The sequence below is a fragment of the Miniopterus natalensis genome, chromosome 7 (assembly GCF_054644295.1).
Source record: "Miniopterus natalensis isolate mMinNat1 chromosome 7, mMinNat1.hap1, whole genome shotgun sequence".
Lineage (NCBI taxonomy): Eukaryota > Metazoa > Chordata > Mammalia > Chiroptera > Miniopteridae > Miniopterus > Miniopterus natalensis.
In genome coordinates this window covers 49,755,935-49,816,710 of record NC_142087.1, presented here as the reverse complement: position 1 = coordinate 49,816,710, position 60,776 = coordinate 49,755,935, and the positions used below count along the sequence as shown (strand labels likewise).

General features: G+C 35.4%; 1 protein-coding gene across 1 annotated transcript; it reads right to left on the bottom strand.

Moving 5' to 3' along the window:
* Positions 1-18,870: 18,870 nt before the first annotated feature.
* On the bottom strand, positions 18,871-54,489 carry DSG1 (desmoglein 1). The gene is made up of 15 exons (XM_087819030.1): positions 54,323-54,489; positions 45,647-45,682; positions 45,243-45,374; positions 43,875-44,030; positions 41,805-41,949; positions 40,831-40,997; positions 38,987-39,121; positions 38,511-38,696; positions 35,936-36,195; positions 34,385-34,524; positions 29,878-30,153; positions 28,187-28,320; positions 27,782-27,851; positions 25,446-25,654; positions 18,871-23,177 (listed from the first exon to the last, which is right to left on the bottom strand). Exons 1-15 carry the CDS (start codon positions 54,365-54,367, stop codon positions 22,116-22,118), a joined length of 3,153 nt encoding a protein of 1,050 aa, XP_087675156.1. The 5' UTR covers positions 54,368-54,489; the 3' UTR covers positions 18,871-22,115.
* Between the last annotated feature and the right edge of the window lie 6,287 nt (positions 54,490-60,776).

Below are 60,776 nucleotides of genomic sequence, written 5' to 3'. Positions count from 1 at the left end.
GGTTTGGTGATGCCTGCTTCTAATCGATTTTTGCTCAAATTCTTTAAAATGTAATATGTCTCAGTTTATCTTTTAACAATTCATTTACTCAACACCTAGAGCTTCTCTTAAATAACCTGATATTATTTACCACATTGCTTTGGTTTTGCTTAAACTTTGCTGTCATATAATTGTAGGCCCCAGCTCTGGGAAAACATTAATGTTTGTGTTACTAGTACTAATACTGTCTTGCAGAGGTCTTCAAAAGATTTTGCTTATGTAGCCTTTTTTTATTTTTTTAAATGATGTGCTTCTTCAAAATTTTCTATAATGACATCGAAAAAATTTCATAAGTTTAAATAGCTGCGAAGAATGGAATTTAAGAATATTGTAAATATTGATACTTTAAATAAAGCTGTTACATTACTTTTTACATGTAGCCGATAGAATGTAAATATTATAGTCATTTGATGCCCTATTCCATCCATTAAAAAATAGATTGTTTTTAATAGTTGAAAATTTTATTTCATTTCTGCTGATTCTTGAAATTTTATATTCTATTTCCATTTAGTGAACCGTATCCTTCATAGATTCATCTTACTTGAATATATTTTTAAGCTTTAAATGTAATTTAAATATATTATAAATATCTATCATACTTTGTAACAAAAATATGTATACAAGTATAAATTTTATTTTATTATTATTTCTATAATTGTAAGGCTATAATATTAAAAATCAATTTCTCCTAGATTGAATTAGCTTTATAATTGTTATAAGCAGCACAATTGATTAAACAATGGGAAAATATAGACATTTTGATGCAATATCATTAAATATAGAAAGTAAAATTTTATCAGAAGTTTATTGCAAAAAGATGGATAAAACTTTAAAAAATATAGCTCATGAACAAATATTACTGGTAGAATTAAACAAATTTTAGTATCAATTCTATTTTGCTTGGTTTTGTTTTTTAGTTGTAACTACTGGGAAAACACTTGTTCACATAAATAGGCAGATAATATTGGATATTTTTTTAAGTAGCAGAGTCATTGATTCTTTAAGCTTATTTTGAATTTATCACTTTAATCTACAGAGTAATCTAGCATTAAAAATGCCGATCAATGATTCATCATTGATGTTTCTATCTCTCTCCCTTTCCCGTCCTCTCTCTGAAATCAATAAAGACACACATATATATAAATAAAATAAAATAATAAAATAACAGCTGCTGAACAAGCCTATTTTTCATCTCTATGACACCTTTTTGAAGTTAGTTTTCACAGTCATTTGCACACCTAATACCTTATTAATAAGCAGTTCTCTCCTGAATAATACTTATAAAAATAATTGACTAAAGCAATTGCCATCCTCATAGGGCTATGTATGGTAGAGATGCCAAGTTCAAGCCTAGTTATACTACTTTTGTTTATAATTGATGGTATATCAAGCAGTGGCATTTTAGTTTGTAAGCTGTGTAATTTTCTGTGTAGAAAGGGCAGACATTTCTCATGCAGCTAATATCTGAAAGTTTCACCACTCACTCCTTTCACACACCCTGTCATCAGAGCTGCTCTCGAGAGTGAGGAATTCCAACTGCGATCCGCTTGGGGAAGAGAAGGAAACATAGCTGCAACTCAAATAGCAGACTCATTGCTTTATAAGGAACTCCTTCTTGGAGACTTAATGACTAGAAAGGAATCATAAGACTATCTAATAATCAAGAAGTCCTCTCAGGAAACAATCCCATAAAAAGAGGAAAGGAAAGCATCTAGAGTTTCAAGAGCCATGAAATAGTTTTAAAGCAAGATTTTTATCCTACAATTCTATATACAAATGTTATTGGCATGACTATATTAAAGTTATAGGTCATGTGTGATAATAATACTGAAAAACTCTTGGCATATAAAACTTCTGTTAGTCCATCATAAACTCCGTAGACATTTGAAGGCCACACTAGAAATTTGTCCACTTGGTTTAAAATATATATTGTAATTCCTGAGTCATACCAACAAAGAACTAACAGGTGAGATTTGCTTCTGTATAATCTTTGGTGTGATGAGAACATCAATAATTTCTGTAACAAGCAGTCTTAGAACCAATGATTTAATGCTAGCTAAGGTATTCTGTTTAGTACAAATAAAAAAATCAAATCAGATAAGATTGTTTTTCATCAACTTCCACTTCTAGAAACTTTCCTGAAAGTAAAATAAATACAGATTTTTGTTTCACGTATCAGAACCACATTGTTTCTGTGAGAACTAAACTGATAAGTGGCTAGGTTAGTTGTAAATAGGTTGATTAATTTTGATGCCTGTTTTCCACTTAGTGTGAGATAACATCTATATGTTTAGCCACCTACCTTCTTTACTTTCCAAGAATCAGAATATTTAATTGAAAGATTAAAATTTTATATGTAGCATGAATGATCACCATATGTGTACAAAAAATCTTACTTATCTGATAAAAGCTATGTGGCTGTTTTTTATGATCTTATCAACTCAATAAAATATAAGCTTCTCACAGCTAATAACTGTTCTGCCTTAAGTAATTCCTTCCAAGTAGAACTTATACACTCCATAGCATTACCTAAATCTTTAGATTTCTCTGACTAAAATTATGAAAATAATATTTGGGAGTCAGACATGAACTTCTATGCTACATAATTATTCAATGGAGACAATTCTAGAATTTCAGAATTTCTGCATTGGTAGAAACTTAGTGACATCATGTCTGACCACACATTCTTCCATGGGGCACAGTGAGGCCCTGAGGAGTAGGGTGCCTTAGCCAAAGTTATGCAACCCCTTGAGGAGAATCTGTGACTTAAATCGGAACTTCTAAAGTTTTGGCTCAGTATTGACTGTCCCTCACCACCCCAATGTGTTTTACAGCAGGGGAACATAAAGAATATCATTAGGAAGAAGATGCTGAAGGACTCACATGGTAAAATGAAATGCCTATTGTAGCTTAGAGTTTGGGTAGCTTTTATAGGCTAAGTCAGTCAAAACCTTGTTTAAAGTACTCTTTGTGGTTAAGATATAGATGACACAGAGCACCCGTAAGTCTCTGAGAGGCTGCCACACCCTCACTGGTGTAAGCTGCAATAATGCCCCAGACAGCCTTTGATTTAGTTAATGAAAAAGGGGCAGAGTTGAAGTTCGGGAAATGAAAGAGAAGCAGGAATGCTTATTTTCTACAACATCCATGATAGTATATTGATTCCCCTTAAACATTCTTGCATTTGTCCAGTTCTTGACACATGCTAGAAATCTCTACTTCCTGATTGCAAAAATTATTACTTGATATCTTCAGAGATATATTAGAAATTCAAAAAGAGCCCAAGTCTGCCACAATTACCATGAGAGGTAAAACACAAACACTTTCATATCTGTGGGGAGAAATGATCAAAACACTAAAATTATGAAGGATAATAAATCCATACTACCAAAAAGAGATTCTAAGAATCTGATCTATAATACTCCTTCAAGATCAAAGAGAAGAAAATTCACTCTTCAATTCAATAACATTGTCATAAAATGTACCTGTGCAAAGAGGAATAGGAGGTGAAATTTAGTGCCCAGAAGATACCTCAAAAATCTTGATGCATACAATCAGTTTTCCTTACAGAAACACAAGGTTTATCTGAGTCAAAACATGGAGATACCCCACAGGAGGTTAGTGAAAGGAGAGTAGTAGAAGGTCTTTCATTTCTATGAAAAGCTGAATGGAATTTGTCCCTCTTTCTTTAGTAATGCAAGTAAATGATGATCCTTCTAAGAAGGCATTGTCCTTCTATTTGGACTGTTTTGGTTTCCAAATATTTCTCAGTAATGGTCTGGTTTAATAATCTGTCTCCCCAGCTCAGAGAATGGAATGCTCTATCACTGTTCCTTCCAAGCATGGGCTGTGTGCCCTTTGGCAGGTTAGGCTCCTGTACTGCTTCTGCAGTCCATTGATGTGGACCCTAGAAGAAGGGTATCTGCTGGACTGATTGGACACCATGTATTCCCATATCTGTCCAGCTTCAGCTGTCCTCTGCCTTTTAGAATTGATAATCAGCTCCCTCCTGTATAATGCCACCCTGATAATAGGGGGAAAATCATTTTCCAAATTTTTGTTGTAGCACTACTGTGGACATGGCTGGGAGACTGAGGTGCAGCCACCAAGAGGTTATTTGCCTTTATTTGCTTTGAAAAAAATATGTACGATTTTCTAACCATTTACTCATCTTTCCTCTTATTTTTTCTTAACTGTTTTTTTTGTTGTTGTTATTGTTAATCCTCACTAGAGGATGTTTTTTTCATTGGTTTTCAGAGAGAGTAAAGGGAGAGAGGGAGAAGAAGAGACAGAAAAAGAGAGAGAGAGAAAGAGAAACATTGATGTGAGAGAGACACATCGATTGGTTGCCTCCCACATGCACTCTGACCGGCTGGGTATTGAACCTGCAACCCAGGTGTGTGCCCTTTATCGGGAATTGAACACATGGGCCAGGGCCCTGTTTTCATTAAAATAAGGAATATATTTTATTCACCTTTTTGTCTCCAGTATCTAGTGCGGTAACCAACACAAAATGAACGGTTACTAAACAGCTGTTTATTAAGTTATAGAAAAGAGATAAATACTTGGTTTACTTTAAAAATGCAAAGAAGTAAAAGGAAACACCTTTCTAGTATTAACTTGTACCAAAAATTGGTAAATAGATTTATGAATTAGGGTGAAAACATAGATATTTCTACCTTGGGATATACAAGAAGTGGACTTGGAGATGGATAAGTCAGATTGAATTGTTCTGTCATTTGATCATCGATAGACTTTAATCTAATCTAGTCTAACCCAGTTTTATTGATCCTTTCATTAGAATTTCCTAATCAAATGGCCAATAGTTTGGTGAATTGACCAACCTTATTTTTGTTCCTCTAAGGCCTGGCATTAGGAGCGGACTTACCTCTTCTCAGGGTAGGACACCAGTGTGCATGATGCCTAACTAGAAACATGTCATGCCTTGGGCACCGGGAGGTTGGAGGAAAAGAGTATAATATGCAAAATGTCACATTGACTTAAAAAAAATAGATTATCTAAATGTTTCCTTCCTGAACTATAGAAATGCTTTAATAATTTTAGGAGGAGTTTCTTGATGGCTTGGTTTTCTTCTTTTTCTTTTGCCATTTCTGACTGGAAAAAATGTTCATGTGACTTAAATATTCCATAATTAGTTGCGATGCAACTTTGACCCAGCTACCAGGCCTCTACCTTGAAAGAAAGCCACAGGGGAATTACTATTTAAAAGAGAAGGGCTTGATCCACTTTGCTTCCCTACAAATTTAGAACCCAATGGGAATTCTGATAGCTAGCTACCTGTCTGACTTAGGTATAAGAAATATACTTAATAAAATATACTTAATAAAATAGATAAATTACTTTTTTTTCTGATTATACATTTTAGAATTGTTCTAGCATTTAATCTTAATTAGATTATGTTTCTTCTGATGCTAGTTAAGTCTAACAAAGCCAGATTCTTTCCCTGCTGCTCTCTAGCATTTAGTCCCTCAGGCGTGGAGAGCCCTTTGAAATCACCAGAGGCTGAACTCAGAAAATTGTTTTTGCAGGAAGGGATTACAGATGGATTAAATCCCATGTAGAAAGTCCAACTGACAGAAGAGACAAGGCTTCAAGGCTGCATTTCCCTCCCAGGCCTTTAAGTTTTACTCACCATTACAATGATCAAAAGGCAAATGTTCCTGAAAAGGAGCCAATCCATTCTTCGGGTTTCTCTTGCACGCAAACCCCAGTGAGATTTGATTTTAGTCCTAGTCCTCGGGTTCCTGAGTTCAGCTCTGCAGCAAGATGTGCCTGGAGATGGTCTTTTAGAAAGGCATGGGTGCTCACTCTGGTTCTCTCTGGGCAGAGGAATGAAGATGTTCTATAATGACTCTGTTTCTCCACCCCAAACTGGTCTGGAAGGCTGGCATTGTTTGGGCTCTGGGTAAGAACATGGACACACCTTGATTCTTATTGCAGTGAAACCCTTTGTTGGACACCAAAGAAAAATCTTACAGTGTGAAGACAAGATTTACAGGGAAGATACCCAATGAATAATAAATTACTCACAACATGAAAAATAATTAAAATGCTAGGGCCTATCATCATGCTGAATAAAATTAGTAGGCTGCTTCTTACTGCCAACATTGTAAAAGTAAAATTACATATACTGCCAACACACACACACATGTCCACTACCAAACTAACTTCAAGGAATGACTCTTTGAGCAGAGGGCATTGTGAAAAGGCACCAGGCCTGAAGTATGGTGTAGGGAGGAAGACAGGAAAATGAAACTCTCATCTCTTAATTCGGACGATTCCCGCTTCCCTCCTTAAGAAGTCTTTCAGTTGCGCTGCATTCTTTATTTTAAAGATGTTCTGAAAAAAATAAGGTTAAGACAAAGAAACTCTGATGTCACTAGTATGTTTGTTTAGCATCTTTTTTCCTGAATATACAGTGGAACCCATGTGATATAACATTAACTAAATTGTTTTAAGGTAACCACAATACAGTTTTCTCACTCCTTGTGCCATTTCCACTGATAAAAAAGCACATGCCCTGGGAAGACTTTTTAAACTTAATGTTATTCATGTTTAAATAAACATGAATATTTATTAGGAAGAAACTGAAATTAGACACCCAAGAATTTAAGGGAAAGAGACCAGAGCAGCATCTGGATATTTCTGAAAATCACTTCCCTTTTTCATTTCTCGCTTCCCTTTTGTTTGTGTGGGTTGAGAACAGGGTATACTTTCCTCATGAAAAAAAATTACAGGCTGGCAGCAACCTCAACAAACGTACAAAGAAAATGTAATTAAATGTTCTCCAATCATTAATATGAGTTGGTTGGGGAATTTTAAAGGGATAATGTATCCTGTCTTCACTACCCCATCACTGCAACTCGGAAATAAGGAGGCTCTATTCTAGTAATGGAATGTCTTCCAAATAGCACTCAGTGTCCTGAGAACTTTAGTTTAGCATTTTGGGGGAGAATAAGAGAGTCAAGACAATTAGAAGGCTGGCATAGTATCTTAATATAAAGAGAAATGAATTATATGTTGAGATATTTATGAGAGAGCAGGAAATTATATATAAGCAATGGGAAACAATGAATTATTACAAAAAGATAGTATTTGGCTAGGTCTGCCTAAGCCAAATCTTACATACTTGAGAATATCGACCTAATTAAAAAATATCTAAACTGACCAGACAAAACATATGTATGGTATCATGTTTTAAAATATATTTGTATGTGGTTCTCTAGATTGTCTAGAATGCTAACAGACATACATTCACTGGGTGGCTTATTAACCCACGATTTCATTATATGCTAGACAGGTCTTTAAACCAAGAGTTATGGATGCTATGTGTGAGTAAATAAACATTAAAAATCTTTTGTAACTGTTTTATATCAGTTACAACTGAGCTTTCATTGTTTTTTATTTTCATGAATTTTTGCCCAGAGGTTTGAAATGTGACAATTGTCTCTGCCATAGAAAATTTTTCTTTTATAGCTAGGTCAGAACAGCATGAAATTATTTTTACTCTTGAGATATAACCTCTATTAATAGTGCCAGTGAGCTTTGGGCTCTTGGGGTGCAGCAGCATTTTCCAGTTGGTGCTGCGGTGTGAAGTGATTCTCTCCTGTCCAGCCTACCAAAGGCCTTCTTATTGACTATAACTGCATTGTGGCCTTTGTTTTTATTTTTCTACAAAGCCTTTGACTTATTTTGGAATAAAGAAGGACTATAAGAATTTCCACTGGATCAGTGAGTGGGGATATTCCTTGGCTAACTGTGTATTATTCTATTTCTAGAAATATATCACAAACAGCTATGGAGATGGTTTTTGTCATGTGGAAATTTAATGTGCAATACTGTTTAAGATTTGAATTATAGAAACACAGGAGGAGAATACAAAGTGTCTCAAATAAAAGGTTTGAAAGATATGTGGCTGATACTGTCTTTCTGTGTGTCACCCAGTTTATCATGGCCCATGTACATAAAATTCTTTTTGGTGTCTGCATCTAAAGGGGAATATGAGAAGATGGTAGAGAATATAGAGAAGCTTCAGTGCTTCTAGTACTATGTTCTGGGCCATCAAACAGAAATAAATGTGGGAGACCTTTAATTGCAATGAGAGTCACCACAGGACAGTAGAGAAAGAATTCAACAGGGATTCTTTAGTTGATTTGTGGCTATTAACAATGGGTCATTCAGAGCTTAAGAAGGAAGGGATCTGGCAGAAGTCAGTGGCTCTAATGATGGTTGTATTTCCATAACTACTTCCAAGCAGGCTCTGAAGCAACCTATAATAGTGTATTATACTAAGAGTCATTGTACAAAAAGTTGACCATTGTTTAGCCAGCTAAAGAAAAAATTATTTTTGTTTTATTTCAGTTAATGTTGAATTAGAATAATTTAACTTGCCTAAGAGAATTAATGAAACAGGTCTAAATCCCTGTGTGTTATTGTTTTTCACAAGGGGAGAATTATATTCTTCATTTGCTGCATCTTTTTACAAGGGTTTCCATCCTTTGTGTTTATACTAGGATTTGTTGATTTCTTCTGAAATATAAAGTTTTTAATCTACCTGAGTTGTTATTCATAGGATGAGTTTCAAAGAAAAGAAACAACATGCAACAGAAATAGGTACTAGATCATTTAGGTGATTCCTCCAGATTTTCCCACTTGTAACTCCTGATTTCAGTGGTCCCTCGCATTTGAATCTGGAGATTATCATCATCTAGATGTAAGGAGTCTGAAATAACTGAGAAGTAGCACTTGATGTTCTGGAACCTCATTTGTACCTACTCTTTGAGATAGTTGGGGGATGATCTCAAAAATAAAATCCCCAAAGGATTTTAATTTAAACTTTCTTCAAGGTAAAGTTTGATCATGGTTCTGAGCTCAGATAGATAAATAGCAGCTACTTCCATTTCTCTTGTGGGGTACCAGCCATCATAGAAACCAAGCATGAAATATTAATGTTTAAAGATACCCTAGAGATGATCCAACCCAACCTCTCCTCTCTAACTTCTCTCCTATGCATTTTATAGGTATAGGTACAATTTATTAGTGCTGAAGATAGGGAAATAATTCTACCTCCTGATTTATAGTCAATTTATATAAATACCAAACCACTTCCTGGTATTGGCTAGATATATGAAGGCAAAATAGAAAAGAGTTTATGGTTGACTGCTATCTTTTTTTATATAAAAGAAAACCTTTACCTATTTTATAGTTTACCAAATTATTGAGCTTAATAGCTGGCTCTACAAGCAGGATTTTGTCCTGTTATTTATGTTTTTCCTATTTATGTCCGGTATCAAGCCAGTAGCATTTCATTGGCTCATGTGGAAGTGTACATTGAATTTCAGGGATGCTCTTGATATTTAATTATTGTTCTTGTGCTTCTGTAATATTGTCTCATCCCACCTCCAAAGTAGTGAGACATTTTCATTCTCTATATTGTATCCATCTAAAACAGAGTAAGTGCCCTAACACTAATATTTTATAGGGATGCCATAGGACACAGCTAATTCAACATGTTGAATTACAAATTCTTTTTAAAAAATGGAAATATAATCTCTACAGGCCAAATAGTATGAAAATGATGTTAGAGCAAACTTTTCCATAAAGTTATGATGGTTTAAGGCTAATGATGATATTTACTGAAGTACCCAAGGCTGTATTAGAGGGAAGGAAATTTTAAAAATATTTATGGACCGAAACTATGTTTGTCCAATGCAGTAGGCAAGTAGGCTCTGGAGTTGACTTAAGCAGAAGAATTTTCATTGGCATGGGCCTCAGGAAATGGACAAAAGATAAACAAAGCTTGTCTTGATTTTGACCTAGGGCAGTTGCTGTGAATACGTGCCTGACTGTTCACCTTAAGATAATGGCACTGAAGGTAAACAACCTGTCTCCTCATTAAAGCCAATTTGTGTATAGAGATAAGGGTGCCAGCAAACCAGGTTATTTAGTGGGTGTTAGAAATCATGGAGGTTAAATGTCAGTTTCCTACAGAGTTCTGTTAATACCACAAGGATGATGTTAATTTACACCCTAAAATAATAGACCCTGTCAGAGGTGTCTTGCTGATTCTCTCTGTGACTTCATGTCCTCAGTGTGGGATGTCATTCAAATAAGGTGCAGAAAGCATCACATGGCTTCCAGCTTTGTTTTAATTAAAGTGTATTACTTACAGACTTATTATGTACTTGGTGCTTACTTATCCCCCAAAATGTCACCTTAGTGTGCCTCTTGACTCCTGGTGGTGACCTCAGTGGCAACAGTTCCTCAGTGTGATAATTACTTAGCTGTCACTCTGGCTGCTTGGATGGCAGTGGCAGTGCACCTCTTTGGCAAAGTTGTAATGTGTATATAGTGTACCTTTGACGCTGTTAGTTGTGCATCTAGCAGGATCTGAATGGGCTAGGCTGAAGTCATTTGGAACAAAATTCAGAAATAAAAAAGTCAAAAGCTAGACAGTGCTTTTTGAAACATATTTCTTGGATCACTTGCACAAAAAAGTATATGGTCCAGTATGCAGAAAAGGCAGATTCTTGACCCCAGATTTGCAGGATCAGAATCTCTGGGGATGAGCCCTAGAATGCATTCATTTTTAATATGCTTTCCAGGTAATTCTGAGATCACAGGCTGAATTTTAAGTACTACTAAGCCAGGGAAATTAACCTGGGCCTAAGGGGTAGCTTAGGGAGAAATGTCAACAGGTAAATGTGAACTTTTAAAAAAATATGATAAAATTAGCATCTCTTCATGGAGTAGTGAATTTAGCCATTTCTGCTTTTTTTTTTTTTTTTTTTTTTTGTGAACATTTACTTCCTTGTCTTTACTGTGTCACTGATTTTATTATTGATTTATAAACACTGTTCATATGTAAGAGAAATTAACCTCTGTCATATGTGTGGCAACTGTTTTTTACTTAAAAATTTTTTTTTTGCAATTGAGAATGATTATATTTTTACATAGAAAGGCTATTATAAACAATCCTGCTATCAGTTCCTTATTGCTTTGCTAGCAAATTATTGTAAACTTAGTGCCTAAAAACAACACAAACTCATTATCTTACAGCTCTGAGCGTCCAAAGTCCAAAATGAAGTAAGCCTGTGTTCCTGCTCACCAACACTGACCCCAAAAGTAATGGCAGACTTTAAACTTTAGCCAATTTGTAGGATAGATACTTGTATCTCATATTCCTTTTCCTGATTATTTTAGGTTGAATATCTTTCCATATATTTATTAACCATTTGGAAATTTTCTCTCTTTTTCCTTTTGTCTATTTGTCTATCCTTATGTTAGTCCTAACCTGTCTTAATTGCATAGCTTTATAGCAAGTCTTGATATCCGATAGAGCAAGTTCTCCCACCTTGTTCAGTTCTAGAGTGTTTTGGCTGTTCTCGGCCAATAGCATTTCCTGTACATTTTAGAATCGCCCCTTTCACAAGCAAACTAGGAAGTTGATTAAGATTGCACAATATTTTTAAATAAACTAGGAAGAATTGTTGAAATCTCAATTTTGAGTCATGTATTGAAACATACAAACAAGGAACATTCTTTTATATTTTAGGTCTTATTTAATAAAGTTTTATTATTTTTTCACTATTAAGGTCTTACAGAAACCCTTTTAAGGCTTATTCTTTAATACTATTATAAATTATACATGTTCTTTAATTATAGCTTCTAACATTTATTTTCTTTCATATGGAAATACAATTGATTTTGGCTTTTGATTTCTGTATCCAACAATTTTGCTAAACCTACCTATTTTTTTCAAATTTTATTAAATTTATTGGGGTGATATTGGTTAATAAAATTATATAGGTTTCAAGTGAACAATTCTATAAGGCATCATTTGTATATTGCATGTGTGTTCAGCATCCAAAGTCAATTCTCCTTTTGTCACCATATATTTTACCCCCTTTATCTTTTTCTACCTCTCCCCATCCCTCTTTCCCTTTGGTAACCATCATACTGTTGTCTGTGACTATGAGTTTTTGTTTTTTTGTTCATATGGCTAAACCCCTATTTTTAATCTGAATGATATTTCTGAAGATTCTTTTGGATTTTAACTACACAGTTATTTAATTTGACAATAATGATTGTCTTGTTTCTTTCTTTCCAATCCCTATAACCTTTCCCTTCTACTTTTGTACCATTGGTAAAGTGTTAAATGCAACTTTGATAGTGAGCATTGTTATTTTATTTCTCTGTTTCATAAAGAAAGCTTTTAATGTTGTACCATTACATATGATGTTCCTCTTTTGGATTTTATAACTAGTTTGTATAAAGTTAAGAAAACCTACTCAATTACTTACTAAGAATATCATGAACATATGTTTTACTAAATATGTCCCATACATTGAGAAGAGGCATCATTGTTCCAAAGAGCAATTCAGAAAAGGAAGTTTTATTAGGAATAGTGGGAATTTGACAAGCAATATGATGTAATCTGGGGGCTCAGTTCTCGCAGACTGTCAATGCAAGGATGGATTTTAGAAAAATTGAGTAGTGAATGGATGGCATTTATTCATGCATTCAAGAAATAATTACTGCCCAGCCGGGCATGGCTCAGCGGTTGAGCATCGACCTAGGATCCAGGCGATCCGGGTTCGATTCCCAGTCAGGGCACATGCCCGGGTGGCGGGCTTGATCAATGGCTCTCTCATCATTGATGTTTCTATCTCTTTCTCTCTCCCTCTCCTTTCCTCTCTCTGAAATCAATAAAGATATATTAAAAAAAAAAAGAAAAGAAAGAATTACTGAGTTTTGCTTGTCATTCTGCTGACCTCTGTGCATCAGACATTAATTCAAAATTTGTTATTTAATTGCTTACATATCCAACTAATGACAAGAAAATTTTTTGGTGTACCTTTATAAATAAACTAAGTGCAAGAACATGCCTTAGAGACTGAGGGAACTGGCATGATGGTTAGAAATAACTTATTAAAATGTTGTAGTTATGTCTACCAAAAATGATGACTCTAATTGACTCATAGCCCTTCTTTCTGGAAGTAAATAGACATCAAAATCAATTATCTGTTAAGGTCATTCCTAACTGTGTAACAGTAAAGCTAAGTCATGTATTATAGAAGAGTGATTATATGACTAACACTCTATGAGCATAAGCATCTAATTAACATAAATGTCACAATATCAGAAAGGTACATTATTAATTACAAAGGGGACCTGAAAATTTTCCTATTTCATACCATTGGGTTTTATTATCCAATCTATCAATATTTTAGCTTATGCCCATTCTTATTTACAGCAGAATGTTCAAGAAAGACCTTTTAAATCAGAAATTTCTGAGGTTTCTTGTAGCATGTTTTACCAGACAGTGCTGCCGAGTATACCAGTGGTTGTAAGAGACCCTGTTGGTGCCCTCTCCATATTTTTCCCTTATCATTTCTGTGCCCACACACCCAAATTCTAACTGTCAATGCTTGTGCTTCTTTACTTCACTGGTGCCATAGCCACTTTACCCATCTGTACAGCAGGCGCAGGGAATTCTGTCCCCAGAGGCAACCCTTAACTATTAACTGGTGTTAGCTGTTGTCTAAATACACAATTTCCCTCATTTCTGGGATGCTTTTACTCTGCAGTGCCTGAGTTGAACTACACTGGTTCCCAGGGTTTTCTCCAGGAGGGCTGAGCTTCAACTGCCCATGGTGGTAACTGGCTGATAGCATACATTTCATCAGCTGCTTTCCCTTTTCCATCTCCCCAGTCCCTACCAGTAGTTCCTTCACTTACCCTCCCCCTCTAGATTGTCCTCAAATTCTGTTTCAGGGTCTACCTCTAGGAGAACCCAATTTAAGATGTGATCAAGCCCGGCCGGGTGTGGCTCAGCGGTTGAGCGTTGACCTAGGATCTGGGCGATCGGGGTTCAATTCCTGGTCAGGGCACAGGCCCAGTTTCGGGCTTGATCAATGACTCATCATTGATGTTTCTATCTCTCTCTCCCCTCCTTTCCTCTCTCTGAAATCAATAAAGATATATTTTTTTAAAAAAATGTGATCAAAAGAAACTGACAATTTATCAAGCAGAAAATGACATTTTGAAAGTGATGTCTACCAATTTGAGTATAGAAATATATTTTTCTGTGAGAAATGTGACACATTACATTCTGAGTCCAATCAGGTATGAATCTTAGTAATAATTGGAGCTTGACATTTTGAGCAGTTCTGAAAAAGTTCTTGAGTCAGAGGCTGTCCTAGGTCTTATGTGAGGGAAGATGAGTGGGACACAGACATAGCACTGGGACATACTGAGTTTGTCATAATTAAGCTTTGTTTGTAAAATTAAGAAAAGTAACCGGGCCGGGCGTGGCTCAGAAGTTGAGCATCGACCTGGGATCCAGACGATCGGGGTTTAATTCCCGGTCAGGGCACATGGGCCCAGGTTGCGGGTTCGATCAATGACTCTCATCATTGATGTTTCTGTCTCTCTCTCTCCCTCTCCTTTCCTCTCTCTGAAATCAATAAAGATACATATATATATTTTTTTTTAAAAAAAGGGCCCGGCCGGGCATGGCTCAGAGGTTGAACATTGACCTAGGATCTAGGAGATCGGGGTTCAATTCCTGGTCAGGGCACAAGCCCGGGTTGCAGGCTAGGCAGCCGATCATCATTGATGACTCTCTCATCATTGATGTTTCTATCTCTCTTTCTCCCCCTTCCTTTACTCTCTCTGAAATCAATAAAGATATGTTAAAAAAGAAAAAAAAAGAAAAGTAAGTTCCAGGGGCAACTGAAGTTTGTCTTATTTGAACTCAATCACCAACCACATGCACAGAAACTGGTATGATTTTTAAACTTTTTGAATAATATCCTCCATTTGTAGTTATTGAGTTTTTTCAAGACATTTTAAAATGAGATTTTAATTTAATCAATTGCTCAGAGCCCTTTTTCCAATTTCTTTTTTAAATGTTACTTTACTAAACTGCCTGAAGTTTTTTGTTTTATTTTTTTCAGTTATTGGCTACCAACCTGTTACGGTCAAACCAGGTAGTAGGAGTCCCTAATCAATAAAGCTAACTAACTATAGGTTATCGACTACCACTCACTCACCTGGGTTGTTGCCGTCTCTTTCTAACGAATCTTGATTCTGTGATTTCCTTCCAAGAGTTTCAGCACAGTAGGTAGAGTGGTCTTTTAAAAATACAAATCTGAGCAGAGCACTTCTCTGCCTAAGCTTTCCAGTGGCTATTTCAAGCAAAGTCAGGATTCTTACTATGGCCTGCAAGGTCAAACACAATCGCATCCCTTGTTACCTTTCAGGCTTCATTTCTTACTGCTTACCTCTTTCCCTCTCTCTAGCCACTTGGGTCTCCTTCTTTTTCTCTGAATACCCCAAGCATGTGCCTGCCCCAGGGTTTTTCCTTATGTAAAAGAACATCACTCCCATCCTATACTCCCTATCCTAAGTTGCCCTGCTTTATTTTCTCTTGAGCATTTACTGCCAACTAACTCACCATATATTTAATTGTTTACTCGTTTATTGTCAGACCTTCTCTAGCCCCTCTCTATCCTGAATATTAATTCCATAACAAGAAGGACTATTCTGTTCGCTGTCATATCACCACTGCTTGGCACAATTATTAGGCATTCATCTGCAGGATGAATAAACTAATAATGAATGAATGAATGAAAGAACATGTTGGTTGAGGACAGAATTCCTGAGGAAATGGTACTTAAATTGCTACCTAAAGATGAAAGGAGGCAACTATAGGACAATGAGGAAGAGAATGTTCCAGGTAGAGTGAATACCAGTTGCAAAGAAAGGTCAAGGCCGTTCTTCAATGTATTTCCTATCACCTCGATTACAACTTTCCTAATCCAAACCACCATCATTTTCATGCCAGACCAGGCAGGCCCCTGTAGGTTATTCTAGGCTGAACAGTGAAAAGCCATTGAAATTCTTAAAATAGAGAATTTACTTAATCTAATTTATATTTTAGAAGGCTACCTGACTCATAGGTAGAAAATTGTTTGAAGAAGATAAATGGGAGTAGAGGGACTACTTAAGAGGCCGTTCTGGTAGGTTGGTGGCAGATTCAGATGGACTGAGATATATCTCGGTTATAGAATCAACAGGACCTAATGGATCAAATGTTAGGGGTGACAGAAAGGATGAAATGAAGGAGATGTACTTAGTTTCTGGCTTGAGCAATGGGTCAGTGGGGTCATATTCACTGGGAGGAGGGATATTGGGGTGGTAAAATTATAAGTTAAATTTTGAACATTTAAAAAGGGGCCTTGGAGGAGCTCTCACAGAGATAGTGTAGAGTCTTAAGAGGAGAGGTCCTGGGGCCAAACTTTAGAAGAACATCACCATTTAAAAGTTTAGTAAGTGGGGCCCAGCTAGCATGGCTCAGTGGTTGAGCATTGACCTATGAACCAGAAAGTGATGGTTCGACTCCTGGTCAGGCCACATGTCTGGGTGTCAGCAGATCAAAGACTCTCATCAATGATGTTTCTATCACTCTCCCTCTTCCTCTCTCTGAAATCAATAAAAAACATATTTTTTAAAAAAGTTGAATTAGCGGGGAACCAAAAAAAAAAAAGAATGAGAATGACAATACAAAATAAATAATACCCTGAAAGGATGGTGTTATAAAAGCCAAGAAAGAAGTGTTTCAAGGAAGAGAGAATTTCATATTCTTCCCAGACCTTATGAAAGACAAGGACAGAAAAGCAGACCTGTATTTGGCAATGTATAGGTCTTAAACAAATTTGACAAGGGCCATTTTGATGGACTGATGGATGAGGGTCCAAGTCTGATGGGACATGACAAAGAAAAGAAAGCATGTGTACATGAGTCTTTAGAAGTTTGGTGAAACAAATAAATAAAAAGTGAGGTAATTGGTAGGAGGAGGGGTGCTGATGGAAATGCTTCAGAAGAGAGGGAGAGAAAGAGAGAGAGGGAGAGAGGAGACATAGGAGAGAGACTATTAGGGAAGGAGCAAAGTCCTTGAGCACAAATGGAGAGTGTCTTTTTATATGAGTAGGACACTAACTTCATTGTAATAAGCAGGGGAAAAAATGGGTGCACATGCAGGTGTATGTGTAGGTTTGGCAGAGGAAGATGAGTGAATTCAAGATTGATGACTTGTTTTCTCAGTAAACAATAGGATTAGATCACCAACTGAGAAGGAAAGAGGGGGCGTGGGAGGTTTGAGGACAAAGAAGGTATGGAATAGTGACCTAGTCTAATGAGATGGGAAGTCTATCAAAGAACCAGGATTGTAAAGAAGCAGGTGTTACTCTATGATTGAGATCATGTATTTAAAATAAAAAAGTCAACTCACTTGAATCATCCCTTTAGCTGTTTGTGTGCAGACAGAGCTGGAGGGTGAAAGATTTGGGATATGTAAATAGAAATGCAGGACAAGGAGATTTGAAGGTATTCACCAAGAGGTGACCAGAGTTAGACTTCTAAAGCTTGATTAGATAAAGAGGGAAGTGAAGCTACTGGAGAGTGAGAAAGTGATTGGAGGCCCCCAAAATGGGAGTTTTGATGAAGGGGAGGAATTGCAACAATTCCTTAATTACTTAAGCAAGTGAGCGAGAAGGATAACAAGGAAGTAGAACTGAGGCATCCAGGTGCTGTCATGCTGGATTAGGAAGAGAGTGGCTGAGGTGGAGTGGGGAAAATGGGGGTCTAGCAACTAAGAATTAGAGTGTTAAGTGCCTCACCTATGTGGTCATTGAAGTTGCCATGAACACCCTCAAAAATTGGAGAAATCCCAGAAGATAGTGGCCCAGCAACAGTGGGACATTATTAAGAAATCGGTCAGTAAATGGCACACAGAGGATACACGGGGGGGGGGGGGGGGATATAAGCAGATCCATGTCTGAAGGGTAAGGTTTTGTGCAGGCTGGAGATGCTGATGGTCTGAAAAGTGTCATCCGAGAGCAAAGAGGAGGTGCACCCCAATAAAGATGAAAGTGTGTGATTTTAAAAGCAAAGTAAAAAAAAAGCCATTCTAAAACAAAATGCTAGTGTAAGCAAAAACAAAAAATTAGAGTAGCAAAGAGAGAAAGGTAAAAGCATAAAGATGCTAAAAGTATCGAATAAAAGCTTAAAACGCAAGCTATTTATCATTTACTTATTTGTGCAGGGCTACTCGAGGCTGTGCTCTGACATTACTAAGCAGCAATCTGAGGAGTAGGCTCCTCAGTAAATATGAATTAAAAAAGAAAAAAAAAGAAAGTGAAAATAAACTTTAACAGTGTGAAAATTAAAAAAAAATTCTTAGATGGGCTGAAAATAATTAGATTTGATAATCTCTAATTATTCCTCTAATTATTACCCAGCCCCCCTTAACAATTCAGAGAAGATAATAAAGACAGTATTAATCATTTTATTGCTGTAAACATAACTCTTTGGAAATTACAAACCAACTTAAAAGAGCTGACAGATTACCAAGCAAAGAACTAGTACCTAAATAATTTACAAACTTTTATGTTGAAACTTGAAGGAAAGCACCTTATTTTAAGCATTTCCAAAGATGACTATTTAGAGTTTTAAGATACTTGTAAAATAGAAAAGAAACATAAGTTAGATTAAGTACAGCTTGATGATAAAGTGTTTAGTAATTCTAATATAACTAAATGGAGGGACTATAGGCAAGCAATAGATTATTGCTTTAAAGTTATTTGATGGATAACAGGTTGATTCATTTATACTTTTGTGCTAACATAAACTGAATAATCTAGAACTGGAAGACAGATTCTATTTTATGGGTACTAGTAATCTATGTGGACAGGTATATTCCAATGCATTGTGAAGTAGGCCTTAGAAATACTAAAAATTCCAAAAAAGATTGGAATTTATTAAATAGGCAAGAAAAATGTGGCAATACTTTTAAAAGTTTGTTTTGGGTTTCAAATATCTTTCCCAAATAGCCATGGCCATTTTAGCCAATGCTCATAACACCTTTAACCTCCTACTAAAGTCAAAGGGTGTCATATATGTTACAGCCTGGCAGACATTTAAATGTTGATATAAGTTCAAAAATGAATTATGTAGATAATTAAAAACTTCGGGTCAGAATGAATATGCAATTTTTGAAGCTATATAATTAAAATTCTGTCAGGGTATTATATTGAATGAAGATTATGAGGCTAAAATCTTTATACATGAATATAGAACAGATATTCAGATGAAGACCTATACATAACCCTAAATACATTTTTCTGTAAAATTTTCAGTGCAAATTCAGTTAGATCAACCAACATAAATAGAGGTTAATAATATGTAACAGATGTATCCGGAATTTAATGTCAAAATAGTTCAGGATGGTATTTTGGTTGATATTAAGTAATAAAATAAATATTTATAATATACTAATTTTTGCCCCTAAGGACTACCTCTTTAGAAGTCAGATGCTTTATAAACATTAAACATTATTTCCAACTATGTATACAAAACATTTAAGTCATTATTTCTTCTCTTTTTTTAAGACAAATTAATCTGAGACAGCTTGCAATGTGGACTTGAATGATAACTATTCTCTTATAAAATAATATCTACTTCTTAGGTCTATGGAACAACTTAAGGTCTAAGAATTAGAGTAAAGCATCTAAGGGGGAGAATTAAATTCTCCCCCAAAGGCTGTTCATTGAAAAATAACATGCCTTCAAATGACTGTTAGAATGGTTGATGTCTTAAAAGGCAATTTTAAAATTTAGGAATAAAAAGTTAGAATATCAATGTGTAATCTCCCCCAAAAACACAACAGAAAACAAACAAACAAAATCAAACCCAAAACAAAAAACAATTTAGTATGAAAGTATCTTCCTAGAAAGATTGATGAATAATACTCCTATTTTTTTCCTTGTATTTCCCATGGTTTTATGTAACTAATGGATCTTAATATCAACAGTTATTAAAGATGGTCACTCTGGCATATGTTAAAGAACCAAAAAAACATATCTGGAAAATATCAGGAGTCTCAAGAAAAAGCTTTTGATGATATGTCATATAAAAGTGACAAATAAGCTACTTGTCGTCAGATATCACTTCCTTTAATTAATTAACAATTGATTAATAATTATTTTTATTTCTTCAAACTCCTAGACCTAACTATACTCAAATGTACTTGAATAAATACCTTTTTATTTTACATCTGGAAAAATTACCCATCATTAATGGAACCCCTAAATGGGAGAAAGAAATAAAAGAAAAACTGCCTGTGATTCACTTTATTTACACCTCTGCATTTTGGCATGCTACAGAACATCACAATTTTACATAGTCTACAGAGTTTAAAATAAGATGTATATTGTGGCTTTGAAAATTTTAACATCATCTGCTATAGCATAGAGCAAAATAGCTCTAGCTAAAATAATTCATTCCCCAGCTCCCTTGGACAAGTGTTGGAAATTGAATAACTATTCTTTGACCTGTAACGCCCTGGGACATTTGAGTAATTCAGGGTAATAATCTTTAAAAGATGTTGTCATATCCAGTTTTACATTGTTGAACTCACATTAACACTGAATTTAGAAAAGAGAAAAAAAGTTCCTTTACCATGCAATGGTAAATTTACCTCTGGTTAACAATGCTTTGATTCTATTTACAGACTTTTATATATAGCAAACACACAGAAACATACATTACTAAATTTTGAAGCTAGAAAAATATATCATAGGATATGATTTGGAATCTATAAATTGGAGCATGTATAAGCTAAGAGTGTATTGACAAACCAAATCAGAAATGTAAAATTTATAGTAGTATGAAAATTCGGTTGCGAGTGGGACAGAATAAAGAAATGGGGCTAACTAGTACAATTTCATTCTTGTTAACACAATATCATCAACTCTGTTAAAAGTTCCTAGTTGATCCCTTCAAAATAGCAGCAGAGGGTTGTTTAAAAAAGTACTAAACTCAGTTCAAACTAATAGTACAGCATTACTTTACTGCACAATTCTAACTTTCCCCATTAAGCATTTTACATGTTTTTCAGATCCCCTTTAAAAAATTCCCCCAAAGCTTAACCATACAGCTCAGTTTAAGCAAATCATTTAAACTTAGGAGATGGATAATAAAGAGCTGAATATAAATGAATTACACTTACTAAAAACAGTCTGAAAATACAATGCAGTTCCCATCTGCTTTCTTGGAAGGTAATCTACCACTAGTGTGAACAACAATGTCAATTGTTATTTGCTTCAGTCTGAGAAGTACACTTGGCAGGTTTTCCTTTATGAAGTCAGAGCCACAGCAGTAAAGGGAAAAATGAGTGTGATATCCTGCAACCTCACCAGTAGGCAATATTAATTAATATTGCATCTACGCTAAACTCAAACTAGAAGCAGAAAAGCCTTGACTCCATAAGAATTTTAGCTGCAGCCCTGTCTAAAGATTCAGGCTCCGACATTGTCAGTTTACCCCAATGGATCTTACCCTGTTGTCACTCTCTTAACGGAATTTCCCTCCCAGAAAACATTTCCTAATTTGAGGTTTACTTTACCTAGTGCAATTATTAAGGTAGGAGCGCTTGGTGGCTTGTGGACTTGGCTATGTAACCAGATTCTTTTTTCTTTAATGGTTAACCCTGGTCTGAATATGTGGTTGGATTTTCATTTATATTATCTGTGAAATTGACAGGGCATTTGGCACAATTTTCAAATACATGAACACATATTGCACTTTTAGTTCTTTTAAATATTGCCAGAGATACATGGCAAATAAAAAAAGAGAAAGAGAATTATGCCAATTGCCATCTTAAGGCCAGTGTTTTTACATGACTGAGTTTTATTTCTTCCATGTGCTGGAAATGCACTATAGGCCTCACAGATGCAAAGAAACTGTGTCTCAAGTTTTAGTTCACTGCCATGATTCCATTGGTATTAATATAAGAAAGAAGTTTACCAATTCTAAGGAGAGCTCTTGCCCAACAGCACTGTTTCCATCTATTTTCCTCATTGTGGTTTCTCACCTTGCTCCACAATTACCTTAGCACCTTGTTGTGCATCATAAATCACATTGTTAGCTTTTTGGTGATGGGAATTGAAGCTAAATCACAATTACTGAGAAAAAGTGTGCTGGGATACTGGCTACTTAGTATATTGTACTGTACTGTACTTTGTGATTCGACTTCGGGCTGTGCTAGGGGAGGCGGATCCAAGGGTCTGGCTAAAATGATGGTCAGAGGAGTTCCTCATATGGCCAATGGTAGCTGTTCCCCCCATGCTGCTACTCAGGCCCCCACCTCCTCCCAGACTGCTCAGCCCAATGCCACCACCACTTATTCCAGCCTCACTACTAACCAGGCCACTACTGACTGTGCCACTGCCTCCAATTATCCCAGCTGGGCCACTAAATCCAGTTACGCCAGAGCCAGAGACAACCCTCTCTGTCACAATCACATTGTGGGTATTTGATAACTCGGGGTGCATACTCAAACTGCCCATCATGCCAGAAGTTGGTCTGATTACTCTTTCTGTCACTACCACATTTGAAGACTCTCTAGGATCAGGGATGGTCAAAGTGGTGGGTAGGCTTGAACTTGGTGCTATTACCCTTTCTGTTACTATAACATTTGACCCATCTCTCAAGTCAGGCATCTCTAACATTCCATGCAAATCTGCACCAGAGATTGGGCCGAGCACCCTCTCTGTCACCACCACATTTGAGGCATGTCGATTATCATGAACGAGGACAGAGGGCTTCAGAGCGCCAGAGGTGGTATAAGACTCGGTCACAGTGACATTACCATAGCCCAGAGGATCAGGAATAGGCATAGGATGCTGTACACCAGGTCCCGAGGGATAGGCACTCTCAGAAATGACTGTGGTAGTGCCATATCGTGGAGACATGGGTGGGTATCCGCTAGCAATGGGCTCTGTTCCCTGCTGAGGGCAAATTGGTTCAGTGCTCTCAGGTGGCCAAGAGAGATCAAAATCTGGATATGGTTCAACATTTTTCCCCAGGCTGATATCTGCCAACTTCTTAAATTTAGGCCCCAGTGTATCCAAGAAGTTGTCATCAAAGTCTTCTCCAATGAAGCTACAACAACCCACAGAGCCAGCAGGGGAACCTACACCTTCAATATCATATATGAGCAAACAGTCATTGGATGGGCGTCCTTCATCTTCATCTGCATATGCATATGCTTTCTAAATTTGTAGAGGAAAGAAAAAATGAAATCATGAATACATATTTAACAATAATATGTATCTTTATCTTAATTTTTTTCTTACAGGGTATTACCAAAGAAAAATATAAAAAAATAAAACTTTAACATCTACTTAGAGATGCTCTAAGAATCATATAACTGCATAAAAGAGTTTGCTTAGAAATTATTTTAACTGGAATTCCAGTAATATATTTTGATTTAAAAAATTTATTAAGGTGAACTTTATGATAGTGCACTTTGGACGCAAAAGCATACCAAAAAAGTCACATGAATTATTTTGTAACCAACTTAGGAGGAGGTACTTAAAAATGCTGAATTTGAAGTATACCAAATTGCATATTTTTTGGTTTATTTAAAGAAGGTAGTTCACAGCTGATCTGAGTTCATTCAGAATTGTGCTTTCCATCCTTCAGTTGGAGTGGTTATGGTGAATCTGTGAAATTTATTTCAATGAATCTTTTTCGGCAAAACAACAGAAAAATATAACTCTGGGTTTATGCCACTTTGAGATTACAAATTGAAGGTGAACAAAGACAATTTTTGAAGCTAGAATCTTCTTTAATTCAAAATGAAAGCCCACAGATGTGCTCTTTTATTCACCTGGGCTGTTCATTATAATGGATTGCAAACTTTCAGGTTAAGTATCAGAAATGCCTTTGCTAGCAAACCAACTCATTATGCTATTTTATTCACAAATATTTTTTGAGTTGTCCTTAGATCTGCCAGACACTCTATTAGGAACTTGGCAATAAAGAAATGAATAAAGCCAGGTAAAGTCCCTCTCTTGTAAGGCTTACGTTTTAGTAGGATGAAGCAGACAACACAAACGTATTTGTCAGGAGGTGGTAAGTGCAGGGTAAAGAGATAGAAAGTGATGGGGGTTGCTCTTTCAGATAGAATGGTCAAGGATGGCATCTCAAAAAAGTTATGTTTGTTCAGAGATTTGAGTCAAGGGACAGTGAGCAAAGCAGATAGAATATTATGGGTAGAAGAGGCTGTGAGTGCAAAAGTATTCAGGCAGAATTATACTTTTCATGAAAATAATATTTATTTTTAAGGACATGGATAGGAAGTATTCCTGTGGGTTTTAGCAACAGGCCTCCTGTTATTATCTATTGTTATTTGAAAGGCTTTAACTAGTATCTTATTTCAAAATATCAGCCACCATCCAAACCATTAGGAGAGTTCATGAAGGCATTTTAGGCCAGGATGTAGAAGGACATAAGCATATCAGAGACAGTAAATTCCTTAAAGCTTAAGTATCACATGGCATGTAACCATGGGCACTTCTGCCTCTACCTGGGCATGGCAAAATTAAACGTTATTGGTTCTTTGAATGTTCTGGAATTGTTCTATGGCTCTTGAACTTACTCTTATTGAATGTTTATTATGTGCCTGGAACTGAGCTAAGTACTGGCAACATAATGTGGAGAGCATGTAGCTGAGGCACCAAAAAGTGTGGTAGACATATAACTAACAGGTTTTAACAATGGTAGGGTCTATAAAATGTATAAACAAAGTACAAATGGCCCCTGACTTGTGATGGTTCAACTTAACAAGTTTTTGACTTATGATGATGCAAAAGTGATGCCCATTCAGTAGAAACCGGCTAGGCTAAGCTAGGATGTTTGTGGTAGGATACGTGTGTTAAATGCATTTTCAACTTAGGATAGACACAACCCCATTATAAGTCAAGGAGAATCTGTACTACAGAAATACAAATAAGGAAACATCAATCTTATTTTGACTGAAATGTTTAACAATGAAAACTTCAGAGGCAGTAAATATTTGAACTGGGTCTTGAAAGATGGGTAGGGGTTTGTGAGAGAGATGACCAGATAAAAGCATTCCAGTACAGGTACAGCATAAGCAAAGACATGGAGGGCAATAGATGGTGAGTAAGGCAAAGGCACTTGGCAAGTGGAATTGGTAGTAAGGAGTAATTGGAGATGTGAGGGAAGGGTCAATCTGTGAATAAGCTTATTTGTCACGTTAAGGAATTTAGACTTCATGCCATAGACAAAACACAGCTGGGATCCATTGGCTATTATTAAGTGGGGGAGTAAGAGGCCTAGGTCAGAGTTTTAGTTGTATTATTTAGCAGCACTATGGATCTTCAAGCATCAAGACTAGAGGCTAGGAACCTAGCTAGGAGATGCCTGCCAAAGCCCTGTTGGAAAAGAGTGGGAGCCTGGAGTATAGCAGTGGGTGCAGGATAGAGAGGAAGTCATGGGTCTAGAGCCCTTACCTGACAGAAGTAACTTTCCATGAAGTCCATATTCAGACCTCCTTCTCTACATTCCCTCATAGAATTTCTTCTTAATGTTCCAGAATATTCTTGACATATGTCAGGTGCTCCTGGTGTTTTAACTCCATCAGCTAGTTCAAATCCTGTCATTCTTTCTTCTCCTTCCATATCTTGCATTTCTCTGCCACCATACTCATTTGTGTAAACTCCTGAAAGTAAAGATCAAATTAAATTTACTTTATCTAGTGTATTGTGGACCAAAAATCAGTAACTTATTGTAATGTATGGTTCTTCATTTAAGTATGCATTTGTGAGCAAAGAAAAAAATGAAAGTGATATCTAAATATAGGAAGTATAAATATGACATTGAGTTCAAAATAATATTATCAATTAATTTGTTAATTTGTTAATTATTGTTGTTAATTGTTTGTTGGTAACTACATGTTGAGCTAGAAGTGAGGGGCTGCATAGTGGTTATAAACACCTATGCTTTAGAGGTTTTCATTTTACTTTTTATTTTTTTAAAAACATTTTGATTACAGTCTACATTCAATATTATTTTGTATTAGTTTCAGCTGTACAACATACTGATCAGAAGATCATATACTTTACAGTGGTCCCCTTGAGATTTCCAGTACCCAACTGGCACCATATATAGTTATTATGAGATTTTGAATTAACAAAAATTGGGGGGAAATAACCTAAATTCTAAAAGTTAAATAGTATAAGAATACCCCAATGTATTAGAAGCACAGGGCCTCCAGAAGAAGGCCCAAGAACCACGGCTTTCAGAGAAGAAGCCATGGCTATGGTGAGGGGAAAAGTTTACATGGGAGTCTTGAATTTGCACTTGGATGTGAGGGGTGAATGGAAGCTTCTTATAATATTCTAAGCAGGTGAGATAAAATGATGGCCTGGACTACGGAAGTGCCATGGACAGGGCAAGTGTTGATATGGGATAGGTGTCCTACGCTTTAATATTTTAAATATATTGACTTTTAGGAACAGTGTCTTTTCCATACTTCTATTACTTTGGTACCTCTCATTGTGCTTTGTTCAAAAGATTTGTGTAAAGATTTGTAGACCAGGCAGCCGATCAATGACTCTCTCATCATTGATGTTTCTATCTCTCTCTCCCTCTCCCTCTGCCTTCCTCTCTTTGAAATAAATAAAGATATATTAAAAAAAAGATTTGTAGACCTAATGAGAGATTAAATGTATAAATAAAGCCTTGTGGATTGATGTCTTGAGAACTGATTGGATATCAATAACGGAAATATATAAGAATGAGTTCCTACTTTTGACGTGGGGGAATGTTGGTGTCGTTGACAAAGATGGATACATCAGGAGGAGAAATAGTTTTAAACACTAACATGTTCAGTCCTTTGAACAAGGACCAGTTCTACAAGTTATAAATATTTCTGGGCTTCTTACATTTTAATGAGTTCAAAGTAGAAAAGTCATGATTACAAGTTTGAAGAAGACTGACAGGAAAATAAGAGACTCAATAATTATTTACCTTGAAAAAAAGGAAAGATGGTACAACTCTTTTCAAAGATATGAGAAGTTTCTAAAAGTTAATTGTTCTCTTTATTTGAGTGGTAGTTGCTGACTTACTGTGATATTTCTAATTGTCCCCTGGTTTCCGCCTATGAACTGGTTTAGACCTCTGTGGTAAGGTAAGTTGTACTGATAGTCTTACCCATGGGCAAGGAGAAATTCCACCACATGCACGAAACCTCAGATGAGAGCTTTAAAAGATTTTGACAGTGTTTCACCCACTTACTTCCAATCTGAGAAACTAACAAATATTTTTAGGTCAACATTTATGCTGATGCTGAGAATGCATACAGTCTTTATTTTGCCATGATAGCAGCTGAAGCCAGAATGACTTTGATCCAGTCATGAATTGTGGAGCTAGATTCTCTTCTCAATAAAGGAGCACAGATCTATTTTAATTGGGTGACACTTTAATTCTAATTAGTATTTTGGGAGTAAATAAGATTTGCTCTATTGGACAAAACAAACAAACAAACAAATACAAGACCAAAATAGAATTGTGGTTACAATTCAGTTACTCTCTCTTATTTATAGACATCCTAATCAAGCCATTTCCTAAGTACTCTCTGATGATTAAGGAAGATTTAAAAAATCCAACATATAAGAATAAGAATTATTATAGGTTTTTCCTTATCATTTAATTTGCAAGTCAGTCATTTAAAACAGAAAAATAGAAACAATTTTAAAGACAAAATAATTGAGAAACAACGAGGCATGCAAAGAGAGAACAAAATTCCATCTGAGTCATTTGAGTATTTAAAAAAAAAAAATTGTACCTGAAGTGTCAATACATTCAATTAGTTGTACACCTCCTGTTCCTGATGGTATGGGGGCAGTGGTAATAGTCTAAAAGACAAGAAACAACATTTTCCCATTTGTAATGACTCTTTTCTTTCTATAGTTATACATGGGTTAGTTCTCAAATTATCTCAGATTTTCTGAAAGAATATGACTTAGGAAACATTTGAAATCCATTTAAAACAGGAACCTCATACAGAAAGCCTTCCCTGGTTACTTCCATTTAATTTTGAGGTACCTCTGATTTCTCTTCATTTTCCCCACTGGCTGGCCCAGAACAAAGAACAGCATAGTCTGTGAGTGATCACCAACCTCTTGTTTCATGTGACTAAGGCTGAGCTTGGGTGGCTACCATAGGTCATTTCTTACAGATCCGCACTTACCCCGGGCTGAGGCGGTGGTAATTCTACTGCCCACGGATGAATTGCTCCATCTGAACATTCAGGAACGGGCTCAAAGCCAGCTCCACCACCAGGGGCGCCTCCACAATCACAACAGATCAACAAAAATGGGACCACTGATGGTGAAAGGATAGGAATATTGAAATTAGCAGCAGGGCCCTATTAAAACAAAACAACTTGCTTTTGTGGTTAAATTTGAATCCCTAATAGAACCCCATTTTATTCCCCCTAAAATAACTATGACATTTTCAGAAAATAAAGTGAATAATGCTGAAAAGCTAAAATCAATGTGAGCTTCAGTATTCTAGATTTACAATCCATTTTAATTTGTTATATTGGATTCAGATTACAAATAGTATCATACGATTAAAATAGGTAGCAAAAAATATTTCATATGCAGAGTGCTTTGATTTCATATTTTATGTGTGTATGTTTTAATTAAATAATGCCTGAAGTATCTCCTGACATTAAGATTTTATGATCTATACTTAAAAAATGGCAATGTTTACATTAATTTAATGGTAATGTGCAGATATCTACCTAATTACTTCAGAACTCCCCTTCTCATTCCTCAGAGACTGGAGGATCTAGCTCATCTCCACTCTAATTTCTATCATCACTCAAAGCGATGTTGGAGACCACCTAGATAACCCATTGGATATTATGTCCTCATGGCTAGATACTTGACTAGGTCTACTCTAGCGATCATAAATGTGATCTATCTCTAAATGTTGCCATGTGTGGTACTTATTTTTGATCATCAAAGCAATGTTGTGAGGTAATAGATGGCAAAAGTGTGGCTCAGTGAAGATAGGTAACCTTTGGAAGACTCTACCAGACAATTACATTTAGAAGCTGAAGTTGAACCCTATGTCTACTTGACTTTCCCTTTCATTAAGTCTTAGCATAGCATGAAATCCCTTCAGCGTTTGGTCCCTGCCTGTCTTTCTAGTCTTAACTGCCACCACGCAATCCAATACATGCTTTATTTCTTCCTTATTGGAGTCCTTTATCTCAGTAACCAGCACTCTCATTCTTTGGTGGGTTTTTTTCCCCCTCCTTTTATTATGTTCCCTTTTTCTTGTTCATCAGGCTAGTTCTGTTAAAACTCAACTCAGAATTTACTTTCTTTATGTACACTTTTCTTTCCTTTTCTTTTTAATGTATCTTTATTGATTTCAGAGAGAGGAAGGGAGAGGGAGAGAGAGAGATAGAAACATCAATGATGAGAGAGTCATTGATCGGCTGCCTCCCGCATGCCCCTGACTGGGGATCGAGCCCGCAACCGGGGCATCTTCCCTGACTGGGAATCAAACCCCATCAATCTCCTGGATCCTAGGTCCACGCTCAACCGCTGAGCCACGCCCGACCGGGCAATATGTATGCTTTTCTTACTGTTTCAATCAACTGTTGCTCATTTCTTCTTCACTCAAATAGCAATTTGACCTGCCTATTATGGGACTTCCCATTGCATTGAGATTGGATGAAAAAACTTCTACCTTCTATTGCCAAGCAGTTAGATTTTTTAAATCTTATAAATCCAGCACCAAATGTAGAAATGTCTTGATAATTGAACAAAATAAGAATTTGTAAATACATTTTTATCAAAAGATAAGAAAACATCTCACAGTTTTTGGATGGGCACATATAGATTGGACTATTAAAGTACTTACATCCTAGGACCAAGAATCCCATGATGAGTAGTCCAATGCCAGCAGGACCAAAATGTACATTATCTGGGAACATGGGCACGTATGTGTCTGGTACTTGATAATCTGTGTTTCCATTGCCTTCTGGGTTGACTGTAGCAGATACGTGAGGTCCAAATTCATTTGTACTAGTGTCAACTACATTGTTAGTGTTATAGTTTGGAGTAGTGTCAGGTGTTTTCCAGCCAGAACCTTGAAGATCAATAATAATTGTGCCAGTACAAGTTCTTTGAAGAGCATCTGTAACAAGGTTCAAAATGGAAGAAATAGTTTACAAATTTAGTGTAATAATTATTGGACAATACAAAACTGTTTTCTTTTTGCATCAATACTTATTTCAATGTCTTTATCTCCATTCATTCAGTAACTTCCCAAATTCTCCCTTGTTCATGACTCATTTTTTAAATCAAACTTTTATGACTATTAGTGCTTCTGAAAAACTGTCTCATGTGTAGAGAAGCATAAACAATAAACTCCAACTTATGAATGTATCAGCCAGTGGCGTGTTATAAGCCACAGTAGGGGCAGTCCTAGCCTATTTTTTTTTGCACATTTCTATAGTAGAGCTAGATTTTTTTTTGGTGGTTGTTTTTTGTCTTCTTCAATTATGTTTGTTCTTTACCTTTTATGGGCTGACAAAATGAACAGAGTTTGAGCAGGTTGGTAAATCATTTCTACAAAAATTTCCTAGTGATAAAGCAGCATATTCCAAAACTCACAACCAATAAATCATAGGAGAGGAAACTTGCACTATCAGAGATGTGTGTGTGTGTGGGGGGGTGGATTTTCATTTCAATAAGAAGGTGAAATGCTTTTGTTTCACAAGCAGATATTCCAAATTTGCTTTCTTCTTGCCCTTCAAAGTTTCAGTAGGTTATTGTGTTCCTTGACTAAACACAGGGGTAGGGACATTTGTTATTTGTTTCAACTTAATTGTTTCACATTTACTGTTTATTTCATCTAACCAACCAACCAACCAACCAACCAACCAACCAACCAACCAACCAACCAGTACTTCAAAATAGTAAACTGATTTTTTTAGTGCACTTGACACGGAAGGTAGTACATCAGAATACATCTATATTTAGATCAGCAAGTGCCTCAGGCTAAAGTAGGGCTGTAGTATTGACTACAAAAGTGTGCCAGGGAACTCTTTTTGGTGGTGAATATGTTCTAGATCTTGTTCGTGGCAGTGTATATATGAATGTATACATCTGTCAACTCATCAAGCTGTACACTTTAAAAGGGTGTATTTATTATATGTATGTTATACCTCAATAACGTTGAATAAGAAATATATTTGAATATATATTTGTGCCCTTATCTTGCAACAAAATTCATCCATTAAAAACCATCAGACAGGTAGCTCATGATCTCACTTATATGTGGAATCTAATGAACAAAATAAGCTAATGAACAAAACAGATCCAGAGACACTGAAACATGCAACAGACTGATGTATTTTAGAGAGAAGGGGTGGGGGCGGGAAGAGATTAACCAAATAACTTATATGCATATATGCATAGCCCAAGGGCAAACAGTAGTGCAGGGAAGGCCTGAGGAGGGGGCGGGAGCGGGGTGGAGGGAGTCAATGAAAAAAGGGGACATCTGTAATACTTTCATCAATAAAAATAAAAATAATCTATCAAAATAATCATGTATCTATAGCAGTTTAACAAAAAATGGTATATGTAAGAGGTGATAAAAAAGATATTTTTAAATGAGAAAAGTTGCTCAGACCAATATTAGAAACACATTGCTGCAGTCATTTACATTTGATTTTAAAAAGTCAGTCATGTTCACATCTATTTAAGTGAATGGAAGCTACTTGTATTTGTATTTTGTATGCAATTGTTCTAACTATTCTAAGTTACCTTAAAAGAGACATATTCATCACATCTGCACAATTTGTTTTCTGTAGGATTTGAATATGAAAATTTATGATTAGGAATTGCTCACTATAGAAAAACCACATTGCTGGTGTGATTTTTGTTTGTTTGTTCATTTTTGTTAACCCTCACCTAAGGATATTTTTTCCATTGAGTTTTAGAGCTAGTGGGAAGAGAGAGGGGGAGAGAAAGAGAGAGAAACATCGATGTGAGAGAGACACATTGATTGGTTGCCTCCCACGTGCACCCTGACCAGGGCTGGGGATTGAACCTGCAACCCAGGTACGTGCCCTTGATCGAGAATCAAACAAGCAACCCTTCAGTGCTCGGGTTGATGCTCTAACCACTGAGTCACACTGGCCAGGGCCCAGGTGTGATTTTTCTCTCCTTCAGAGATAAGATTTCCAAAAGTTAGCATCTACCGTATAGAAAAGTTTCTTCACCAACATGCGCTATTAGGCTAGACCTCAGTGGTCATAATAATTCTTGCTGCAGTGTAGGAATGATGTTGATGGAACAACATCTTTTTCTATAGCCCACTTGCAAATATTTACATGTGGTTATCGCTGAAACAATTTTTAAAAATTCCACGATAACCTCCTTTTTGCTATCTATTCCCCCCATTTTATTGTGATACTATAATTGACATGTAACATTATATAAATTTAAGATGTACAATATGCTGATTTTATATACTTATGTTTTACAATTGGACTACCACCACAGTGTTAGCTAAAGTTTCCATCATATCATATAGTTTCGTTTCTTTTTTTTGAGGTGAGAAAATTTAAGATCTACTCTTTCAAGTATATAGCACAATATTGTTATCATTAATTACAATGTTGTGCATTAGATCCCCAGAATTTATTTATTTCATAATTGGAAGTTTGTACTTTTTGGCCAACATCTTCCCATTTCCCCCATTCACCAGTCCCTTTTCTTCTATCTTAAATGTTTTTGAGCCATGTAGGCTATTTTTAATATTTTGAACACTTGATCTTTTAAATACTATTCAATCCATTTTATGAAGCTAAGTTTGCTGCAAAAGTCATTATAGCATATCTTTTTATAAAAGAAAATGTGTTTTATTTTTGAACATTATATACACACTGCACTACTCCTGTCTATAAACTCAGGTAATTTATTTTTATTTTATTTTATTTCATTTCATTTCATTTTATTATTTTATTTTTTCAAATATATCTTTATTGATTTCCAAGAGCAGAAAGGAGAGGGAGAGAGAGAGATAGAAACATCAATGATGAGAGAGTCACTGATCGAGCCCACAACCGGGCATGTGCCCTGACCGGGAATCGAACCCCCATCTCCTGGATCCTAGGTCGATGCTCAACCGCTGAGCCACACCCGGCCGGGCTAGAGACAAGTTTAAATCCAGTCTATGATATTAAATCCCATGCCCTTTCATCTCAGCTATGCTGATTCTAATGTTATTGGTTTTATTGTTATTTTTATAATTATCACCACATGTAATATTTATTCCCTTTTTTGATGAGAAAAGACATGCTTTCTGTTTGCCATAAGCCTAACAGTTTCGTAAGCAAAGTTTCAAATTTCCCTTCATGTCTCTAAGCTTGATGTTGGTTGTAAGAAATGGAGTAAACTAGCAATTACTTAAGATCATTTCAGCAATAAATCAAAATAAGCTTTACCTATAAATGGAATCACATCTCTATCTGTAACATATATTTTTAAAACTACATTTATTTTGACTATGGAAAAAACATTGTAATTTGGTAAAAATTCTGAATTCTTGAATGACTTTAAAGAACTGCTATTTATTATTATTTTTAATCTGTAAAGCAAATGGAAATTGTGAAACCTCTTTTAGGATAATTGAGAAAGGAAAAAGAGAAGGAAAAGGAAGGAAGAAGGTGCAGCTGAATTAGCAAGTATTGCTCAGTAGAATTAGTCTCGAGGAAATTTCCTCCTTTAGTGACCAGCCTCATTTAATTTTGATGGTTTTGAAAAGCATGCAAATTGCTTACACAAAGGTTTATATCAATTTTCCAAAGATTATGTAAAGCTAAGTTAGCTTGGCTTCTGGCCTATTTGAAAATAATTTTACAATACATACAATTTTAAAATTTTCATTTAGATTAATAAGAACTAACATTTATTGAAAGTCTAAGTGTTTTATATGTAATAACTCCTTAAATCTATATTGTTATCGTTCCATTTTGCAGGAGAGCAGACTGAGGGATAAATGGGTTAAATAACTTCTCTAAAATCCCATAACTAGTAAGTGATGGCACAAGATACCAATCCAGTCTCATTCCAGAGCTCATGGTCTTATCCACTAAATTATACTGCCTTTCATATCATTCAAGATTTGATTCTTTAATACCCTATATGATAACTTTTGTTGGAAAAAGCATTACTTCAAAATGCAATGATTAAAAATTTAATTTCTGAATATATATACATACATATATATACTTACACACATATAAGTACATATATGTATGTATACACACATACGCACACATATATATACAAACACACACACACACACATATATATAAAGTACTTCTAGAAGGGAAAAAGTTAAATTGATCTCTTACCATCTATAGATAGAATTGTCCCTTGGTAATTTCCATTAAGCATTTGATATTGTTCCATGGTAACTTGATTTCTCAAAGTAATAATGCCCGTTTTTGAGTCAACAGAGAGCAGATCAGCTGGATTATTTCCCATTACATATCTGTATTTGAAAGGTAATAGCATAAATTAATGTCAGCTATCTAAAAAGGAGAGAGAGAGAAAAGGAGAGATTTTATTTATAAAACATATGTTTCTTGTCATTAGTTATAATCCCTGAATATAATTTTCAGTTATTAGAGACACTTTTTTTTTTTTTTAAGGGCAGTCCCAGTATTTGAGGACATTCAGAAATAGACAAAGCTGCAAATTTAAGAAAAAAGAATTACTGAACAGCCATTTCTGATGGAATGTCTCTTATGCCCACTTAGATTTCAGAATAATCCTTGGATACTTGCAGTCTGGTTTTCATTTGATTTTGGTAGCATCAGAACTATCCTGGGAGACCCAGACCCTAGGACTTGCTGAGCTCATGAATAATTCTAAATTATTCTCTTCCCAAAGAAGTTACTTTCTCATCAGCTTGCCAGCATCCCCTTCCTATTCCCACTCCCCCTCTCCATATACACAATGGCTTTACAGGACTTCCTTTGAATTTCAAACTACCTATGTCCTTTCCTTGGGATTCTGTCCTATTTTCTATTCTCTTTCCTCATCTTTCACTTCAATGTCTTTTCCCCCCTCATTTACATCTGTTAAAGAAATACTGGTTAGTAACTCCCTGTCTCAGGTGTCTGCTAAACTCAGGTAATAGAACTTTGAGAGGACACAAGGGTGGGGGGTAAGGGGTGGGCAGTGAACTCACATCTGCGGGGTAAAGAGAGTTTGTCAGCAATGGTGGTACAGTGTGCTAAGAGTTATAACAGAAATACTCACATAGTGTGAAAAGAATACAAAAAGCTTTAAAATCTCATTTGTGAGGTCTTTTCCCCACTGTTATTTTTATCACAAGCACATGATTAAAACACATGTGCACATATACACACAGATTTTTTATAATCAAGTAGAAATATTTGGATATACAGAGTTTTAAAAAATTTCATGGCATGATATTTTCCCCTTAATCTAATTCATTTTCATACCAAAGTTATTATTGGCCAATACTAAGTGCTGATTAAAGTAAAGAAAGTAACTAAATCTAATTGACTTCAATCTGGGCAAATTTGCTGTGGGAAAATCAGTCCATAAAATCTTCCAGGGTAAATGACCTTGATATGTGATAATTAGCAAATTGGTCAATAAAATATATAAACACAGGAGTGTAAAAATTTAAAGATACAATATTTTCACATTTTGCATCTTTACAATTTTACATCATACATTTTGCACAAATTTTTATATTTTTGTAAGTTAAGCACTCTAAATTAAGTAATTCAGTAGTTAGTACTTTTTATGATTAAATAATGGCTTCAAAATAATGAAAAATATTTCAATTCATACTTAAAATTTCTAAAAAGAACATATGTACTTAATTCAACATGTGATGAATATTAGTTGGAAAATGTCAGTCTTACCTAACAGTTGTTGAAGGTTGATTAGTGTCCAGATCGGTAGCTACAAAATCCCCCACTTTATAATTTTGTCCCATATTACTAGTTACTGCAAATGTCTTTGAACCTGGACGGAACACTGAGCCTTCAATTACATTTAACACAGTCACGGAGACTGCACTCGCTGTGAGCTTATATTGAGACATAATTGATTGATGAAATTCGGCTTTATTTCTAACACCAATACTAAGTTGCAGATTCTCCATAGCTTCATAATCTAAGGGCTAGAAAATACAGAGTGAAATAGTTTTACTCTAAGAAGAAAAAAATTCTAGAAGAAAAATAAATCTTTTTCTTTGATAATAGGCAGAAAAAAATTTATGCCTCTTTCTTTAATTAAATATAAATACACACAATGTATTCTTACTTTTTTATCTTTAATACAATACAAACACATAAAAATATATATGGTAAGAAAAAGTCCAATTGTCTTGTATCCTTAGTTGAAAAATTGAAAATGTATGACATGAGCCCTAATTGTCCACCAAATTAAAAACTTAATAAATATAATATAGATGGTCAAATCCTGGCATTTTGTAGTTGCAAGGGCAGTTTATGTTACCCTGTATCATTTAATATTTTTCAGAAAGTAGTTCTTTTTATACAAAGTATGGGCTAGATACATTGTAGGTTCCATCATTTGACTGGTTTTATCCATAAAGAACTATTTAGAAGAATTTTACTTCTATAAATATGACTTCTTTCATTAAGTTAGGTACTAGAATGTAGCATATAAGTAATAAAGAGAAGTTCTTATTTTTTTTCAACATATTCTGGAATAAATTATTTCATCTTAAAAAATAATCAAGTAGTCATTTCTATTATAAAAGATGGTGTCAATAACCACTACTCATAAAATCCACAAACAACTATGCATTATGCCAAATATATTTCCCTAAATTTTCACATGAGTCATTTAGATGACCATTGATTCATGCATTGAACACTTCACTTAGCTAAAACTTTTAATTTTTGCTCTAATGTTGGCTGTATTTGCAATTTCAAGAATGGCTATAAAATCATGTCTACATATACATTACACACAAACACACATACTTATTACATATTATATATAATCATAAAAAGGGAATTAATATATGATGCCATGCCTGGGAGAAAGATCCAAATCATTCCCATTTTACAGATAGAGGTGTTGAGGACAGAGATTAGTTTTCTAAAGTAATATAATAGTTTAGTATGAAATAGTCTAGGACTCAGTTTCTCCAGCATGGAATCCTAGGTAGTTTAGTGGAAAGAATATGGACTTAATAGCTAGAGAGATATAGGTTTGAATGTAAACTGTACCATATACTAGTTATGAGAACTTAAGGAGGTTACATACTCTCTTTGAACCTCAATGTATTAATCTGTAATATGGGCATATAACCTATAGCAGGGATGCTGTGAGGACTAGACTAATGCCTCTGTACATGGCCTCACTAAATGGAAGCTGTAGACATGGTGACAATTTATGACGACATGAAACAAATGATCACACATTCCCATGAGGACAGAATTCCTTAGGGGTCTATTTTCGAGGACTATTTTGAAGGAAGGAAATAGTGAAAAAGGAATTAAATTTTACTATGAAGAATCCATATTGCAGACATCACATACAGTTCATGTACTACTATTACAATTTATTAAAAATTAATTTTGAGAGAGGAAGGGAGAAAGAGAGAAAAACATCAATTTGTTCCACTTACTTATGCATTCATTGGTTGCTTCTTGTATGTGCCCTGACCCAGGATCAAACCTGCAATCTTGGTGTATCAGGACAATACTCTAACCCATTGAGCTACCCAGCCAGGGCACTATTGCATATTTTAAAAACAGACTCAATAGGTCTTATAGTACAGGATTAAATTTTCACTATTAACTCCCTAGGAGTCAGGCATTTTCCCCCCTTATACCTCAGAGGAAATTCTGCAGGTAATTTGGTGAACTATCAATGTAAGGGGGACACAGGCGAACTTTGGTGACTTGGACCGAATTTCTAATGTATGTTCATAATCAACCCTGGTCAGCAGCCACAATGAGATGTGATTCTACAATTACAGTAATTTAATATTAATTCCATAAAATCACACTAGAAGAATAAAGAACGTTTGATTTATATAGTGAATATTCATAGTGCATAATAATTGTTATATGTCAATAAGGACACATTTTTTGTAGAGGCCATATTAAACCTGATTTAAAAAACATTTTTTCAAATATTTAAAAACATTAAGTATTAATCATACTTTGCTGTAAGCATAAAACTAGTTTCATGTTTAAAAATTCTTTCAATTGATATGATCTGTGAGGGAGTACTGTATTGATAGAAGAGTTTCAATTTAAAATTCAATGCCTGTTTTCATGACATTATATAAACGGAAAACCTCTCTATGTAAAAGCTCTATATCATATACCATTTTAAAACAGTAATGTTTATTCTTTCACCCACTCGAGTTTGTGAAATCTTAACATTTTATTTTAAGATTAACATTTGGAAAAAGACCAAGAGAACAGAATATTTAGGATAATTATACCATACCTTAACAACCTTCAAAATTCCCACATTTGTTCTTTCATTCATTTCTATCTCAAACCAATTTCCCTCATTTCCAGAGATAAAGAAAATCACTGCCATCCAGTTAGCCGTGTACTCTTCATCCAAATCAATGACTCTGATTTGGAGCAATTCTGAGTGCAGAGCGTTTTCTTCGATTCTTGCGGAATACTGAAATAGGAAGTAAAACAAAAGACCTTACCACAAACTGTGTGAGGGAGAGAACTCTGCTAGGCTTACATTGAATGTTTATAGTTCCTCATTAGTTAGAAAAGGGATCTGTGTTTATAGTGTCTCTTCTCAGTGTTCAAATAGTTGCCTCCCTGGGCATTATATAAACAAGCACGAAGTACTTGTCTACATTTGGGTTTAGGTGACTAAGGATAACATAGACAGGGCTGTTCAAAGGAATGTTAGGATGGCATGAATTTAAGTTATTAGTTTCAAAGGCGAATACTTACTGAAGAGTGTTCCATGTACGGGATGTTGTCATTGACATCGAGGATTTTAATGCTGCACTCGCACTCTGCGGACATTCCGTCTGACCCGCCGTCTCGGTCAGAGCCTCTTACGGCGAGAGAATACTGGCTATATTGCTACAGGCACACATGGCAAACAATATCACAGTTGCCATAGACAATCCCCATTCTGTCTCATGCTAAGTTCTTTTAAAATGTTGGCTCATCATTTACATAAATCTATGGTGGTGATAAGGGTAATACAGATCATTGAAAATTTCCAAATTTCACATGAATCGATATGAAAGTTGCCATTTGCTTATCGAGCCTCATTTAAAAGAAGCAACATTCTCTAAAAGCCTCATACCTTATTCTTTGCTCAGAATTGGAAAACGTGTATAAAGGGTAAATTGGTTCAAAATGATCAGGAGGAGAGAGATTAACACTTATCAAGAATTTTGGCATGAAAATTCCATACCTTTGATAACCAGCCCCCGAGTTTGCAAGAAGAAAGAGGTAACAGATGGTTTGCATTGCTGGGGCCGGCAGGTTGTGGCAGTGGAATTATTGGTGATCTAGCTCCTTGAGTCTTCTCTATGGTGCTTAAACGTTTAGAAGCTGGTAAGAGCTATGGCTGCTTTTCCAGACACACACATATTTGCATTCTCATTTAAAACAGAGACACGATCTTAGAGGAGCCATAATTAGAGACATCTTGAGGTCTCTCTATGGACGCCAGGTTAAGAACATCTGCTCTGGTGGCTTCCCAGTGACTACAGAGTTCCTTTACTTTTTAGAGCTCTTTAGAGCTCTTTAGAACTAAAACTCTTTCGATATTAAAGGCGTTTCATTGGGTTCTTTAAGAAAGTTTGAGAAAGAGTTAAGTAGTCCATTTCTTCAGATGGTAATTTTCAAGCAAGTATAAAAGGAGATACAGGTAATCTAGAAACTGATGGCATTTAGATCATTAAAAAGTGTAAAAATAATCTGATTTATCCTAAACCTTTAGGTCATTAATGGAGACTGTCATTTTAAAATAACTATAATGATTAAAATAAAATTTAATTGAGTATTAATTAGGAAATAAAACTTTCTCATGTATATTCCTACAATACATACAGTTCAGCTATATTCTACTTTAAAGTAACGAAAAGTCGATATTTTTACATTAAGTTATAGGACCACATGGCATGATAGAAACCATGTAATGCTGATTCTAATTTGATAACACTAATTGTTTTTTTTATTTGTAAATGAAAAGATTGATCCGGATATCACTTAGTTTCTTTCTATCATTCTGTTCCTGTGATTCATTCCCCAAAGTAATCAATGTGCTGTCAGTAGGTGTAACATAGGGGTAAAAAAAAAGATTTCTGTCGTCAAATGAGCTTAGGATATGCTGGGCTAAAGAAAGGTAAACAAGTTTCTTAGCCTGTAAAAATTTTTAGGACCTTGACCATGTTTCCATACATTGTGACTCACCAAGTTGGGGGCTATAATAGCAAATGTCTTTTAAACTTATTTCATTAGACAACTTACCTTTTTTTTGGAGCTTTTGCCTCTACTTTATGCATATTTTATGTACTCTCAGAATATAGTTTTCTCAATTTGAGACAAATCCTAAGCAAAATTAAATGAAAACTACCAGTATAAAATGTATTTAAGGAATCCCCAGATTTTCCTTTTGAGGATATTTTTATTGTTTTATTGTCATTACCATTATGTGAAAAGGTTATGTAATTAAAAATTTTAAATATAGTTTCTTTTTTTTCTTTCTTTCTTAGGAATTCTTGCTTTTAGAATCAGGTCCTATGAACTGATAACCCATTCAAAGAAAAAGAAATTACCTCTCTGTCTAGAAAATTATTCATTGTTCGAATTTCTCCAGTGTATCTGTTGATAATGAACATGGGTGAATCAGAAGGTTCCTGGCTTATGATCTTGAAGGCTATTTTTGAATTCAAATTATTTGGTTCATCTGCATCAGTAGCATTGAGTCTCATCACCAGTGTATCTAGAAATCAAGGAAAATTGATTGCAAATGGACAGTTTGCAGTTTTCTTACAGTATAGTATATTACTTTTCCAACAAGATGTTAGAGTTAGTTGATTCATATAATGGGCACTCTACCATTTCTCCTTTCTACTTCTTCAACATATGAACATCTTAGCTCCTTTCTATACCTTCACATTGAGAAAAAGATCACATTTTACCAAGAACCTGGATATTATTGGTAGTTAAAAAACAAAGAAATGTTTTATTCTGCCTTTCCCCTTCTTATTCTAGTGTGATAATTTTTTTAAAGGCTTCTGTGATGAAACAAAATGAGATTAAGGCCAGACCAATTGTTTCTCAACTATATAGCACTTTCTAGCTGTATGATCTTGGCCTCAGTTTCCACATCTGTGAAAGAAAGAAAGAAAAAAGCAGTATGAATAAAAGTGGATGAGATTGCCCTTCAAAGCACTCAGGCTGGGAGGCTAAACTCTCCTCAGGGCCCCTGCCACCACTGGGCAAAGTTCTTTTGAAATTTTTCCTTAGGGATCTACTACAGAGCTGGTATGAGAATCACATGAGGAAATTCTTCTCAGTACTTTGGAGTTGCTCCTTGCATGTGACAGATTGAAGCTGCTTTCACAATTGAAGGGAAAACCTTTGTGGAGGCTTCCTCATGCCTTTGTCTTCTGCATGCTTTTCTATGATTACCTCTCACATTTGTGACATAGCACATTATGATGTAGACATCATTTAGTTGACTGGCTGTTAAGAATGATCTGGAAGCCAATATAGTCTTGTTTACTTAATAAAGTTGATTACTTACTTGCATTAGAATTTTCTTCTATTTGTCCTAGAAAAGTAGACATAGAAAATACTGGAGGGTTGTCATTTATATCCAAAACCCTAACTCTGAGCTCGAGAGGCCTCTCTAAGTCTTGGCCCTGTAAATTCAGAGCACGGCAGTAGATCTAGGGGGGGAAAAAAAGAAAAATTATATGATGCAACAAATATTAAGTTTTTATTTTGTTTGGACACTATACTAGGCACTGTGTAACTAAAAGAAAAGTAAGACTTTATTTCCTACTGAAGTTTAAGCACAAGAAGTACTTATAATCAATAAGGGGAGGCAAACATATACTCCAAATAACACAATAAGTTATAAAAGGGAGAGGAAAAATACTATGACATCATAGGATGATGTAATGATTGAGATAGATCTTAAAAGAGAATTCCAACAAGTAAAATCAGTAATAGGGACTACTGGTGGGTTAAGGCTGTGGTAAAGGAGAGTCACATGGGGGCTTCAAAGATATATAACATTCATAAGCTAGGTGGTGGCTAGATAGGTGTTTGTATGATTATTATTATTAGACGTGTACGTAAATATAATGTATACTATTTTACCTATTTGGTATACTGCATATAAAATGCATTGTGCTTTAACAAAAGCTAATAGGCTGGCATGCTGATTTAGAGAGTTTTTGGGAAATCACTGTGGGAAATAAGGCAGGAATATAAACTTGGAATAGAAGACTAAGGAATTAAAATAGTCTTAGGAGTACAGACAAGCAGTACTAGTGAAAGTGGCAAACATAGCCCGGCCGGGCGTGGCTCAGCGATTGAGCATCAACCGAGGATCCAGGTCAGGACACATGCCCGGTTGCAGGCTTGGTCAATGACTCTCTCATCATTGATGTTTCTCTCTCTCTCTCTCCCTCTTCTTTCCTCTCTCTGAAATCAATAAAGATATATTTAAAAAAAAAAAAAAGAAAGTGGCAAACATAGATTATTATTGGAAGGTATTTTTGGAGATGGATTGATAGGGTTTTAATAGAGGAGGTTACAAGATCGAGTCAGGGTTTCTTTTATTCTTTCTTCTTTATTTAAAAAAAAATTGATTGATTTTAAGGGGGAGAGAGAGACAGAGAGGTGAGAGAGGCATGGATTTTGTTGTTCCGCTTATTGATAACATTCATTGCTCGATTCTGGTATGTGGCCTGACCTGGCAATGAACCCTCAACCTTGGCATATGTGGATGATGCTCTAACCAACTGAGCTACCTGGCTAGAGTCTATGTCTTTATTTTTAATTTTAAGTATTAACAAGTGCTAACCATGTTGGAAGCTACTCACAGAGCAAGCAGAAGAGATATGAAATAACAAAGTTAATATAATAAGATTCTTGAAGAACCAGGTAATTTTGGGACAGTGGAAACTCTTGAGATATATTGGGGGGAAAAACAGAAAATTCATCTTGCATTTGTAGAACATTTCTGAGCAGGTGAAGAGAATTAATTGTAGGAGTTTGTGGTGGAGAGCCTCATATTTTTTAATGAAGTTGGTCGTGAGGTCAGCTGCTTAAAATAGAAATGAGATTAAGGGCTTGAAGAGTAAACACTTAAACTTTGTCCCAGCTACTGTAAAGAATAGAGTAAGATTCAGTTAAGGAGGAACTGAAGTCTTTCCAAAGCACATTCTGTGCTCAGGTGACCTTGAGCAATGTGCACTTATGCTAAAGTGTGTTCACTCAGGAAAGGCCCCTGTAGTAGCCACAGAATCACACCTTGGCATTGGAGTTAGAGGGGACCGATATTCTCAACCGAGTTAAGGAAACGAAGTAAAGGCTGAGAACTTTCCCTTCCAAGCAAATATTCTCTAGCTTGCCACTGGGGCCAGACCAGAGGTTAGCATTTTTGCTAAGGCACTTAAGGGAAACACTCCATCTCTCAGTCTTCTCTGTGTGTCTCTTGGGTCACAGTTGCTCATGAATTAAGAGACAACCAAAAAATACCTAATACCGAGACTCTTGAAATCAAATCAAGTATGATCTGAGCTTAAGGTATTCCAAAAATAATTTAGGCTTGAAAATATATATTGACATGGCATCCACTTACAATGAAAAATGGGGTGACTTCTCGATCAACTATGGATGTTATATTAATTTCACCAGTTTTTTGATTAATAACGAAGATTCCGAAAGGTGGTTGATCAATTCCTACTCCAGAGATGCGGTACGTAACTTGCTGGGTTTTAGCACAATCTGAATGAATCTGCAGAAAGAGCACAATTGAAAATATTAAAGGATGCAAAAGAAAGTCTGTGTTTGATATATAATGGCTGTCTTTTTGGAGAGCTGTTGAATGTCCTGTCCCTGTTATTTTGGGGGAAATTCTGGAAGTAGAGAATTATTTTCCTAGCTAAATGGAATAGTTAAAACTCTAGTATTTTAAGTGGTAACTGATAACATAATAGAAGAAATTCAATCTGTATTTCTATCAAATAATAAAAAAGTAAAATATTACCCTAATACATCTAAGTCTATGCAATTGTCATTCATTCATTCATTTATTCATTCATTCATTCAACATTTACACTTTGATTGTATTATTTTCAGACTCTGTGCTAGCACTAGGTCTAGAATAGGGAACTTCTTGATCTCGTAAGGAGTTGACCAATGTTGTCATTATATAACTTTGATCTTTCTATTTAAATTAGAAGATTGAGTGGATTTATGTAGGTAACAAAAGATATCTGACTCTATGTAAAAGCTCTTAATTCTAAAAATGGGGAGGCTGTATTAGCAGAAAAGTAAAGAGACCACCCCAAACAAATGGTTGTAGAAACCAGGACTCTTTTTTGAAGTAAAGTACTATATGGAGAGTAGCTCTATGTGTATCTATGTGAAATTGTTATGTTTATATGTGTGTCTGTGTAGGTATATATATTTGTATATGAGTGAATCTGCGTGTGGGGATGTGTTTCTGAGTGTGCCTCTTTGTGTGTGCGTGTGCGTGTGCGTGTGCTTACAAAGGCATATAAGGGGAAGTGAAAGGGAAAAGATTATTAAAAAAGGGTACATTGTGAATGTTCATAAACAAGCCAAAAGTAGGAAAATTTAATTTTAATAGACTATGAGGCAGAAAGAGCAAACATTAAAATAGCTCCTGTAAATGTGCTGAGTGATTAAACACATTACTTAAATCACTATATTTTTAAAATCTAAAGTTTGAGATAACACGTGAGCCTTTGTATTAATTTCACCAGTAAGATGAGTCAATGTTTAACTGTTTACCTGAGTGTCTCAATGTCTGAATTTATCTTTTTAATGGCTTCAGTTTTCATAATCTGAATGACTATCGTTCTGTTTTATATCATAACTCCTCAGCGAGATATGTTCATAAAATATTTAAAAGACAGGTTCTTTTGAAACTTTAACTTCACCATTTTTTATTTTTTATTTCATGTTTTGGGGTGACACTCACTTTGGCTATTGGGTTCCTCTTTGAGTTGTCTTCACCTTCCCGACAGGCTGCAGCAAACTTGATCCACTCACGCTTATGCCTTCGGATTGAGTGCCACTTGATGGTGCCATTTTTAGCGCTATAATCTCTTACCTGGAATAGGCAGGTATAGTAATTGTATCTATTAACGGTTATCCATAATTCACATCCCACTAAAGAATTTGTAGGAGGGGTAACTGTAATGTCAAAAAAGATGCTTATTTGGGAAGATTGGCAATTTTGATACTCTATTAATTTTAGTACAACATTAACTTTACTTATAAGGATGAATGCTTTTTGGGGGGGAGGTGGTACAGGGATAAGTTCTTACTCCCAAACCATTTTCTTTGTTTTTAATTCAAAAAAATTAATTTGCTATATGTTACCTGAATTCGAAATTCACTGTAAACTTCCACCACCACCTATAAAAAAGTAAGACAAACACAATAGTTAATTTTTAACTAAATGCTTTACAATTTATGTTATCAAATCATTAAAAAATAAAACAAATCCGAGTTATTAAAATTATTTTCTCAGTCTGGAAATCAGGTGGACCTGGTTTATCTCTCAGTTCTGATAATGATGCTAAGGATTCATTTCCTTTTAGTTTTTACTTTTCATTTTTGCTCTTCTTTTAAAATTATTTTTATTTTCTAACCTCTTTTTTATTCTTAGCCTATGCAGATACTTGTAATCATACGAGCTAGGACATTTGAAGTGAGAAACCAGTGGGAACGAGGGTTGGAAACTTGGTTCTATTACTAAATTTTGTGCCTGAAGAGCTGGAGGTATTTTGTGATGTTCAACAATAAATTATGATACTAAAACTTTTGACTATAGTTTTAACATCTGAGTAGTCAGAGATGGAAATAGGAAAAAAGTATCCTGGGGTGAAGGAAGAATATAGAGCAGAAAGTGTCCAGAGAGCTTCCAAAATATTTACTCCTTCACATTCCAGTTCTAAATGGATGATTTTCTATTATTCTTGAAAATCTTAAGATAATAAATTTTTACTTGCTTTGAAACATGAGAATATGAAGTTCTAATATAAAAGCAAATAATTTTCTCTGTGGAAGAATGAGCTCATGTTTGATGTTTCACTGTTTGCACTGAACAAAATAGATGAGATAAATGCATCTCTCCACAGCAGGGAGAAGAAATTTCAGGAGTGTAGAGACAAGCTGCTGGGTAAGCAGTTTCAATTAGTCTTTTCTTCTGCATTAATTAAGTGAGCTAGTCAAGGAGAGCTCTGCCTAGTTTCGGCTCAACTCTGGCTCTGATTGTTACATATGATTGGCAGTATTAAATCAGGGTAACTTAACCTATTCTTCTCTTAAAACCAAAGGCATTTCTAAAAACACAAACACTTATGTATTAAGTTTAATATATCAGCATACTTAAGACATTGTAAAATATCTAAAAAATTAGGTGTGGATTTGCAGGCGAGTTTGTATTTGTTAAGTTTTAAATTGCACTTAGAATTAATAAATACAGTGTGACTCTTTGGTCCTTATTTCTCCCTAAATAAGACATTTTAAACTTCTACATGAATTTTTTTTAGAACTGTAAAGTATGAAAACTGTTATTGCAAACAGGCTTTATCTGTATTACTAATAAAATAAAAGTATGGCTTGCATTTTAAAAAATACTAATAATAGTAATTTCAGAATACAGTAAATAGTGGGTTTTCATTTTACCATTAAATTAAAAATAAAATTTTAGTGTCTAAGTACATATATTTTTAAAATCACCATAACTGATAATTCAAGAAATTTATATTTATGGTTAATATGAGTAGTTTTAAAAGATAATGTTTTTATTATAGGAGTTATATACTCATGGTATATATTTAATGTTAATCATATCGATGTCACCATTACAATTCACTAAATGGTAACTAAGTACTAGACAAGATGTTTAGAGAAATACAGGCACTTAGTCTTCTCAAGTACATGTGGTCAATACTATAATTGTTTTCATTTTACAGATGAGGAAATTGAGATTTTGGTATTAATTTATGACTAAATACAATCCAACACAATTCAGGCTAAATTTGTGCTGGAGTTGTGAGTTTCACTAGTAAGTACATGATAGCCTGTTTTACATAAATTACTAAATGAAATATACTACAGAGAACTGTAGTATATTACAATTTTGAGAATTGAAAAAAAAAATCCTGATTTTAATCTAATCTCATATTATCCTGTGATTAGGAATGCTTATATACAATAACAACAACAACAATAATAGTAATACTAGGAAGGGGGGTAAGAAAAGGAAAGGTCCCAAATGGTTTGGACAAGTAACTGAAATGTTATTGTAGAGTCCCTCTTGGGTGCAGAAATGAAATGATATTAATGCAGCTGTGTGCTTCTTGCTACCTTGAACTCATGAGCACTTACTCCTCTCGTTTGTGGGCGTTGGATGGGCATGTGGGGATACTTAATTTGTCTGTTTGGAAGCCATTTCTTCACAGCTACAGACTGTGTGTTCATCTGTTATCTGTCTTGCACTTCCCTTACCACACTGAAGGGTCAGTCCCCGATTGTTTTGGAGAACTATGCCAGATGACTAACCTGGCTTTACGAAGCTGGGTCATTATTTTTCCCTTGAGAGGCAAGTTAGGCAGAAGACCAAGGAGGTTTCACCATACTGTCCAGCACTCAATTAGATAAGCAATTAAAAAACTGCCAGGTCTGCTTAAAAATATGTTGTGTTGACATAACCAAGTTGTCTTTTGCTCAGTCTAAAAGAATCTCCGAAACAAAGCAACTCTTTGACCTTCAAAGGCAAAATAACACGATAAAAAGAGCATTTGGTACAGGCAGAAAACTTTTAATGTACTTCCTAAGTTCTCTGAGCTTTAGTTTTCTCATTTGTAAAGTGACAGGAGTTCACTAGATTATACTCAGTTACCTTCCAAATTCTAACACCGAATCCCTGTGTGCAGTAGGAAAGTATTGAAGTTTCTTGGTCATGGGAAAGAGATGTCAAAATTGTGGGTTTAAAAGATGACTGACGACCACTGATGGAAGTGGTGGGAAGGGGCAGCGGAGTTTCTGCGTCGTCAGCCCAGGGATGAAGGGGAGCAGTGGCAGTGGGAACAGACTGGGGAAGATCAAAGGGGAGAAACTGCCTGATTGAAATTGACAGGGTTTGAGAACAAGCGGGACATGGGTGGGAAGAATCTCAGGCGGTGGCAGTTTTAAACTAGGAGATCAGGAGCAAGGCAGAAGCAGAATTTAGCAGGTTACAACAAATCCAGGGTGAGATGCCAGAGAAAAGCCCTGTGAAGATGTTCAGCGATTAAAATATGTGTCAGCACCATGAATAATAGTTCAGGCCTGACACAGATTTGAGGGACGCCTGCTGAGGTGGGATGGTCGAAATCATGGGAGAATTTGAAATCCCGAAAGCAGATAATACCGCAAAGAAACAGCCTGTGGCAGAGGGTGAAACCAGGGGAATTCCTACACTTATACAACTTGGAACAATGACAATAAACAAGAAACAACAAAAGAGAAAGAAAAGAAGTGGCCAAAGAAATAGGAGGAAAATATAATGCAATGTCACGGATGTCAAAGGAATGGGAGAACTGAGAGAGAGATGTAGTGTGAACATGTGTCAGATGATGTAAAAAAAGGTGAGCAGAGTGGATCCTGAGAAAATCCTGAGGTTTTCTGTGACCTTCAGGAGAATGCTTTCAGCTGGATGGAACAAGGCCTCCCTAACTGTTGAGGAGTGGGCAATAAGATGGGGGAGAGAACATAAAGGTGCCACTTTTTTTAAGAAATTTGGTGATATAGGAAGCAGAAGTGATAGTAGAATTAGACAAAGTGTCCAAGGAGATATTTGGAGAGAGGGAGACATGGATTTTTGAAAGTAGAGAAAGAGGAGAGGAGGAGATTTTGGTTTGAAACAGGAGAGGTTGAGAAAATATTTCCTGGAGGTATTGTGACGAGCAGGGGGGATAGGTAGAAAGAGAAGCTTTGCAATCATAGGGTAAGGAAGAGTAGAAAGATGGAGATTAAAATCAATTGATTAAGAGAGGGAAATTGAAGGACATACTGGATGACCCAGACCTTGTCCCTAGAGTAAGGGTAAGGTTATTTTTCTCTTAATCAGGGAAGTCGTTTGGATTCCGAAAAAAGTTGAGAATACAGAGGTTGTCAAGTTCATTGAGTACATCTCAGCTCTCGTGCCCACTGGATATGGGCATTGGGGTTAAGTCACTTAGCCATTCTGTGCCTCAGTTTCCTCATCTGTATATGAGACTGAAGCCCTTTTTAATCCAAAAATTCTGAGAGCAGTGAAAAATTCACTTGAAGTGAATCCTCAGTGAGGCTTCTCTACATCTCTATTTTAGAAGCCAATCCACACATAAAAAAAATCCCCCCAAAACAAAAACCGACAACCACAGGATAAAAATTGCATGCTCATTTCAATGATTCTCTAATTATAGTCATTTTTAGTTCTTTTATTTTAATATTGAATTTTACATTTCTTTGCATGTAACAAAAATGGTCTTGAAAGTAGTAATTTAAAATTTTTGTAAGGAAAACCTCTTACATTTAATAATTGTGAGGCCAAGTTCCAGTTATTTGACAGTTTTTTAAAGCATCAAATTCTAATGTAGTTAACTGTTATAGATATCACAAGAATGAACTTGAGACAAAGCTAAAATATAATAATTTGCTTCTTTAAAAAAAAAAAAAACCTCCTCTTTTATCTTTCCTGTGTATAACTTGCACAAAAGCTATCAGTCTGGAGTTGACTTCTTGATAGGGCAATTTCTCTTATTTGTTCATTGGTTTATTTACTAATTTGACAAATATATATTGAATGTGTATTATGTGCATCCAATTCTGGATTAAGACCTTTAAATGACTTAAGCCCTAAAAATATTATGATAAGCCTTAGATGAAATGTAAAGAAAATGTAATACTACATCATAAAAATAAGTGTTAGGGAAACTCAACATGATTATTTCCATGTCTAATACCTTGACAATTTTTTGAAGTGTGTGTGGAAAGGGAAATATAAATTATCCAAAAATTCCCTTCTGATGCCTCTATGTTGTTTGACTAGACATCTATTGATCAATCTTGTATTGGTGCAAAGCACTATGAAAGATACAAAGTGAATCAGACAGAACCTGCCCTCAACTAACTTACAGTCAAGTAGTTTTATGAGCAACAGGCAGCCATTAATTAGTGGGGATGTGGTTTTACATTAGACAGATGTAAAAGACTGCACTCTATTCTCATAGGCCAGTTGAGGGGCAGGATCAGTAGCCAATGGCATTTAAACTACTTTGACCTGTCTAAGTCCATTAAAGGAACTTGCATGCCGAGCGTAATCGGCAGGGGTGGCATGACCCAGCACTCTGTAAGGGTGTTCCCTCGCTGAGGGGAGCGTGGTAAGTCTAACTGCAGTGCAGACTGAGTGTGCCTCCCACTTCTACGTTAGGCAATACCTATTAGGACATGGGGTTATTCAGCAATGATGCCCTTGGAGAATATATAGTGAAGAAAGAGTTACCAGAAATTAAGTGCTTTGGTATAGACAATAGTGTTATTTTTCTAGATTCACGAGCCTTGTTAAATAGGTATATCCTGTCCCTTGGGGGCCAAATCTTCAGATTTATCAAGGCAGCATTTTCCAGTGCTTTAGGTTTTTCTGTTGCCTAAATCAGGCAAAGCAAAATGTTTTTACTGTGTGGCAACAAAAACCAATTAAATGATGATAAATGTGTACACTCCATTTTCATAAAGGTGAAAGAAGATGCTGGTCCTAAGTCTGTCATGGAATCTGCAGTTTAGAGCACCATGTACATGGAAATGATTTTGCTTAAATACAATTTATAAATTGTACTAAACAGGTGGGCAGAAATGCTGCTTCCATTTTATATAAAATGTTTTACTGAAATACTAATATCTATAATGTATATCATTATAATATGTGCTTAATAAAGCATAAAGAATCCCCTTTTTGGCTGTTCTTCTGTTTAGTCTGTAGTAGTTTATTAGTCCTTCCCTTGTGTTACCCATCAGTAAACACAATTATGGGAATTTAAGATGTCCTGTTCAAATAAGTTGATGAAGTATGTAATAAAGTATATACAGGGCTGGGCAAAAGTAGATTTACAGTTGTAATACAAATAAAGAATACAATAATTAATAAATAATAATACAAGAATAAACTGTGTTTCATGTACTTACAACTGTAAACCTATTTTTGCCCACTCCTGTATTATTTTTTGCGTATTTTTGCATGAGTGTTGGGATATATACTCAGATAAACTCCTGATTAAATATTAAATAATTTCAGCTAAGTTCAAAGTGTGGAGTTAGTTTATCAGGTGATACAGGTTTGTTTGTATTTTTAAAGGAAATATTAACCATGGAAAGAGAAGAAGCTAGGCTAGTATGATGTACTGAAGAAAGTAGATCATTCTTGGTACTAAAGATAGATTTATTTGAGTTCTTTGCTGCAGAAGTTGGACTTTATAGAAAAAGACATTCTGAAAGTATATTGATTTGACTCATAGGACCTGACAAAGTTATAAGTAAGGTTTAGAAATCATTAGAACTATCAAAGTTCTACTGGTACTATTTTGCTTTCCCATGGTGACCATGCTATACCTCATACCATTGTCACAACCATTCTCAGAGACTTCTTATATTTGGTGCATAGGTAACATTGTTCTCTGGCCTAGAATACCCCCTCCCATGCACGAATTTCATGGAAACAAAAAAGAAAGAAAAATAAATGCAAAATCAATAACATTTGGCTTGCTATATTATAGCAGGTGTAAGCTATTGTCTGTCCAAGAGCCTTGTCTAAATAATGGAATAATCACGTGGCAATATTGGTCACTGTAAGAGCAGGTTCTTCATTTTTGTTCTTCTAGGTCTAACCCACTAATTTGAACATGGTCTATGCCCTTAGGTATATTGAGCAGACTACGCAACATACTTGCAAATAGATGGCTGCCTAGTTCTCAGATGGATTTGCATTAAAGATGCCAGCTTAAATGTCTTAAAGGTATTCAAAATTGTCCAACTATGCTCCCTAATGCAGTTATCCACTCATCAGCTTTGAGCAGAGAAGAATATAAAGGCTTTACATAAATTTTTTTCTTTTCTTTTTTTTTCTGTAAAAGCAAATATTTACAGTGAGGCTAGCTGAAAGGTGAGTGGGAGAGTTTGCTATAGTGATAGTTAATTTTCAGGAAAAAAAGTATTTTAAAGCAAAAATGGACTGCATAACTCCAAAGGACATTTACCCAAATCATCTGGTAAGATATGTAGTAAAAATAAATTGTGATTTTTTTCCAAACCTTAGAAAGTGAAATGTTTTATAAAAATATTATAATAATGTAAAAGTGAAACATTTTAATTCATCATAGAATAAGATCTTTGAGAAATCATTTTCTTAAGACATATGAGAAACTTATGATTGATTCCAAAGTAAAATATGGCAACAAACAAACAAACGAAAAACCAAACAATCCACAGAAAAGAAACCTATCCAGGCTCAGAAAATAAAATGCATATGCCTGGAAACCTCTACAGAGACAGAAAGTTCAATAAGGATACATGATTTTGATAAAATGATACATTATACTGAAGAATGACTAATTGGAAAGTGACTACTTAAAGAAATTTTATAGGACGTAATTAATTTTAAAAAATGATAAAAATAATGAAATAAGGTGTCCTATAGATTCAATTAATGTACATAAGCATCTTAATAAACTTTAATCAACTCTAACTATAATAAGACTTAATAGATCAAAAATAAAAGTATTTTATTATTTCACAATGATATACTGCATAACTCTCATTAATGCCTGACACATCCCGAGTTATTATATCAAGTAATCTTCAAGATCCATTAAAAAGTCCATGGAATAAGCTCATGTTTAAAGGGCAACTTGGAACTAAAGCTACCAGATTATTGATGCTCATTTACAACTAAATCCACTGGTTGTGACATATCTTAATTAATAAACTGAATTAAAACTAACCAGCATACCTTGAGTCAAAGATCTAACTTGTTATTAAGAAACCCAACAATCCAGTTTAAAAATTAAGCAAGTAGAAGCAAATACAAACCACAGCGCTCTACATCCTGCCAAATTGGATCGCGATTTAACTGGCACTTGACTCTTTGGGCTACATTAACCTTACTGTTAGAGAGACTGCGATACTTAAGTGAAATTGATGTAATGCATTGGTGCTGTACTTAGTATTACCTTTAAAAAGAGAAAACTAATAATGTCTAAAGGACAATGAAAAAACATTTCATTACATTTGTCTGATCACCAATGTACAACTTATATATCCTAGTCATTAGGGATTTTCCATTAGCAAGAACTAGTAATGTAATAATTATACTTATTTTTTAATTATAGCCCTTCTTCACCTACTATGTCATTTACAAATCTCCCATACTGCCATTTTTTTGAAATAAAAATATTGTTTTAAATAAAATCACAGTTTAGCGGTGTAGGGCTCTCCATATTAGTGATATGCATCCCAGAGACATAGGGAGCTGATGAGGTTATTTCTATAGTGAGGCCAGTCACAGGCTGCTTTGATTTTAATTTATATGGGTCCTACTTTTATGTTTTAAAAATTGTAGAAAATCTACCAAGAAAGATACCAAAAGAATGAAAAAATGTTTACATTAAAAATCAGGATACACCTGTGATATTACTTTAAAAGCCCAACTGCAAAAGAGAATTTGAACAACAAAGTGCTATTAAGTAGTGAGATGACTTCCCTAAACTCAGTATTTTCCCAGAATGACTTAGCGATGACTTCGATGTCAGAGATGTCATATGATGAGTTGACACTGATGCATTCATATGATCTTGAGTCTTCAATTAAAGAGAGAAACACTATTTAAAAACCTAGTTCGTAAAATCACCTTGTCATTAACATAAACTTTTGATGGGTTTAGGTTAGAAATAACACAAAGTGATATTTTCTAAAAAATTCTCACTTGTTTACAACGAGAATGATCTTGAAGGGTTTTTAACAGAATCCACTTACCAGAAAAATGAATAGCACTGCAGCTGCTCTGAAGCGCCAGTCCATCGCTGCTGAGCTCTCTTACATCCAGGACCAAGGGAATGTTGTTTGTCCTTCTGTTCTTTTTCTTTCCCCCACACAGCTGGTGTCTGATTAAAATAATTTCCCAGTAGATGTTCGTACAGGCAGGCTTTGAGGTGTTTCTGCCTTTGCTGGGAGAAGGACTGAAGGTACGTATAACCAGTCTAGATCCCCACCCTAAAAACTTGGGCTGGCCTCACTAAAATGCTTGACAAGATCATCATTGCTCCCAGGTAAAAGCTAAGGGACACACCCTTCTCCCAGCTGAAATGCAGCTCCCTGTAGGACAGGGAAGATTCACTCCTTCACTGAAGGTTTTTAGTGAAAAACCTTCATTTAACACAATGGGAAGTGTGGAGAATTATACCATTGATAGGAGCTTTTCACCCTATGTTCTCTTCATAGGTTGTTTAGCTTCTTCCCATATTAAAAAGGCAAGTGTGGTCTGGATGTAAGCTTATGTTATTCAAAGAGGACTGTCTGGCTCATGCTCATAGCCAGACACACAGATCACAGTAGAAAATTATAAGCTTTCCATTTCAGTGGATGTTAGAAAATATTCAATCATTTTCAAAGTTGTTCTTTATGAGGCAAAACACTTGCTAATGTTAAGAGTGAGGATTTTTTAAAGCATTAATTCATATAAGCAAAACTATTATACTTACAATTATAGGGTCCTCTGCCTTTAAGTGACCAGCCTAAGTCCAAGGAAGTCTCTGCTTTTCTCTGTAAGTGATTCTCTTCTCTCCCCAACAATCTTTTTGACGTTTTGCCTTTTTTAAAGTGGGGTAAAAAAAAATAAATTAAAATATCACCGTCAGATTAAAAGAAAACAATAAAGACCTCCAATTAAAATCCAGTTGATAATTTTTTGAATGAGGATCAGTGCCTGACATACTAATGGAAACCCAGAAAGTTGCTTTTCAGGTGAGGTGGGTTAAGTCAGTGATGATTCCCAAGCATAGAGCCAAGAATCTGTAGAGTGAGCCAATTAGAACATGGGGAATACACTGAAGAAACAGCTGCCCACACATGCAAATGGGAAACTGAACAGCCCTGAGGTTTGTGAAAATAAATAGTGACTCTCACAAGGCAGCATTGGGACAGTGCTCTTGGGATATGTTCTCTTCACCTTGCAATGTCTAGTATAACTATTGTGAGTGGCGAGACGTCTATGAAATTTGAAATGCCAGTCTGGAACAAAAGACCTGTTGGATTGGATAAGAAGTTGATTATGACCAGAAGGATGCTCAACAAGCCCTAGAAAGGAAGGACAGCTCTGAGGGTGAGAGCTTCTACAGAATGCTGTCGTTACGCTACAGATGTGTGACAAAGAAGGGTAGCCAACGGAGGTTTGAATTTTCATGCTGTTTATCATGGAGCTTAGAGGGAAGGAGGCAGGCTGCCTATGCCTACTTGCAGTGAATAGGAATGCTTCTAATAAGAATTGGTTCATAAGAATAAATAAAATAAAATAAAAAATAATAAAATAAAATAAAATAAAATAAAATAAAATAAAATGAGATAATCAAGCCAAATTCCTTATTAGTCAAGTAAGATAGAAAGTGAGTGTCAGCCTACAACTTAGTCTGAGCAGTATATTAGCAGTAGGATTGTACGACCATGAATGACTGAAGACTCACTGGACACCAGAGAGGAAAGAACCTACTTTTCCAGTGGCAAGTGAATGCTTTTTGGACCTTGAATTCTAGGCATGACACTAGAGCGTACACAGGCCTTCTTCACCCAAGACCGACCGACCTTGGCTCTACCCCTAACTCAATGCCCTGCTCCAATAATCACAAACAAACTAGAGCATTTGTAAAGCAGCAATGGCCCCAGCACCTCCCTGAGAGGAGGTGTGGCAGAAACCCAATGTTGCAGAGCAGTGGCTTCCTTGACCCTCACATGGGAGAAAAATAGGGATAACGAGCACAAATGGGAAAGGGAGATTGGGAATCACCAGCCCTCCTCCGTCAGCTCTTCCTCTGCTGTTTTCTCTTTCCGAGCCATATTAATGTCCTTAGTATAGCACTATTCAACAGAACTGTCTGAAATGTGGAAATGTTCTCTATCTGTGCCCAGCATGGTAGCCACTAACCTTATACAGCTACTGAGCGTCTGAAATGTGCCTGCTATGACTGAGGAACTGAATTTTTAACTTTATTTAATTTTAGTTAACTTAAATTTAGATAATCACATGTGGCCAGTGGTTACTATATTGCATAATTATTTTGTCTTCTTATTCTTTGCCTCAACTTGTTCCGTTCTTTATAAATTCAACTCCTTTCCTCAACTGAGGGCAGTTTCCAACGAGCACCTGTTGGTCCCTTTTCTCTGAGTACCCCTATTATCTCAGTTGGTCTAGTCTTTTTACCTGACTCTTTAATGACCCTATTCTCTAATGCTAAAGAGTTAAGATACTTTAAAACATAATGGACAAAATAAAATGATGAACAAAATAGATCCAGAGACACAGAAGCATGGAACAGACTGAGGGATCTCAGAGGGAAGGTGACGAGGGGGGAGTGGGTGGAGAGAGATTAATCAAAGAACTTAAATACTTATATGCATAACCCATGGACACAGACATTGCTATGGGGAAGGCCTGAGGATGGGGTGGATGTGGGGTGGAGGGGATCAATGGGGGGAAATGGGGGACATCTGTAATACTTTCAACAATAAAGATAAATTAAAAAACAAACAAACAAAACCCCCAAAACCACACAGGCAACACAAAGCCTTCTCATTTCCATGTTCACATTTTCCAGCTACCTTATCTGTAGGCTCACACGACACTGTCACATAACTGTGCTTCTCAAGTTTGCTTCTTCCATCTGGTCTCATTGCTCCCCATTTCTACTCTGAACATTGTTTCTCAAGTGTGCCTCCACATACATACCAACAGTTCTCATTTCATGGAAATTTTATAAAATTTGGAGTTATTTTTCTGTGTGGAATTTCCCTGGTAAACTAGCAGATTTTCTCACAGGCATCATGATTTTCCTGGGAAGGGACTTTTTTTTCTCTCTCGTAAGGCACTGCAAACTCTAGAATGTTATCTCAAGTGTCTACATTTCTATGTTTGCTCACAGCTTGGAATACTGTCATGTCTTCCTGAAAGACAAAATAATCAGCGTCTTTCATTAAAGGTGATGGATTCTAATAATCTGGAATTTGTTAAGCCTAACTGACTGTTCTATCCCCCTTCATTTACACAGTGCCCATAGCATGGACTGATATATTTCCATGGAATATGCTTTTATGTTATATGCAAACTTCTGATTTTATATATGTGTCTAATCTACCCATGTCAGCTCTACAAATTGTTTAAAAATAAGTGAAAAAAATAAATCCTAAAAATAGAGAAGACTTTGACATAAATATGTTAAGGATAATATAAACAGAGATTTTGTTATTTGACTCTATATCAGTGTCCTTAAGGCATGTATTGATTCCAGATCTTTTTCACATTGTTTAAAATTAGACTGTTGTTCAATGAATCACAAAAATGTCTGGGGGATGGAGGCTGCTGTTTTAAATCACAAGAGGCTTTTCTTTTAATATATAATAAATGCAATGTCTGTTCCTCAATTGGATTTCTGATCTGAACAAATCAGCTATAGAAATAATTTTGGGGATGTTTGAAAAAATTTAAATATGGGTTGATATGGAGTTACTGTCAACTTTATTAGGTTATGTAGTAATATGTCTTTATTTTTAAAGATAGATGTTTAATTAGATAAAGGCAAAACTTTCTCTATGGTAATTCAGCAGTAATATAGCAAAATATTAACAACTGTTAAATCTAAGTGAAAGTATATGCTTTTCTCTTTGTTTTTCTATTTGAAAATTTTATAATAAAAGTAAGTACTGGTTGGCAAATTATAGCCATGGGCTAAATCTGACCCACAACATAACTACATAGCTATGACAGAGAACATGTGGTCTGCAGAGCCTAAAATAATTACTTATCTGACCCTGTACTGAAAAAGTTTGCTGGCCCCTCGACTAGGTGAATAGATTATAACTTTTCATATAAAATATGACTTGTTAGTAAATTAGTCTGTGTTAAGACGATCTACAAGATTGATCTAAGGAGTATGAATAGAAATCATGATGGCTGAAAGTAACCACTAAAATTAAAGCAATTAATCACTGAGGACTCTTCTTCCTTTTACACCAGACTTAAGCAAAACCTTAATTTTATTTTTCTCTAGTCATTTCTAGAATAAAAGTTCAAACACATCATATCTTGAAGTAGTTTCTCTATATAGAAAGAATATTCACAAGTGGGGAAAGTCTCAAATGAGTTTGAGAACATCGGAGTCTATCTTAATACTTAAATATTGTAGGATAATATAAGAGTAATGAAAGAGACTTACTGTCTGTTCTTTTAAAAAACATTTTTAAATTCTAATTGAGCACCCCCTGAATGTTCATTACTGTGGCCGATGCTGTGAAACATTCCAAATAATGTTGAACTCTGCCCTTAAAGAGATTACACTGTAGCTGCTGAGAAAGAAGTATTACTACTCCCTCGGGAAGACTTCCCTACTCACACATCTATGTGTACTTGCTACCCCACCAGTGTATACTCTTTAGATTGCAAGTGCAAGTTAAGTTCCTCCTGTTACTTATAATAAATTATCATCAGTTCAGTTCTACAGTATGTTTTTCTTTGACCTACTCTATGTCTCGCACTACGCTAGGCACTAGAGTTATAAAGATGGATACATCGTGGTCCTTGACCTCAAGTGGCTCCAGGTTAGCTGAATGAGAAAAGCAGATTTTTACTAACTTGCTAAATGGAAGCATGTGTAAAATGCTTTGGGAACCCTCGGCCCAGTTTTGTTGGAGGTGACATCAGGTAAATTTTATATAGCAGGCCCTCGAATAAGGTCATTTTGGTCAATGTCATTTCCTTAATATTGATGAGATGCTGTAGGAACATAGCTTTTGTTAATATGAACTAGCCTATGGTAAAATTGATTTCCTTGTACGTCAACTCACTTAAAGTTGCAGTGCCTATCAATGATGTTAAGTGAGGACTTACTGTACTGTTAAAGGTTACACCTTTAGGACATGATAGAATTGATTCACAAAGTGCTTTATTTCTTCTTTTCTTTGTTGCTTACTTAAATCAACTCATGTTGTACTTTCAAATTTATGTCTCCTTTTGTCTCAACGTGGCCTTTCCATCTTTGTTTCTACTCCTGCTCCCCTTCACCTGGCATTGCTGTGTCACACCTCCAATTGCATCTCCTACTCTTCCCTTTTAATCTGTTTTGTATTCATTGTCCAGAAGCATATCTGAAATATTGCTTTCCTTATGCCATGCCTCCTCTCAAGAAACCACAGTAAGTCCATAGTTCTTCTCAGGTCAAAATATCTTTATATTGCAACTTTTTATGTCCTCAGGTTATTTACCATATCTGGTGGAAACAAAATGCAATCACCTCCACAGTCTTAAGACTTTCTGCCATTGCCTTTCATTTTTGAAGAGCCTGCTTTTGATGATAATACCAATATGTTTTAGGGTGAGATACTGATTAATATTCATCTAGAATATTTTTATTTATGGGTGTGTGTAGAGTCTATGAACAGGTAAAAAGTTTACTTCATCATTTTCAGAAACTGTTGTTGATTGTGGTTTCATAAATTCAATTCCACCAACATTTTTTGAGCCCTGCTAGGGATTGTGCTAGTTGACAAGAGAGAGAAAAATATGTAAGGAAAGTTTCTCTCATAATGAAGGCTGTCATCTTGATTGGATATCGAAGAGGTGATGAGGCTTGTCTCTATTACAAGGCATATTGATATATGCGCTACAGGAAAGGCTTATAGTATTTTATGAGCCTTGCTAAAGGAAAGTAATTTCCACATTAAGGACATTAGAGAATACTTCATGGAAGAGGTAGATTTTAAAATTTTCAGGATGAATACATTCTTGACTTATGAAAATGTAGATGGAAAAAAAGGCAGGAAGGAACATGTATTTTTTCAGGCTTTCCTGAGGGACGTAAGTAAATAGAAAGATATACCTTGTTTTTGCACAGAAAGATGCAACATGATGAAGAACATTCCCTACCCCCAAATTCTTTTTTTGGGGGGGGGGACTTGACAAAATAATTTTACATTAATATGGAATAACAAATAATCAAGAATGGAAATTAAAAATATATGAAGAACATAGTAATGGGTGAAATCAAGCCTGAGAAGGTTTAAATGTAATGCTACAGTAATAAACACTCTCTGGAATTGGAAAATAAATTAAAAGATCAATGAAATAGGTTAAGGATTCCAGGAGTAGATTTAACGTATGGTTAAGAAAAGATCTTTAGTCTGAAATACAAGTGGGTTTTCAGATCACTGAGAAAAATGTACATAATTC

What these genes read in the sequence shown, in the direction of transcription:
- DSG1 (XM_087819030.1), bottom strand. Translation starts at nt 54,367, where the DNA reads ATGGACTGGCGCTTCAGAGCAGCTGCAGTGCTATTCATTTTTCTG. An exon ending in AGAGGAACCCAATAGCCAAA is followed by an intron (nt 44,031 to 45,242) that starts GTGAGTGTCACC and finishes CTCTTTCTGCAG; the next exon opens with ATTCATTCAGATTGTGCTAA. An exon ending in GACAATTCTATCTATAGATG is followed by an intron (nt 30,154 to 34,384) that starts GTAAGAGATCAA and finishes ACCTTGTTACAG; the next exon opens with ATGCTCTTCAAAGAACTTGT.